This window comes from Diadema antillarum, unplaced genomic scaffold (genome assembly GCF_040938485.1).
Source record: "Diadema antillarum isolate AM-2024a unplaced genomic scaffold, OU_Dant_1.0 scf00000107, whole genome shotgun sequence".
Taxonomy (NCBI): domain Eukaryota; kingdom Metazoa; phylum Echinodermata; class Echinoidea; order Diadematoida; family Diadematidae; genus Diadema; species Diadema antillarum.
In genome coordinates, this window is record NW_027270996.1 from 759813 (window position 1) to 820760 (window position 60948).

General features: G+C 40.1%; 3 protein-coding genes across 3 annotated transcripts; all 3 read right to left on the reverse strand.

Moving 5' to 3' along the window:
• Positions 1-5137: 5137 nt before the first annotated feature.
• On the reverse strand, positions 5138-8345 carry LOC139719184 (retinol dehydrogenase 8-like). Its single transcript, XM_071630616.1, has 4 exons — positions 8080-8345; positions 6984-7163; positions 6335-6428; positions 5138-5531 (listed from the first exon to the last, which is right to left on the reverse strand). The coding sequence occupies exons 1-4, from the start codon at positions 8342-8344 to the stop codon at positions 5198-5200; spliced, it is 873 nt and encodes a 290-aa protein (XP_071486717.1). The 5' UTR covers position 8345; the 3' UTR covers positions 5138-5197.
• A 15347-nt stretch (positions 8346-23692) lies between these two features.
• On the reverse strand, positions 23693-38559 carry LOC139719217 (retinol dehydrogenase 8-like). Its single transcript, XM_071630646.1, has 5 exons — positions 38446-38559; positions 31676-31944; positions 30562-30741; positions 29181-29274; positions 23693-24047 (listed from the first exon to the last, which is right to left on the reverse strand). Exons 2-5 carry the CDS (start codon positions 31938-31940, stop codon positions 23693-23695), a joined length of 894 nt encoding a protein of 297 aa, XP_071486747.1. The 5' UTR covers positions 31941-31944; positions 38446-38559.
• Positions 38560-47694: 9135 nt separating this feature from the next.
• Positions 47695-49902, reverse strand: LOC139719218 (retinol dehydrogenase 8-like). The gene is made up of 3 exons (XM_071630647.1): positions 49805-49902; positions 48479-48572; positions 47695-48025 (listed from the first exon to the last, which is right to left on the reverse strand). Exons 1-3 carry the CDS (start codon positions 49884-49886, stop codon positions 47695-47697), a joined length of 507 nt encoding a protein of 168 aa, XP_071486748.1. The 5' UTR covers positions 49887-49902.
• Between the last annotated feature and the right edge of the window lie 11046 nt (positions 49903-60948).

Here is a 60948-nt window from a genome sequence, read left to right on the forward strand (position 1 = left end):
TCATATCCATGAAGCAACATGACATAATCAGTATCTACAGCCGCGTGGAGTCCAGGTTTGGATTTCTTTCTGTGTGATGAAATAATCATGTGAGAGTTCGATAGAATCTCCCGTCGACGGTGTGCAGCAAACCTGGGGCTGTATTATAAAGCTGTTCGTAAAGTAACGAACGACTTACGAGCGACTGGTGATCAGTTCTTGTGCAGAATTATGGAAATTCTGAAAGGTATAGCACATCAGAGCTGATCACCAGTCGTTCGTAAAGTTGTTCGTAACTTTACGAACAGCTTTATGAAACAAGGCCCTGGATGATCGGGTGAGGTGCGGTGATCACTAAGCTCTGCAGGCCAGGCATAGAACGTCACTGAGCCTTGGTGAGATAAAATTTGATCAGAGGCTGCTTACAAATGTTTTGGTCGACTATGCAATATCTATACGGACTCGGCTCCGTTGCCAGAGTTGCAAAAGGTCGTTAGTCGTATGTGTGAATAAACTAAGATTGGTGCAAATGAAAAAAAAAAGAGGAAAAGGAGTTCCTTATCATCTCTGTACTTGCTCGGCGTTTAGGGTCAATGTTACCACAAAGCTTTGGCTCGCTGGAAAAAAAAACAACAACCAAGATATTAATATATCTGCGGATTTTTTCGTTTTCTTTTTAGTTTGTTCTTTGGCGGGTTCATTTCTGTTTCTAAAGGTCTAAACGTTTATGCCCTAATCATATCGTAAATGGCATAAGTGTAATAACAGCAACGCATTTGAGAACATAATTATGCAAATGAAACTGCTCTGCGGATGCCGCGCCTACGCACAGTGGCAGCTCTCCAATGGACTGAATAGTCGATTCATGAAATACCGTATCGAGTGACAAAATACATAATTCCTCAGTACAAACAACACAAAAAATCCTGTATGCGGCTACTGATGTGCGTTTGTGACAATTGGCAAAAGGGTCAAAGGTCACTTGCTGGTATTGATTGTGACGTAAAAACAACTTTGCTTTTCATGTGACTAATCATTATCCGAGTGGGTCTTTCATAATCGTTCTTGCCACCTTTTCTCCGTTAATTCTGCTGATCTTGTTATTTTCTTTCTGAAGACCCACGATGTTCAAATGAAATTTCGGGAACTAGAATCTGTGCTGACTAATATTGTCGGAAAGTCTATCTCAAAATCGAGTGGTTTCTTGTGTAATACTTTACATTCCATCATATTCTTTTTTTATTTTGTTTCTATCCGAAACCTCTTAAATTATGACTGTAAGATCGGCTGCCTACGTGTATATAGTGTTACGAGAAAATATTTTTGTACATATCATTATATTGATTACTTAGTAGTGTGTAGATGCAAAGAACGTGAAATTTTAACACAGAGAGATATAGAGGAACGAATTTCTGGGCTACTCTTGCACATGTAATGCAATATAGGCAATAGGGAAAATAATACGTGTAAAATGAACGAGCAGCACTCTTACTAAATATCGTATGTATTGAGACTTACTATATAGACTATTTAAAAACGAAGAAGCCTTTAAATGTATTATATTGATACACATGCAAGATACAAAAGTGTCAAATTGTAACAACGAATAAAACGAAATCGAATATATTGTTTAATCATTGTCAAAAAATGGTCTTTTCTTTGTGAAGCGTATTCGTCATCTCTCGCTGTTAACATCCCTTCCTCCCTCTCTTTCTTCCTCTCTCTTTCCTCTGTATGTCTGTATATGATTTTTTATTGTTTTATTTGGCGGTGCTGAACACAAGAGTATACTCACACCCCTCTCCACGTTTCCAAATGCGACGAAAACGGCGAAACATAATAATTACTGATTGATAATTGATTACCGATTATTGATCACCGATGATTGATGGATAAAAGTCAAACGTTGAAGGTCACACTTGTGAGATGGGTATTATAGTCGCTCACCTCACTGGTCCTAGCTTGTCCAAAATTCCTTCCGGACAGATTGAAAATAACGCACACTTCACGATTATCAGTTTTCTAGTTTTGTATTCTTCTTTATTCAACCACTTCTCAGACTCATCATAAGCAGAAATTCATTCATTTGAAACAAATAAAGCATAAGGCGTTATACATATCGCTACCGTCATTCGACATATGACATTAACTTGGTTTTTGTTTTTGTTCTTGTTTTTGTTCTTTTTTTCTCGTTATACATCAAGATTTGGTCTATAAAATAGCGCGTTACGCAAGACCACTACCGAACTAACCCCAAACCTTACCAAGTTTACAGGATAGATAATTGTGGTAGATTGCATGTCATATCTCTATTTTTGTTTTCTTTGTGTGTGGAGGTCTCTCGCAATACTCTAAAATCTATATCCTATTATGGCTCATCAATATTATGAGTATGACACTTTAGAACTTCTGCTTTTGAGGATGAAGGCCAATGAGGCCTACAAAAGTATGAGTATTGCAATCAATCAACCCTTTAATTTGCATTCAACCTTTGCCACAAAAGCAATCTCCCCTAATTGTGGTGACGATGGAGATGATCGCACTATAGTAGTAGCCCTAACACCGTGCATGAATGTAATCTCGCCAAATAATTACACTCTATACGTCCAGTTTTAGAAATACATAACTACGGCGACGATTACATTCGTCTGATGATTCATTCAAGACATAAGTGTCACCCAGTGGCAGAAAAATAAGTTTGTATTTACATTGAATAGGCCTTACACAATAGGTATAATTATTATATAACATCGAACGCCATCCCGATTTTCATGACCTCATGGAAAGTAATGTAACTGAATACTCTATCAACCACACCCGTTGTCTCGGGAATATTGAGCAGATCGCGTCGGAGTCAAATTAAAGACCTTAAGTCACATGATTACTATTACTGTTTTGTTCTAAAACAATGTAACGTGTCTGACTGCAAAAAAAAAAAAAACAACAACAACAACAAACAAACACAAAAAAAAGCTTAAGGAGCAAAGTCTAAAGTGTCGCGTATGCAATATATTGATCAGTGCAAAATCACAAGAACGCAAACACGCTAACTTTGTACAATCTACCAGCAAAATCAGCAATAAATACAACAACAACAAAAATGTTTGAATTATCACATTGATGCATATGTAGGGTTCAATTGTATAAAAAAAAAACACCCTACCGTTCAAATATTTTGCAATAAATCCGCAATATAAGGAGATATCACTAAGATTCTCGATAAACCATTACGGTGGCGGCTTATTCTAGAAACGGTTCTTAAAGAAACTATTGTTCACACTTTTGGTATATTTAACAATAATTAACATTGATAATTCTGATTAACATTTTCATGTTGGTTATCTTTATTCCTGACTGACATTTTATAACTACATACAATGTATTTAGAAGCACAAAGTTGTTTTTTTTTTTCATCTGCAAATTCTAGCAACGATACTAAAATTGGACATGGCAAGATCGGTCATCATCACATGAAGAAACCAAGCAAAAATAAAATCATGTGCCGGTATATATTTCATTTCAATTTCTCGAATTTCATTGAGCTGGTGTGAGGTTAGTTCCTAAATAGTTATTCATGCAAACGTGGCGTTATTCTACAGACGACTGGAAGCTTGAAAGTGGCTCAAAATGTCCAGATAATCAACTTGTCATGTCGAAATCCAGTAGGAAGGAGATCTTGTAGAAGAATCATTGATCAGAATTGGATCCCATCGTTTCTACATTCTGTGGAATAAATCACTACAGATGACAAGATCTCGGATCTAGTCATGTCAACACACTGTAGAAGAGAAAATCAGATGACAAGATTATAGAATCCATCATGTTTGTATACATCAATTTCAAGAGAAGATCAGGTGACACGATATTGTCTAACCCGTACAAATAGAGGAGCAGATTACAAAATACCGGATCTTGCCATGTCTACATCCTGTACAAGAATGATCAGGTGACTATTGATCTCTGATCCCATCATGCCTAAATCTTGTAGGAAAGATGACCAGATGACTAGAGCTTGGATCTTGCCATTTCTACATCCATTAAAAGAGATCATCAGATGACAAGACCAAAAATCTGGTCGTGGCTACATCCTTTACAAAAGATGGTCAGATGGTTATAGATTAAAAACATGTCATCTGATCATCTGTATTCGTGCGGACGTATTCGACATAACGAGATCTTAGATCTCATCATCTAATCATCTGTTCTATACGGAATGTTGACTTGACGAGATCCGAAATCTTGTCATTTAGTCATATCTAGATATGACGATATAAAAGATCTTGTCTTGCTTGTGGTCTGATCATCGGTGATCTATCACTTGGTCAACTCACCTCATCTAATAGCCATTTAGTCTCAACCCACAAGGTCTAATCCTGTTTCGTCTACAACCAGTTCGTCTAATGACCATTTAGTCCAGTTGCCACATAGCCTCATTACCAGTTGGCCTACTTCTATAACTTCCACAAGATCTGAAATCTTGTCATCTCATCATTTTCCCGACTGTCCACATGGCGAGTTGATTTACTTGGACATCTGGGTGGCACTTTTAAGCTTCCATACACACGGGTTGCAAAAATCGGGGATACGAAGATCCAAGGGGCACTCATTGAAAGGGGGTTGTAAAGGTAATTCAAAACATCCCCCATCCATCGATACTTCCCCTTTTACTAAACAATCTGTAGGCACATTATACAAGCCAACAAAGAACTACTATCCGATTTGGTATTCTAAAGATTTCCATCATGTTGCATACGTGTATCCTTTTCAAAAACACGGATTGGTACCATTCAAACTTCTATTTCATCACGTTATTTTGTTTGTTGTTGGAATCATACACAAGTCAGCATATCACTAGAAATACGGGGGGAAAAGCTACTTCTCGTCAACATTTGGTCAGTGGAGTATGAAGTACAAAATCAATAGAAAATGACTGTTGAGAAATGTGCGCGAGAATGACCGCGTGTATTAATTATTGTGGACCTCTCAGATCTGAGACATCTAAAATGCTGGCAGTCTTTCGCAAACACACATAATGACACACACACACACACACACACACCTATACGTAATCACATGCGTACAAAATTAAAAAAAGACAATTGTTACAACAAGCCTATCAACCCTGCGACTGGGAGTCGAACTTTGCAGCATAATATCTATGAGTCCGGAGCGACATCCACAGCACCATGCCAGCCTATTGTGCTATACAGCAACGTGCTCACGATTTCAAAAAGTAATCCCCAGTCACGTCGTCCCCAGTAGGATCTTTGAACCTTTCCGCAGCCAGCTTTCTCGACTTCTCGCTGGTCTGATACCGGAGGTGCGGTCTTTCCGAGTCCACCGCCTCTTCAACCACATCGACGATTTCGGACGCCGTCTGCGCCCCGCCGGCGACCGTCAACATGGTCTCCCTGCGCTTCCATATCATCCTGTACATTTCGCGCGTTTTTTCGTCCACCCTCGGATCGTCCATTTGCTCGCGGAGAACGTCACTCACATCTGGATTGGTCAGGACGTCGGTCTCAACAGGTCCTGGTTGCACGTTGCTTACCCTGCAAGAGAGGGAGAGGGGGAAGGATAGAGAGAACAATTATGATGGAATAATGGATAACATACATTACTAGTGTACCCTACCATACAAACTTGTTCCTAACTAGCAAGAGTGAAAAGAAGCAATAGTGTGCGTAATAAGAATCATTACTTCAGTATTCTAAATCGCGACCTTTATAACAATAATCATCGTAAAAGAAAGAAAGATATTATTCAGAGGGTAGAGGTGCAGGTGCGATTTTCTTCACTTTGTCTCCCTCTACCAATTAAACTCGCACCTGAACCCTCACCCATCTGAATAATATCTTTCTTTCTTTCATTTAACATGCCTTGTCCGCCTTGGACTACTTAACATAGCAATGTCGATATTTCGGAGCTTGGGTATTATTTTTTGTTCCATGTTCATCGTGTCACTGCCGGCAACCAGGGACAGCCTGGTGGTAGTGTCGCTGCCTGAAAAGCAGTAGATGACAGGTTCGAGGATGTGTCCCACTGGTTCTTTTTTTTCGAATTGTTCGTTAATTTACAGATCAGCAGTTGCGATCTTAACAAAGTGAAGAAACTCGCAACTGAATAATCATCGTGATATTAAGGTGATGAGTAACTTTATGACAGAAGTAGCAGCGGATGTAAGATAGTTCCTGTAATATTGCTACTGTTGTCATGGATGCGTACGCTCTGTGTATTATTACGCATATGATTATCTACTGAATTTAACTGGTGAGAAACTTTCGCAAAGACGTGAAGTGGCCGATAAGTTGGTATAAGGGCAACATTATGTCAGTATTGAAAGTTTCGTTCTTACCAAACGTTGGAATGCCGCAGGGACATTGCTAAGCATTCAGAGAACCCCTCGAGCGCAAACTTGGAAGACCCGTACATGTCGTAAAACATCACGCCTATAGGAAAACGTAGACGATGAGAGAATAACGTCATTTTTCATTCACTGTGGCCTTATTTATCAAGAGCAGCTTAGCGTTGAAGTATAAACATTGATCCCTAATAGTCCCTTCTCCCCGGCCGTCATTTTGATGACCTAGAGGTGCTATAGATGGAGCGGCAACTCTTGGTCATCCATGCAAACATGTTTGGGTTCTACCAACATTCATCCACGTTTGGCACCACTCTAACTTCCAAGACAACATTTGGAAACAAAGAAAAAGTTTCCCTTTTCTTTAAGTTACAAGCTGTACTTCAGCGTATTTTTTTTTAATGGACTACTGGAATTTGTTAAGAACCGTTTAGGAAAGAATTCAAAGTTATACACATGTATTTCTGCTGTCCTCGTAATGCGCAAATCTGAAATGAAAATTTGGTCCTCTCAAAGACTGAATATTTTTCCGTATTGCGCGGTTGATAAGTCACATTGCTTGATTACACGTAAAAATATATATATTGCTACCACCATGACCACGGTGAATACATTATTCCAACACTCAACAAAGGTTTCTCACCCATAATTCCCGCCAATGAAGATATGTTAACAATCCGACCCGACCTCCGTCGCTTCATGTGCGGAATCACTTCCTGGGTCATCCGAACGACTCCGAAGAAATTGGTGTCGTACATCTTCTTGAAAGTAGAAATGCTCGTCACTTCGGCTATACTCATACCGGAAATGCCCGCGTTATTCACTGACGGAATTAGAAAAAACAAACACACAAACAACGGTTTATAATGGTAAATGCAATTCAAATGACAATTTCACTATTAGGTGATCAAGTTGACCTTGATAAGATAAGTAGGGTCAATCAAAGGGGGCAGTCTCTCAAATCTATCATAAGGAGATGATGTATTTTTGAAGTTGGACAGTTTGGAATACTTCCACGTAACAATGAATTTTGAATAAAAATGGAGCAAGATGGCGTCTGATATTCCTCCGCAATACCTCATCATTCTTCCAATGTAAGAACATATTGATAATGAGAGACGACAGCTTCACATGACCAGATTGAAAGTTTGATGACACAGCCAAAATATGTTGATGGTGAAGTCAATAACTATAGTAAATATCAGAAGTACCTCCATACAGTACTTGAAAAAGTTTCGTTTAATCTTGGACCCCATAATACAGAACTTTCTCCAAGTAATTCTACATTGTGATACCAAATAGTGCAAATTTCATGACAATAGTACTGTGAACCATTGCCACAATATGGGGAAACAGTGAAATTTTGGCACCTTCTCTTCAACAAAATGATGTCACACAAAGTTGATTAAGGTCAGAAGGACTGAAAAACATAATGCCTCCGATGATTCATGGCGGAGGCATAAAAAAAGATACCATCGCTGAATCGTAACGATTGCTTAAAATGTCGATGGTACTGACATTTTTTTGTTGTCTTGAATTACTATTCTCGTGGCATGAGAACGAATTTCTAACTAAATTCCGTTGGGCACATGTATTTTGTAAGTGAAGTTCTTTTTTACTTTAAGTTGGCAATGTCCTCTTGAGGAAAGGATTGTTCATGTTCCAAATAGTATCATAAAAAAGTGATTATTGATAACACTTCATGTGCAAACGCAGGGTACAGTGTGCCTATGACATACCTAAAACATCTATTTGTCCGTGTGTATCCAAGATATGAGAGACCGTTTCCACGATCGTTTTTTCCTTTGTGACGTCAAGCTCTCGGATGAAGAGGGTTTTATTGAGGGCGTTCCCTGCCGCTGCTTCAAGTTGGTCTTTCTTGGACATGTTCCTCATGGTCGCGTAGACGATCAGCGGCTCCTTGGCGCGCTGGGCCAGTCGTTGAGCGGTCACCAACCCGATACCGGAAGAGCAGCCAGTGACGAGTGCTATTCGAGACGCCATGATTCTGGCAAAACAAGATTAATCTTTATCACAGAGAAAGTGTCCTTTCGTATGTCATGGTACATTTTTGTTTGAATAATTGAATTAATGAACATATGTACACACGCTCCACTCTCCACACCAAAGTGATGACCCCGATGCGATTGGGATTACGTGGTTAGAACAGCTCGATAAATGTCGGCCTATACCGGATGATCATAACAGGTCTAATAACGAATTCATTGTTGCAGGTATCTCAGCTCATGAAATAGCTCATAGCTGAGAAAAAACTAGAAAAGGGAATATTTTGCAGTTGTTCTTGCAGAGCCTCCCACCGGATGTAGGGGCCTATACACCCAATTCTTTGTTCTGCAAGTGAATCCTCATCACTGTTTGACCGCATGTGCACCGACAATAGCAGATAGGATCGTATCAGTGCAATTACCCCCTCCTCCCTCCCCCGGCAAAATGTTGGTTAGTGATATAAGGTTAGCGTAAAGATTAGGCTTCGGGTTAGGTTTAGGGTTAGAGTTTGGGTTAGGGTTAGGGTTAGGTTCAGGATTAGGTTCAGGGGAAGGGTCCGGGGTATTTTGCCCGATAGGATCATTGAAGCGCACGTACAGCCCACCGGAGCGGGATACCATGTTATCCATATCAGTTCCCCTCTATCTGGAGGATCCGCTCAAGCGCAAGGCGCTGACTTTGTGGGTAAGATGGCCTCCTTGACAGAACTTGTTTGCCAACTATCAATGAAGTCCTATTAGGCAACTACTGTTACGCAGCCGTTTATAGTGAAACGAGCGTCACCTCACTGCATTTCATATGCCGTAACAAAAGTTTACACCAAAAGGGGGGGGGGGGGAGGGGGAGGGCGGTCGCTCCGTGTTTGTCCATGCAGGTACACGTATATTACGTAGAAATGATTTGCCATTACATATTCGCAATAATCACAACATTGATGTATTCAAAGTGGAGCTAAGAAAGCACATTTTATGCTTAATTTACGAAGTAGTAGTTTGTTTATTTTACCATGTTTGTTTGTTTGTTTGTTTGTTTGGTTTATTTCTGCATTTTCTTTCTCCGAATACAATTGCAAATGAAAACAAAATGATACAGATACATACAAATCAATACAAAAAAAAATCATTTGCGTAACAACATTCAGTCTGAAGTGGCATAATTATGAATCAAAATAACATATTAAGGCTTACTGTATCTAATAACAAAGGAGAAATCAATACAGGGGACCGTCATCATAAGCAGAGCTTGACGTGGATGAGGCCCTATCTGAATATGTGATACCAATGTAATACAACACCAATTATATATGTACTCATAAAACTCTTAATCTTAATACACAAAACACATTTTGCTACAGAAAAAAAAACAGAAAAGAAAAATAGTGACTTGGCGCTTTAGAACAAGAAAAAAAAACAGCACGCAGCACTATTGACTGCTGCATGGTATAGTAGAGTATTGTTTCTACTCGTTGATTCCGATTTGCAGCATTTTCAATTTCACTTCTTTCAGGCGATTTGTGCACTTCTGTAGATTTGTATTATTGTTATTATTATCATTAGAATAAGGGTATATTTGATTTTTACATCCGAGGCTTTTTTAAAGGGGTATGTCTTTATTTTCTCTCTTTCTCTCTGGAATCCTAATTAGGAAATATCTTGAAAATCATAGGAAAGAAAAATATAAAATCCTGGAATCAAATTCCTGAAATCCACCCTATACATACAATGTAGCTTTGAAAGCTTATTCCTCAATGCAGGATTATTTCATTTCAGAAATAGGAAATTATAGGAGATTTTAGATTGAAAATTTTTGAAGTACCGGTAATAGAAACATTGGCACATAGACTGGAATGACAGCTTACCTGAGAAAAAAGGGGGTACGTTAAGCAATGTTCCGGATTTAGGGGAAGTCGGGATGGGGTGGGCGCCCGGTGGGGTCTCTAAAAGCCTGCGAAAAGCCCGCGAAAGGGGGGAGGGGTTCAGAAATTTTAACAATCCTGAGATATATGGGGGTGGGTGGTTTCAAAGGGAGGGAATGAGCATATAGGCGTATCCAAAATGATACTGAGTGAGGGGCAGGGGCTAAAAAGCCGTACTCACATAAAAGGACTAGGATTGATCAAGAGGTATACAACATGAAAGACGTCATATCTTTCTTGTGCATATATTTCATGAAATTTTCAAATGTGTCTTGCTAAGAGGCAGAAGGGGCATGAGTAAGACCAATAATGCAGGATATTGGTTAATAATTTGTTAATAATAATGGTAATAACAGCAATGATAATAACAGCAATAATAATAATGACAATAGTAAAAATCCATTGTATTATTTAGGAAGGATAGCATCTTTTGTGTAATTACCATTGCTCTTATACCAGAAGGTCCTCCTTATTATTACCCTTAAATTGCCAGGTACTAATTTAGACACCTGGGTCAAGAGGAACGTATAGTGGGTAAATTCTAAAAAGGCATATGTTTTCAATGGGAATGTTCATAAAATGGATTCATAAAATTACCTGATTAGGGTTTGATTGTAAGTTGTATATTTTTTCGGTCACTCTAATGAATATGAGAAAGGAAACTTACCAAAACCAAAATCAATGTCTTTTATTATTCCAGCGCCCCTTTCATTCTCTATCTGATCTGATCCCTATCTCTCTCCTTCTCTCTCTCCGGGGTACGACGGAATGAGTGATCTACCAATGAGTCACGTGAAAGGGGTGAACTGTAAAGATCTGCTACCTCGATAAAATTGGTACAGAGATGAGGTCATTTTCCATCGACCCTTATCATCCCGTGACGAGACAGCCGTGTGATGTCTGCACAGAAGGCCCATCGTTCTGTACACGAAGATATGCAGTGTATACATGATTGTTCCATGGAGCTTGTAGCTCCATGTTGTACGTATAGGCCGGCTGATTGTTGCGTCAGTGTGTTCATATGTAATGTTTCATGTACCATTATAGTCATACTATAATATTATGTATCTCAATGGCAGAGCTACCAAGTCTCACGCATTCTGCGTGAGACTCAAGCATTTAGGGTCTGTCTCACGATCTGACGCATGGCACCCATTTTTCTCACGCATCTGGTGAAGTCTGCAATTTGGGCCAAAAATAAGGAGCATATAGCTCGAAGGATTAGAGTGATAGTTGCAATTGAAGGTATATTTCCCTTTTGCCTTTCAAAATTAGTAAGCACCAGATCGCATCATTAAGAGCTAATAATTTAAAAAAGCTCCCTACCATGGGAGGGCATATGGAAAGGTTGTCTCTTTTAATACACACAGAACACGCGCGCGCGCACCCTGTGTTATAACCTATGGAGACGCACAAGCAAAACCCGACTTACTGTCATTAATGGAAAAATATCATAAAGTAAGTAATGTCCGTGGACTTGTGGCTAGCGGTTTACTAGTCTTAGGACATTTTTCTGTAGAATACTAAAATTAGAAGATAAATGGACTTCTAATAACGTCGGACTGGCTGCTCAAAAACAGCTTTGTGAGTTCACTTCAAAATAACTGCCCCATAGGATTGTACACACTTCCTGAAGTATTCGCCGTGTGATGCAGTGATACCTCCCTATTTGAGAGGCTCTATCTCCGCAACCGAATGGCACATGAAGCTGTGGCTTCTACCATATTACGCGCCAAAAAATTCTCTATCCTATATGTCAAACTCATTGTGATTGGATTACAGGTCTTGTCGGAATTGGCAAAAAACTGAGAAGGTCCCGTCCTCAATCCAATCACAATCAGCGACACAGAGAAGCTCATTATCTATGAAACCCGACGTCACTGTTTATTCGTGGCTGCATTTGGACGAGTTATGATTTCATATACCTTGAGTTATAACGTAAATTGGATATGTATTTCTCATTTCTAAGTTTCCTGAAGTCAGCGGTGAGCCCTTGTATTAACTGACCACCTACTGTACCAGTTATGACTTTATATGTTGCTGAGAAGATATAGAAAACGGGAATTTTCTTCTTCGATGATGTTCGATGATCATATCTTTCTCGGCAAGCACATATACGCAGAGTGCACCATTGTGTAATGGGGGTGAACGTGCCCAGGTAACCGCGAGTGGAGCATGAAGCACAGTGCAGTGCAGTGCCGGTGGAACTGGCAGTGGTCAACATTCCAACATGATTGTGAATCTACACTACATTAGCTTTCAGTTTCTATTTGTGCATCTTTTAGAGTGTACTTGGGTTTTGCTATTAATTTACTGAAGTTGCTGCACATGACCAGAAAGCGACTGTCAGCAATATAAGATTGATACCTCAGTGAGTGTGTGCGTATATATGTGTGTGTGTGTGAGTGTGTGGTCAGTTAAAAAGCAGATAATGTAAACTATTTCATGAAAAGCATGTAATTCATGTTGTCAATGTAGATTTAACCCATATAATGCTATATTCATGACTGCCCCTATGTTGTTTCCGCAGCATTTTACCCATATTCGACAATGGACCAGTCCGTATCACTGCTGTGTGCACGACGTGTGTGGCAGACCGTGTAGGATCATGAATAATTCAAAGCGAGCACCTTGGCGTTCTGTGTGTGCGGGCAGCGTGCACTCTCAGCTGTAGAATGATTTTAGTAGACTTTTGGCCAAAAACCTTTCCATATGGGACACCCTCCTCGTTCGCGCGCGCATGCGCGCGAGCGCCGAGACGCCGAGTCATAAAAATCTCACTCATAAAAGTTTTTTGAACTTGGCATCTCTGCCATTGTCACGCAATGGAGACTAGTACCTCCTTGTTCATGATTATACTGTCTGTACTGCTCATATATACGTAGTCATGTGCACCGGCGGAATTCCGACGTGGGAAACGGAAGGGCGAAGGTCGCCAGCATGGCACGTGTTTCGCATGTATACATCAATATTTAAGCGGTGGAATCTGTGACCGTGCACTCAACATACTAGCAATGTGGATTTGTTTGTTTGTGCTTGTTCATTTCCATCTGAGAAGATGGCTGGATAGCCCATATTCAGCTATGAAGCTGGTCTTCCATGGGGTCCAGTTGGATGAGAGGTGGAACCACTTCACCGGGTTAAACACCCTGCTCTTTGCAACGGCGTAAATCCGTACTGAGGAGGGGGGGGGGGGGGATGGTCACCATCACCACGATTACAAGCCCATAACCGGACCGGCGCAGCCTTGGGGGGGGGGGGGGGGGGGAGAATCTTGGTGCCCCCCCCCCCCCCCCACACGCACACTTTACAGGGATCGGATGTCCCACTCTTTTGCATGAAATATAAAGTGGGAGGAAAGTGGCAGCAAAAATATGAAGACTTTTTCTTCTTGTTGTTGCTTTTTTTTTTTTTGCTTGTCAGATGACTTTCGGCGGAAAATCAGACCTTAAAAGTATGAAGACATTTTTTGTTTTTGAAATATCTGTGAGAGGGAGCGGAGCGACCGAACGGGGGGGAGGGTGTGTATGGGGGGGGGGGGTATCCCTCTCCCACACGAGGAAGATTTTGCATTTTCAGACCTGAAATTGAGCGATCTGGTGCACACTTTTGGTGAAATTTTTGTTTTGTTTTTCTTTAAAAAAAACCCAATAGAAATTGAAATATTCACAATATATTATTGAATGACTAAATCGTGGTATTTCAGCTCTTGCTCCGCCTGTTCGACATCACTGTGAAGGCCTACTAAATAGTGGGGCCTATCACCGGCGTAGACAGGATTTGATCTTAGGGGGAGCGGTTATGAGATTGTGAGGGAGCGAAGCAAGCGAGGGGGGGGGGGAGGGTATGGTAGGGGGTTTCCCCCTCCCACGGTGAAATCTTTTTACATTGAAAATTTTGACATTTTACAGTCCAAAAACTGCCGTTTGTAGCTATATTCTTCGCTTTGGAAATTAAAGGGGGGGGGGGGCGCACCGGGCGCAACTGTTGTCAATCACTGGCAGCAACATCAGGAGAATGGCATAGCGATTAAATGCGAGCGAGCTTGAAAATTTCGACATAATACTTTTACAGTATAAAAACTGCCGTGTGTAGCTATACTTCTTCGCTTTGGAAATTAAGGGGGGCCCCACCGGGCGCAACTGCTGTCAATCACTGGCAGCAACATCAGGAGAATGGCATGACGATTAAATGCGAGCGCGCGGAGCGAGCGAGCTTGAAAATTTTGACATTTTACAGTCCAAAAACTGCCGTTTGTGGCTGTATTCTTTTGCTTTGGAAATTAAGAGGGGGGGGGGGCGCACCGGGTGCAACTGCTGGCAATTACTGGCAGCAACATCAGGAGAATGGCATAACAATTAAATGCGAGCGAGTGAAGCGAGCGAGCTTGAAAATGTTGACATTTTACAGTCCAAAAACTGCCGTTTTTGGCTATATTTTTTCGCTTTGGAAATTAAGAGGGGCGCACCGGGCGCAACTGCTGGCAGTTACTGGCAGCAACATCAGGGGAATGGCATAACGATAAAATGCGAGCAAGCGAAGCGAGTGAGCTTGAAAATTCTGACATTTTACAGTCCCAAAACTGTCGTTTGTAGCTATATTTTTCGCTTAGGAAATTAAGGGGGGGCACACCGGACGCAACTGCCGGCAATTACTGGCAGCAACATCAGGAGAATGGCATATAATGATTAAATGCGAGCGAGCGAAGCGAGTGAGCTTGAAAATTTTGACATTTTACAGTCCCCCAAACTGTCGTTTGTGGCTGTATTTTTTCGCTTTGGAAATTAAGGAGGCGCATCGGGCGAAAACTACTGGCAATTACTAGCAGCAACATCAGGAGAATGGCATGATGATTAAATGCAAGCGAGCGAAGCGAGCGAGCTTCAAAATTTTGACATTTTACAGTCCAAAAACTGCCGTTTGTAGCTATATTTTTCGCTTTGGAAATTAAGGGGGAGGGGCGCATCGGGCACAACTGCTGTCAGTCACTGGCAGCAACATCAGGAGAATGGCATGGCGATTAAATGCGAGCGAGCGGAGCGAGCGAGCTTTAAAATTTTGACATTTTACACTCCAAAAACTGCCGTTTGTAGCTATATTTTTCGATTTTGTTCGTCCCACTTTTATGGGGGGAACCATCCCCCCCCCCTCCCATCGACGCCTCTGCGTATGAGGGTGCTTTTGTTAAGTGAAAGATCTGCTGCACACTCTTTGATAAATTAGGGAAATATACGTCAATCTCAAAAGTGTACAAAGTCTATCGAAAGGGATCCTGTATAGCGGAGCTTTTTGCATGTTTATGATTGCAATACAACGATCTGGTGCATAGTTCTGGCGATATTTGGACAATTTTCCATTAAGAAAGTTCGAGATTTGTCCTCATCTCGGGAATTGCTTGGGGGGTAAATGATTTGTCTGCCTAAACACTTCCGTAGGGGCGGGGCAAATGCCCCTTTGCGCCTCCCCCCCCCCCCCCCGAGATAGATTCGACGCCCCTGATCTTCCCTGGGTATGCCCATAGATGTATCCTGACTGAGTCATCAGTCACTGTCGTTTCTCAGGAATGATTCAGGAAATGGAGGGGGTTCAATTATGGCGATATAGTTTTTGTTATTGTTTGTTTGTTTTCGTACATATTTTGCAGATGGTCCCCAGTTACTCGCGTCATAGCATGTTTACATGTAGGCCTATACTATTTGACGTTGTCAACGTCTGAGCCATACCTTACAGTGTATGTCGATGTTACTTTCTTCGCGAGCGAGCGAAGCGAGCGAGCGCTTGAGGAAATTATGTATACATTTTCCTACAAGATAGAATACTGTTCAGCTCTGTTACCTGTCTGAAGGCCGGCGTACAAACGTCATGCAATATGCCAAAATTGATGCAATCACATTTCTGCTTCCTCCATTTTTTTTCAAAATTCAGGGGGGATGATTGTACAGGCCACCCACCCCCCTCCTCCATTTCAGGGGGGGGGGATATATATATTGCCAACATCATGAGAAACATATAACTGCGGCTCGAGTTGGTTTAATAGTCACGGACAATGTGCGCATATTGGGAATACAATGCGTCGAGGGGCCACAGTCAAGGGCAGCGGTACATAATAGCCGGGTTCACACGTACACCAATTAGCGGGATGACGATCGCGATGCACATCCCGAGTTTTTTTGCGAGCGTCCACACGTACCAAATTAGCGGGATAGCGATCGCGATCGGTATCCCGCTAATTTGGCGAGCGTCCACACGTACCGAATTATCCCGCTAATTGCCGATAGGCATAACAGCAAAGCCTGCAAACTGGGTCACGCAGCGCCCTTCTCTATCACTGCCTGCGCGCACTTACCTTTGTCCATTGTCTTTTACGCGTCAGTGGTGTGGTTCGCGCGCTGTTGTTGTTGTGCTCCAAAGAGGTGTGAAGGACCTCTTCGCAGAGGCCTCGCTGTTGTGATCAGTGCCGTATATTAAGAGAGTCTGGCCAACTCTGTTTTCGGCTGATGTGTTTTGAAGCCTGTGATTGGTCAAAAGCTGGTCCCGTGATCTACAGGCGCCATGTCGTTACCAAAGTCAATCACGCGGGCGTGAGCAGAGTTCATACGCAGTGCCCATTGTTGAACATGCGCAGCTACGCGTTAATATTGCTTGCCTTTGGGACATCCCCAACATCACACCCCTTCGAAACCGTCTGGACCATCGATGGGAGAATTTTCGCCATCAAGAATGCGAACGGAAAGGAGGAGAAGCTATCCATCGACTCCGCGAAAGACCTGCGGAAAGTGGGCTGGACATTGGAGAAGATCAAGGACATCACTCGCCACTAGGAATGCGATGGCAACAAAGAAGAAGTGGACTTCTTATCGATAAGTAACTTAACTGATTCATCATTTCCATCTGATATTCAAATACTAGGTCTAAATGTGTGTGGTTTGCATTCTAAACTTGAATTGGGTATATTGTCTGAAATTTTTTAACCCATCTGCATACTTTGATTAATTAACCACATACATACTCAGTCAAGATTTTCATTCATACATACATGCATCTTTTCTATTGTTGTTTTTACTGCTGATTGTAAATAATGTATATAGTTTATCAAACGCATTTCGTTCAAGAATTTCGCCAATCATATCAAATGTATATTATCTACTGTGCTTTGCTGTTGATTTGTAAATAATGTAAATAGTAGTTATAAATTGTATTTTTCTTCGTTTTCGTGTTATCACTCTGTGCCATGATTTGATTTTCCCCAATACTCTATATTTGAGTGACATGGGAAAATAAAAAAAAAAACATTGTCAAACATTGTCAAACATTGTCATTGTCAGTCACGGTGCAGTGTCCTTGCCGTTGTCTATTTTAGTGAAGTATACGAAAGATATTTTGATATCTTACTGCGATAAACTGAAAATTCGTCATGCCTTCCTGCGCAGCATGGCGTTGCGCTAACCGATCGACCTGGCTCAAGTGTAATGATGCACCGCTTTCCGTAAGATCCAAAAACGAAGGAAAGAAGTGATAAATTAGAGTGTGACCGAAAAACTATATGAATTTTTTTTCTTTGGATTCCTCGCGGTGTCTCTCAGACTATCCAAGTTTTTATTCACATTAAGATTGTATGTCACCTCTATGACGTACGAAGTGTCGCCTGAGGCATTTGTCTGTCCTTCATTCGTAATCAATTTTGTTGAAACCATTGGCCACGAAACTTGACATGATTGTGTGCATGTGGGAGTGGACGAAGTTTTTTTAGCATATAACATTTGTGTAAGCATGCTCAAAGTGAACCGTCAAAATCATAATGGTTAAAATCTTAAAATACTGCCATTTCCCCCATATCTGTATACAATTTCTGAAGGTGAGCACATGTATTTCCAGACGAAACTTACTGCCCGACCTTGATTCTCTTGTGATTTTTTTTTGGGGGGGGGGTGGGGGGTGGGGGTGGGGTTGGGGGTCATGGGAGGTGGCAAAGGTCAAGGATCGATGTCGGGTAAAATGTTAAAATTCTACTATCTGTTGTTGAAATATTATTACCCAGTTCATCTCTACCTTGGAGATTATACCCAATGCACAAATTTAAAACCAAACGCGGTATTTGCATGTCACCATTCGTACACAATGACGCATGGGGAAAGATTTTGGCCATGATGGTCAAAGGTCAAGTGAAAATACTAAAATGACAGTAATTTCCGCAGATTTGTGAAATAATCGCTTAAAGTATTGCTCATCAACTTACGAGTGAAAAAATGCTCAAATTCCTTAATACTTCTCTTTTAAATAAAACTCATCCATTTACACCTAGTTCAAGGAAAGTAAACACTCGACGCATTAAATTTTGTGACAAATTTTTCTGCCAATAATATGTGAAACTGTCGTGTAACATTGTCAAGGCGTACTCTACATCTGCTAAGAACAATGTAATATGGCGGAGGTATACCGGTCGCCATTTGGACATTTTCATTTTTTAAAACTCATTTCATATCCAGTCAATGGTCCTGATCATAGTTTATATTTGGTATGGATGTCACTGAGGATATCCCTCATGATTATCATGTTATCCAGGTATAGATTGTGCTTGTTCAATTGTTCAATTACAGGTGTTTTTTTTTTTGGAAATTATTTTTAAACAATTTGAGATCATTTTATGACATATTACCATTATGATTACGCACTTGCCGATGACTTTTCATGTTGTATATACATTGTACATAGGTGTATTCCTCTTGAATTAGGGCCTACTTATACTAGTAGGCCTTCATGTCAGTTTATGGTACTAAATATAGGATGGTAATTGATGGTTATTTATGTGCGAAACAGTAAAACTGTGAAATCCGTCTATCGTCTGTGCACAGTACAGCTAGAATTGTAAATATATATACATTGTATCATTTTGTTGTACAATATTCTTGTTCCCTGGACAACTTGCTAAATAAACAATATAGCATAGGGGGCCTACAGTCTAGTGAAAGTTTACGACACGACATGCTGTGAATTCTTCTTTTATTTATACAGCAATAATTTATCATATTTATATTCAGGAATTATGTCCTTTAAACAGCTTCCCTATTAAGTTTATATACCTGTGTGCTTGTGTCTATTTGAATGTGTAAAAATGATTGATTGTTGGCTTTGTTCAACATGGATGGAATGAATGAATGTCCCTCCCCCAACCTACACCCTTTCTCTCTCCCTCTCTCTCTCTCTATAAAAAAAAAAAAAAAAAAAAAAAAAATCAAGCAACACAGTGCCTTGCGCCTTTGGGACGCCTGCGCGCGCTAACCCCAAAGCGCACACGCTAAAACCATAAGCGCACTGTACGCTGGGTAACGACATGGCGTTCAATTTATGAGTTGGCCAGACTCTCTTAATATACGGCACTGGTTGTGATGTGCGCATTGCATGATGGGATATAAAAACTCGAGATTCTAATCCCGACCGTTCACACGTACCAGCGCGGGGCCAATTATCCCGCTAATTGACGAACCAGCGCAAGATTTCTTGGGATTAGCATCGCGATGCTTATCCCGCTAATTTTCGGGTTTTTTCTGTCCACACGTGCAAAAAACTCGGGATGACGATCGCGATGCAAATCTCGAGATTTGTATCCCGCTAATTGATGTACGTGTGAACCCGGCTAATGCAATGTACATGTACATCTATCCCAGGGGAGGTTTACAACACGCGAACCATCGCTGTCTTCACGAACGTATACAACTGTATACAATAGCAGAGCTACCAATTCTCACGCATTGTGAGTGAGACTCAAGCATTTAGGGTCTGTCTCACGATCTCACGCATGGCACATATTTTTCTCACGCATCGGGAGCATAGCTTAAAGGATTAAAGTGAGAGTTGCAATTGAAGGCATATTTCCCTTTTGTGTTTCAAAGTAAGTAAAAAATAGTCACTTACGTAAGCACCAGCTTGCACTATTAAGAGCTAAAAATTGTAAAAGCGCCCTATCGTGGGAGGGCGGACAACCTCATCCCACACCCTTCCCTCTCTCATGCACATGAGCGCGCGCCGAGATGCCGAATCATGAAAATCTCACTCATAAAATTTTTTGAACTTGACATCTATGCAATAGTATCGTTTTGATCTTGATCACAGGTCTTCCGTGGGTTCTTAGAGGGCGAAGTTGCTCCCATGTTGATTGTGAGTGATCGAGAGAGAGAGAGAGAGAAAGAAAAAAGGTACTAAAATGATATGACGCTTCCATTAAATAGAGATTTACCCCACAGTGGATTTAGTTTAAGGACTGACGGTACTGGTTGAGGTGAGGATTCAGCTTGTAACGTTTTGCGAGATATTTAGAAACCATGAACTCTATGAATTGTGAAAACTGCATACAATTAATTCTAAGGGGAATCAAAGGGAGTTCATCTGATGAAAATCGGTTTTGTAATGACTGAAATATTCAAAAACAAAGTAAAACAAAGAGATCCTAACAAAAGTCGTAGTCTATCAGTTTTATTAGGATACCCCTTATTTGGATATCTCAGCCATTTCAAGACCAATTATTTTCATCAAATAAACGTTGAATCCTTTTTGGAATTACATGGTCTTTCATATTTTAGAAGAGGTTTCCCAGTATCTCACCAAAAATGTTATAAACCCGACGTTAGGTCTCAACCAGAACTCAGATCCCTTTAATGTGTATAAAAGTGTAAAGGAGTTGCTTTTTTACCGAAAGACCAAGCACTGTATATAGTTTTGGTGAATCTCTCTCTCACTCTCTCTGAATACAGTATTTGACGTTGCGCTGAAGCTAACCAAAATATCGTGCATCCAACTTCATTGTGGAAAACTGTATATCATCACGACGCTAATAAGATCTGAAAAAAAAAATCGTGGTGTTAACTTCAGTTTCCTTATTTCAACTTGCGTATTGTTAAACGTTCTACTGGCGATCCCCCCTCCCCACCCCCTTCGAATGGGAAGAAAATCTCCGAACGGAACCCTCGATTAGAAATTTATGGGGTTTGTTGTGAATCTTCCTCAAATCAGGTTTTCCGTTTTTCATTTTATCAGCTGAAAGTGCTCTCCATTTTTTTTTCAGAGTCATTGTAGTGCTTGTGGTTGGGTCAAGGGTCAATGGTACTTTTTAAGCCCTTATACCGAATACCCCCATGGATTTTGCTTAACGTCTCTTCTTTATTTCTTTCCTGTCATTTATAATACAAGAATACGGCAAATTTTATCTGGTAATTCTACGTTATGCATTATCTATTTAGCGAATTATTAGTTTTATGAGAAGCACGCGATACCCATATATCCACGTTGGACATGGAAGTGTAGGCCTACGAGAGTTCATGTTGTTCAACAATGTAATTTTGCCTACCTCGATCGCGATAAAATTTCACTACATAATGATCACCACTTAATTTGACAAAGCTTCATTACGACTCTGAGTGCGTTGTCAGTCTTCTTAAATACTATACGGTGCGCACTGTGTTCAAAAACTTTAAGACATACCCTGTGGCAGGGATTCTTACATCGGAAGTACCACATGAAAATTATGTGGCACAAATCCGTTATGGCATAGTCAAATTCTGGAATAAAAACCACCGAATTGCGTAAATGCTAATTGTAAGCAACTTTTGAATTGTATGACAATGATGAGGAAAATCATTTTGGTCTTACCTATGCCAAGAATATCGACTCTTCGAATTAAGCTCAAAGACACCTCTGTCATACATATCTTTTTGTTATCTTTATTCATTACAAGGAACATCAAACCACCGACAAAATTTTGGAAGCACTCGAATAAAAGATAAAGCAACAATTTATAGTGCCAGAGGACTACCTTCAGGATACAGGTATTACGATTTCTACGTCGATATTTTCCCCTCTGGTTTGGTCTGGTCAGTACAAGTGGAACAAAGAGTAGCGTCTCAAAACAAACAACAAACACACAACAAACATAGGAACAAATACCAAGAAGACCTAATTAAGCATTGTATAACAATATCAACATTTAATAACCAAACTGAATATTACAACTTAAAGGGGATGGCTACTAACCGATCAGAGGGAATCTGTGGGAATGCTGGGGGATGATTGTTCCAATTCTTATGGGATTCATTAAGAGTACATTATATATCTATTGTTTTGTGAAAATTACTTGCTTCAGAACGGTCTCATATTCAAGTAATGTGCAGTTTAATGCCCCGTCACTGTACAGGCATGCTAACCTGGAAATATTAAATTGTTCACATTTTGTATATTTAACAATAATTGATATTGATAATTCTGTTTAACATTTTCATGTTGGTTATTTTTATTCCTAACTCACATTTCATAACTACATACAATGTATTTTGAAGAACTCAAGTTTTTTTTTTTCATCTGCAAATTCTAGCATCTATGCTAAAATTAGTAAAGATCGGTCGTCATCATCTAATTATCTGTTCTACACGGAATGTTGGCTTGACGAGATCCGAAATCTTGTCATTTAGTCATATCTAGATATGACGATATAAAAGATCTTGTCTTGCTTGTGGTCTGATCATCGGTGATCTATCACTTGGTCAACTCACCTCATCTAATAGCCATTAAGTCTCAACCCACAAGGTCTAATCCTGTTTCGTCTACAACCAGTTCGTCTAATGACCATTTAGTCCAGTTGCCACATAGCCTCATTACCAGTTGGCCTACTTCTATAACTTCCACAAGATCTGAAATCTTGTCATCTCATCATTTTCCCGACTGTCCACATGGCAAGTTGATTTACTTGGACATCTGGGTGGCACTTTTAAGCTTCCATACACACGGGTTGCAAAAATCATGGATACGAAGATCCAAGGGGCACTCATTGAAAGGGGGTTGTAAAGGTAATTCAAAATATCCCCCACCCATCGATACTTCCCCTTTTACTAAACAATCTGTAGGCACATTACACAAGCCAACAAAGAACTACTATCCGATTTGGTATTCTAAAGATTTCCATCATGTTGCATACGTGTATCCTTTTCAAAAACACGGATTGGTACCATTCAAACTTCTATTTTATCACGTTATTTTGTTTGTTGTTGGAATCATACACAAGTCAGCATGTCACTAGAAATACGGGGGGAAAAGCTTTATACTTCTCGTCAACATTTGGGCAGTGGAGTATGAAGTACAAAATCAATAGAATATGACTCTTGAGAAATGTGCGCGAGAATGACCGCGTGTATTAATTATTGTGGACGTCTCAGATCTGAGACATCTAAAATGCTGGCAGTCTTTCTCAAACACACACAATGACACACACACACACACACACACCTATACGCAGTAACATACGTACAAAATTAAAAGACAATTGTAACAACAAGCCTATCAACCCTGCGATTGGGAGTTGAACTTTGCAGCATAATCTTATATTTATGAGACCGGAGCGACATCCACAGCACCATGCCAGCCTATTGTGCTATACAGCAACGTGCTCACGAATTCAAAAAGTAATCCCCAGTCACGTCGTCCCCAGAAGGATCTGTGAACCAAGGAGCTCCTTGTTTGAACCTTTCCGCAGTCAGCTTTCTCGACTTCTCGCTGGTCTGGTACCGGAGGTGCGGTCTTTCTGAGTCCACCGCCTCTTCAACAACATCGACGATTTCGGACGCTGTCTGCGCCCCGCCGGCGACCGTCAACATGGTCTCCCTGCGCTTCCATATCATCCTGTACATTTCGCGCGTTTTGTCGTCCACCCTGGGATCGTCCATCTGCTGGAGGAGAACGTCGCTCACATCTGGATTGGTCAGGACGTCGGTTTCAACAGGTCCTGGTTGTACATTGCTTACCCTGCAAGAGAGGGAGAGGGGGAAGGATAGAGAGAACAATTATGATGGAATAATGGATAACATCTATTACTCGTGTACCCTACCATACAAGCTTGTACCTAACTAGCAAGAGTGAAAAGAAGCGTGCATAATAAGAATCATAAATATCTTTATTTCTTCGGTATTTTAAATCGCGAGCTTTTTAACTATAACCATCGTGATATTAAGACTAGAGATTGTAATTTGTCATCACTGACAAATTAAGGTGATCCGATTTTTGTTTAATCAATGATTCGAGTCCTGATTGCAATAGGCATGACCATACAAGTTCCATCTGTGTTTAGAGACATTGGCCGTGTGGTGTTTGCATTCTCATTTAGCAAAGGGAGTCATATCTGCCATGTTTGGTACCAAATTCTGCATACACTATAACAAAGAAACAGCAACAAGTACATATGACTTTTGACCCACCTTTGCACTCCCAAGATTGCATCTGATGAAATAGTGGTTATTTTGTGAAATGATTCTCGCGACATCGTCTATATAATACGTGTGAAAAATATGGGAAAGATATAAGGACAGGTATTCACCAAGATACAAGATGAAACATTTATGACCTTTGACCCTAATTTACATATCCAAGATGTCCGATCTAGTAGTTGTTATCTCATTAAATAATGTACGTGACATGAACTAAACATGTGGGGTGATAGGGCGTGTTTTTCTTGAGTTATTGCAAAGGAAGTTGCAGAAAGAAAGAAATATCTCAATACATAGAAGATAAGCTTTAATTTCGACCAAGTTTTTTTTTTTAACGTGATGCCGACAACGTATGAAAAAACGAAGGGCACGGTTATGGTAGCGTAAAGTCTCAGCTACAACATATTAAAATCTGGGAGAAATTCACCGAAGGGTAAGTGAGCTAGTGCTCGATAAAGACAATCATGTCAATTTTCACATTTAAAAAAATTCCCTCCCATAGAGATAACACGTCATAACGAAGATACAAAAGAAGTACATATGACCTTTGACCTCAATTTGCACAGACAAGATGGCATCTGAGTAAAAAGTAGTTATTTTGTGAAATGATCCTTGTAACATGGTCTTTGCGTGTGCAAAATATGGGAAAGATAGTACAGGTATTCACTAAGATACAGGATGAAACACTTATGACCTTTGACCCTAATTTACATACCCAAGATGGTGTCTGATCAAGTAGTTGTTATTTTATGAAATAATTTACGTGACATGAACTTAACATGTGCAAAATATGGAAGTGATAGAGGCCGTTTTTCTTGAGTTATTGCAAAGAAAGTTGCAGAAAGAAAGAAATATCTCAATACATCGAAGATAAGCTTGAATTTCAACCAAAATCTTTGACGTGATCCCGACAGCGTATGAAAAAATGAAGGGCACACTTACGGTAGCGTAAAGTCTAAGCTACAACATATTAAAATCTGGGAGAAATTTACCGAAGGGTAAGTGAGCTAGTGCTCGATAAAGATAGTCATATCAATTTTCATTTCCAGAAAAACTGCACTCCCGTAGAGATAACACGTAAACTGGTCAAATTTGACAAGATTACTTTCAATCCATTTTTACGAGGTGATACCGTTATCCAATCAAAACTTTGTAATTTTGTGTTTGTAAGAACATTAAATAAGCTACAATATACTGAAATCTGGGTGAAAATTGACAAAGGACTAGTGAGATATGCTCGAATAAACTTGAAATTTGATGACGTCATTTTGAAAATTCACTTTTTTTACTTTATTAAGAAATTTGATATCTTTTGATCATTTTGTCAGCATTACCACCCCATGAAATGACATGTACAACTCATCAGCTTTCAAAATATGTAAAGAAAATGGGGGGTCACCGTCCATCCTGACGAGTAAAATCGGATTTAAAATTGGCGGTTTTTTGGCATAGTTGCACTGTATATCGCCATTGACGCGCGCGCGGAATTTAAACTTTGATTGGCCCGTATGACGTCATATTGAGTCGGATCGACTTGAAACTTGGTAGAAATATTCCTTGACATTTCAGACATTCGATCCGTGCGATAAAACGGGAAATTTCTATTGCATATGAGCTGTGCGTGCGTATATGCGCGCGCGCGTACGCGTCCGTCGATTTTTTTGAAATGCTGTAAATGACCTGAAACGTGTGCAAAACAATTTTGAGGTTGATTAGAACATGTTTAAATTTCAACGCGCGCGTACGCGCTCGTTTAGTATGAACGTGACCAAATTTTATGAAATATATCAATAGACCTTGACTTGAACTATATGATATCTTAATTTCATTCAAAAATTTCGTTCCATTAATGAGATATTGATGTAAACGTGATTTCAGATAATGACGTCATAATGACGTCACGGTCAACTGATCACATTGATACACTAGATCTGTCGTCCTTAGGACATGATACATACATGGTATAAGTTTGAAAGTGATAGGTGGGGGACTTTTTGAGTTAACCGCTGCACAAGATTTGAGGAGAAAGAAATAAAGAAGAAGAAGAAAGAATCCGTACAGATACAATAGGTGATCCGAGAGGATACTCGGATCACCTAATGATGATGAGTAACGTTATGACAGAAGTAGCAGCGGATGTAAGATAGTTGCTGTAATATTGCTTCTGTTGTCATGGATGCGTACGCTCTGTGTATTATGCATATGATTATCTACTGAATTTAACCGGTGAGAAACTTTCGAAAAGACGTGAAGTGGCCTGATAAGTTGGTATAAGGGCACAGCAACTGCAACATTATGTCAGTATTAGGTGATCCGAGTATCCTCTCGGATCACCTATTGTATCTGTACTGAATCTTTCTTCTTTATTTCTTTCTCCTCAAATGTTGTGCAGCGATTAACTCAAAAAGTCATTCACCTATGACTTTTAAACTTATACCATATATGTATCACGTCATAAGAACGACAGATCTAATGTATCATTGTGATCAGTCAACCATGACGTCACTATGACGTCATTATCTGAAATCACGTTCACATTCGTATCTCATTAATGAAACGGAATTTCTCAATGAAATTTACATATTATATAGTTCAAGTCAAGTTCTATCGATATATTTAATAAAATTTCATCGCGACCCTGGTAAACGAGCGCGTACGCGCGCGTTGAAATTTTAATATGCTCCAATCGAGCTCAAAATTGTTTTGCACACGTTTCAGGTCATTTGGAGTATTTCAGAAAAAATCGACGGACGCGTACGCGCGCGCGCATATACGCACGCAAAGCTCATATGCGATGAAAATATCCCGTTTTTTTACACGGATCGGATGTCTAAAATGTCAAGGAATATTTCTACCAAGTTTCAAGTCAATCCGACTCAATATGACGTCATACGGGCCCGTCAAAGTTGAAATTCCGCGCGCGCGTCAATGGCGATATACAGTGCAACTATACCAAAAAAAACGCTAATTTCAAATCCGATTTTACTCGTCAGGATGGACGGTGACCCCCCATTTTCTTTACATTTTTTGAAAGCTGATGAGTTGTACATGTCGTTTCATGGGTTGGCGATGCTGGCAAAATGATTAAAAGATATCAAATTTCTTAATAAAATAAAAAATGTAAATTTTCAAAATGACGTCATCAAATTTCAAGTTCATTCGAGCGCATCTCACTAATCCTTTGCCAATTTTCACCCAGATTTCAGTATTTTGTAGCTTATTTAATGCTTTTTCAGAAATATTGTAACACAATTTTGATTGGATGACGGTTTCACCTCGTAAAAAGGGATTAAATGTAATCTTGTCAAATTTGACCAGTTTACGTGTTATCTCTATGGGAGTGCAGTTTTTCTGGAAATGAAAATTGACATGACTATCTTTATCGAGCACTAGCTCACTTATGCTTCGGTGAATTTCTCCCAGATTTAAGTATATTGTAGCTGAGACTTTTTGCTATCGTAAGTGTGCCCTTCATTTCTTCATACGATGTCGGAATTACGTCGAAAAACTTCGTTGAAATTAAAGCTTATCTTCGATGTATTGAGATATTTCTTTCTTTCTTCAACTTTCTTTGCAATAACTCAAGAAAAACAGCCCCTATCACCCCCATATTTTGCACATGTTTAGTTCATGTCATGTACATTATTTCATAAAATAACAGCTACTTGATCTGACACCATCTTGGGTATGTAAATTAGGGTCAAAGGTCATAAATGTTTCATCCTGTATCTTTGTGAATACATGTCCTATCTTTTCCATATTTTTCACACGCAAAAACCATCTTACATGCATCATTTCACAAAATAATCACTTTTTGCTCAGATGCCATCTTGTCTGTGCAAATTGGGGTCAAAGATAATATGTACTTCTTTCTGTATCTTCGTTATGACGTGTTATCTCTATGGGAGGGAATTTTTTTAAATGTGAAAATTGACATGACTGTCTTCATCGAGCACTAGCTCACTTACCCTTCGGTGAATTTCGCCCAGATTTTAATATGTTGTAGCTTAGACTTTGCGCTATCGCTTTAAAGCCCTTCGTTTTTTTTCATATGGTGTCGGGATCACGTCAAAAAACTTGGTTGAAATTTAAGCTTATCTTCGATGTATTGAGATATTTCTTTCTTTCTGCAACTTTCTTTGCAATAACTCAAGAAAAACAGCCCCTATCACCCCCATATTTTGCACATCTTTTGGTTCATGTCACGTACATTATTTCATAAAATAACAACTACTTGATCGGACACCATCTTGGGTATGTAAATTAGGGTTAAAGGTCATAAATGTTGCATCCTGTAGCTTGGTGAATACCTGTCCTATCTTTCCCATATTTTGCACACTTGTAGACGATATCGGAACAATCATTTCACAAAATAACCACTTTTTCCTCAGATGCCATCTTGGGAGTGTAAAGGTGGGTCAAAGGTCATATGTATTTGTTGCTGTATCTTCGTTATTCAGTGTATACAGAATTTGGTACCAAAGATGGCAGATATGACTCCCTTTTGTAAATGAGAATCCAAACATCACACGGTCAATGTCTCTAAACACAGATGAAACTTGTATGGTCATGCCTATTGCGATCAGGACTCGAATCATTGATTAAAAAAAATCGGATCACCTTAATTTGTCAGTGATGACAAATTACAATCTCTAGTTGAAAGTTTCGTTCTTACCAAACGTTGGAATGCCGCAGGGACATTGCTAAGCATTCAGAGAACCCCTCGAGCGCAAACTTGGTAGACCCATACATGTCGTAAAACATCACGCCTATAGGAAAACGCAGACGATGAGAGAACAACGTCATATTCCATTCACTGTGACCTTATTCATCAAGAGCAGCTTAGCGTTGAAGCATAAACATTGATTCCTAGTAGTCCTTCCTCCCCGGCCGTCATTTTTATGACTTAGAGGTGCTACAGATGGAGCGGCAACTCTTGGTAATCCATGCAAACATGTTTGGGTTCTACAGCATTGCAATGGGATGTCTAAAATTCATCCACGTTTGGCACCACTCTAACTTCCAAGACAACATTTGGAAACAAAGAAAAAGTTTCCCTTTTCTTTAAGTTACAAGCTGTACTTCAGCGTATTTTTTTTTTTTTATGGACTACTGGAATTTGTTAAGAACATGTTCAGGAAAAAAATTTAGTCATACACACACACACACACACAAAAAAAAAAGGTTGTACACACGTATTTCTGCTTTCCTCGTGATGCACAAATCTGAAATGAAAATTTGGTTCTCTCTGCTTCAGTGATGGGCACATTTGCGCGTACAGCGTACTAGTTTCTTATCTTTCTTTCTGGCATATTTGATCTTTCAAATAATATTCTCCGCTGAAGCGCATTCCAGTGCATTTTTCTACTTACTGATGCCAAAAATGTTACTTTCTACACCAAAGTTTGATTTGAAGCTTCTATTCAAAGCACAAATATTCGTTGTCTGCTCATTCAAAGAGCGGCAGGAAACTGTAGCAAGGGGGAGGCTTTTTGTACAAAAGTCTCGTACATTCTTCCATCTGGAAGAACTCTCTTTTATTACCCTATAGCTCATCGCGCGCCTATTCATAGCCCTGGATCAAGAGAGACGTAGTTGGTAAAACATCTTTTCCCCAAGGATGAAAACATTGGCTAGAAGTTGTGCCAAGCGTGTTTAGACAAAGAGACGAAAGCCAAATTACCCACTCTACAAAAGCGCTTCTAGATCAAGGGTGATAAACTAAATCAGAATAAAAAAAGCACACCAGTCTGGAAAGAAAAGGGCATTTCAGCGGACGTTGAGTGAAGTGCATGAAAAAGAATAACAAATATAGACATCATAACCTGTTCCGTTCACTTAGTTTTACGATGTATTTCTAATTCATTGTAGCAGAATAGATCATGTCACGAATGACTCACTATTTAAATATGAACAAGATTTGACACTGTCGCTATTATACTACAACGTCGAAGTCATTTGTTTGGTTGATATGTGACATTGCTCGATTACACGTCAAGAAACATGTCATCACCACGGTGAATACATTATTCCAACGGTCTCGAAAGGCTTCTCACCCATAATTCCCGACAATGAAGATATGTTGATTATCCGACCCGACCTCCGCCCCTTCATGTGCGGAATCACTTCCTGGGTCATCCGAACGACCCCGAAGAAATTGACGTCGAACATTTTCTTGAAGGTAGAAATGCTCGTCACTTCTGCGATATTTATACCGGAAATGCCCGCGTTATTCACTGGCGGAATAAGAAGAAAAATTTGATAATGGTATATGCAATTCAATTGAAAAAAATTCACTATTAAATGGCCAAATAGACCGTGATAAGAAGAGTAGGGTCAATCAAGCAGGGGGAACTCTCTTGAATCTATCATCTAAGAAAATAATATAGTTTTGAAATTGTACAGTTTGGAATACTTTCACGTAACAATGAATTTTGAATAAAAATGGGGCAAGATGGTGTCTGATATTCCATCGCAATACCTCATCATTCTTCCAATGTAAGAAAATTTTGATAAGAAGTGACGACAGCTTCACATGACTGGCAAAAAAAAGAAGTAGAAATGACAGATTGAAAGTTTGATGACATAGCCAAGATATGTTGATGGTGAAGTCAATAACTATACTAAATATCAGAAGTACCTCCATACAAAGTTTCGTTTAATCTTGGACCCCATAATACAGAACTTTCTCCAAGTAGTCCTACATTGTGATACCAAATAGTGCAAATTTCATGACAATAGTACTGTGAACCATTGCCACAATATGGGGAAACAGTGAAATTTTGGCACCTTCTCTTTGACAAAATGATGTCACACAAAGTTGATTAAGGACAGAAGGACTGAAAAACATAATGCCTCCGACGATTCGTGGCGGAGGCATAAAAAAAGATACCATCGCTGAATCGTAACGATTGCTTAAAATGTCGATGGTACTGACATTTTTATTTGTTTTTGTCTTGAATTATTATTCTCGTGGCATGAGAACGAATTTCTAACTAAATTCCGTTGGGCACATGTATTTTGTAAGTGAAGTTCTTTTTTACTTTAAGTTGGCAATGACCTCTTGAGGAAAGGATTGTTCATGTTCCAAATAGTATTATTTAAAAAAAAGAAGTGATTATTGACAACACTTCATGTGCAAACGTAGGGTACAGTGTACCTATGACATACCTAATACATCTATTTGTCCGTGTGTATCCAAGATATGAGAGACCGTTTCCACGATCGTTTTTTCCTTTGTGACGTCAAGTTCTCGGATGAAGAGGGTTTTATTGAGGGTGTTCCCTGCCGCCGCTTCCAGTTGGTCTTTCTTGGACATGTTCCTCATGGTCGCGTAGACGATCAGCGGCTCCTTGGCGCGCTGGGCCAGTCGTTGAGCGGTCACCAACCCGATACCGGAAGAGCAGCCAGTAACGAGCGCTATTCGAGACGCCATGATTCTGGCAAAACAAGATTAATCTTTATCACAGAGATAGAGTCCTTTCGTTTGTCATGGTATTTTTTTGTTTGAATAACTGAATTAATGAATATATGTACTCACGCTCCACTCTCCACACCAAACTGATGACCCCGATGCGATTGGGACTACGTGGTTAGAACAGCTCGATCAATGTCGGCCTATACCGGGTGATCATAACAGGTCTAATAACGCATTCATTGTTGCAGGTATCTCAGCTCATGAAACAGCTCATAGCTGAGAAAAAAAAAACTAGAAAAGGGAATATTTTGCAGTTGTTCTTGCAGAGCCTCCCACCGGATGTAGGGGCCTATACACCCAATTCTTTGTTCTGCAAGTGAATCCTCATCACTGTTTGACCGCATGTGCACCGACAATAGCAGATAGGATCGTATCAGTGCAATTACCCCCCCCCCCCCCCCTCCCCCGGCAAAATGTTGGTTAGTGATATAAAGTTAGCGTAAAGATTAGGCTTCGGGTTAGGTTTAGGGTTAGAGTTTGGGTTAGGGTTAGGGTTAGGTTCAGGATTAGGTTCAGGGGAAGGGTCCGGGGTATTTTGCCCGATAGGATCATTGAAGCGCACGTACAGCCCACCGGAGCGGGATACCATGTTATCCATATCAGTTCCCCTCTATCTGGAGGATCCGCTCAAGCGCAAGGCGCTGACTTTGTGGGTAAGATGGCCTCCTTGACAGAACTTGTTTGCCAACTATCAATGAAGTCCTATCAGGCAACTACTGTTACGCAGCCGTTTATAGGGAAACGAACGTCACCTCACTGCATTTCATATGCCGTAACAAAAGTTTACACCAAAAGGGGTGGGGGGGGGGGGGGGGGGGGGGGGAGGGGGAGGGCGGTCGCTCCGTGTTTGTCCATGCAGGTACACGTATATTACGTAGAAATGATTTGCCATTACATATTCGCAATAATCACAACATTGATGTATTCAAAGTGGAGCTAAGAAAGCACATTTTATGCTTAATTTACGAAGTAGTAGTTTGTTTATTTTACCATGTTTGTTTCTTCTCGTTGATTCCGATTTGTAGCATTTTCAATTTCACTTCTTTCAGGCGATTTGTGCACTTCTGTAGATTTGTATTATTGTTATTATTATCATTAGAATAAGGGTATATTTGATTTTTACATCCGAGGCTTTTTTAAAGGGGTATGTCTTTATTTTCTCTCTTTCTCTCTGGAATCCTAATTAGGAAATATCTTGAAAATCATAGGAAAGAAAAATATAAAATCCTGGAATCAAATTCCTGAAATCCACCCTATACATAGCTTTGAAAGCTTATTCCTCAATGCAGGATTATTTCATTTCAGAAATAGGAAATTATAGGAGATTTTAGATTGAAAATTTTTGAAGTACCGGTAATAGAAACATTGGCACATAGACTGGAATGACAGCTTACCTGAGAAAAAAAGGGGTACGTTAAGCAATGTTCCGGATTTAGGGGAAGTCGGGATGGGGTGGGGTCTCTAAAAGCCTGCGAAAAGCCCGCGAAAGGGGGGAGGGGTTCAGAAATTTTAACAATCCTGAGATATATGGGGGTGGGCGGTTTCAAAGGGAGGGAATGAGCATATAGGCGTATCCAAAATGATACTGAGTGAGGGGCAGGGGCTAAAAAGCCGTACTCACATAAAAGGACTAGGATTGATCAAGAGGTATACAACATGAAAGACGTCATATCTTTCTTGTGCATATATTTCATGAAATTTTCAAATGTGTCTTGCTTTACTTGAGGCAGAAGAGGCATGAGTGAGACCAATAATTAATGCAGGTATATTTGTTAATAATTTGTTAATAATAATGGTAATAACAGCAATGATAATAACAACAACAATAACAATAGTGATAATAGTAATAATCCATTGTATTCCTTAGGAAGGATAGCATCTTAAGTGTAATTACCATTGCTCCTATACCAGAAGGTCCTCATTACCCTTAAATTGCCAGGTACTAGCTCATTTACACACCTGGGTCAAGAGGAACGTATAGTGGGTAAATTCTAAAAAGGTAAATGTTTTCAATGGGAATGTTCATAAAATGTATTCATAAAATTACCTGATTAGGCTTTGATTGTAAGTTGTATATTTTTTCGGTCACTCTAATGAATATGAGAAAGGAAACTTACCAAAACCAAAATCAATGTCTTTTATTATTCCAGCGCCCCTTTCATTCTCTATCTGATCTGATCCCTATCTCTCTCCTTCTCTCTCTCCGGGGTACGACGGAATGAGTGATCTACCAATGAGTCACGTGAAAGGGGTAAACTGTAAAGATCTGCTACCTCGATAAAACTGGTACAGAGATGAGGTCATTTTCCATCGACCCTTATCATCCCGTGACGAGACAGCCGTGTGATGTCTGCACAGAAGGCCCATCGTTCTGTACACGAAGATATGCAGTGTATACATGATTGTTCCATGGAGCTTGTAGCTCCATGTTGTACGTATAGGCCGACTGATTGTTGCGTCAGTGTGTTCATATGTAATGTTTCATGTACCATTATAGTCATACGATAATATTATGTATCTCAATGGCAGAGCTACCAAGTCTCACGCATTCTGCGTGAGACTCAAGCATTTAGGGTCTGTCTCACGATCTCACGCATGGCACCCATTTTTCTCACGCATCTGGTGAAGTCTGCAATTTGGGCCAAAAATAAGGAGCATATAGCTCGAAGGATTAGAGTGATAGTTGCAATTGAAGGTATATTTCCCTTTTGCCTTTCAAAATTAGTAAGCACCAGATCGCATCATTAAGAGCTAATAATTTAAAAAAGCTCCCTACCATGGGAGGGGGACACCCTCCTCGTTCGCGCGCGCATGCGCGCGAGCGCCGAGACGCCGAGTCATAAAAATCTCACTCATAAAAGTTTTTTGAACTTGGCATCTCTGCCATTGTCACGCAATGGAGACTAGTACCTCCTTGTTCATGATTATACTGTCTGTACTGCTCATATATACGTAGTCACGTGCACCGGCGGAATTCCGACGTGGGAAACGGAAGGGCGAAGGTCGCCAGCATGGCACGTGTTTCGCATGTATACATCAATATTTAAGCGGTGGAATCTGTGAACGTGCACTCAACCAGGGAGGTGAGACTCACCTCCCTGACTCAACATACTAGCAATGTGGATTTGTTTGTTTGTGTTTGTTCATTTCCATCTGAGAAGATGGCTGGATAGCCCATATTCAGCTATGAAGCTGGTCTTCCATGGGGTCCAGTTGGATGAGAGGTGGAACCACTTCACCGGGTTAAACACCCTGCTCTTTGCAACGGCGTAAATCCGTACTGACGAGGGGGGGGGGGGGGATGGTCACCATCACCACGATTACAAGCCCATAACCGGACCGGCGCAGCCTTGGGGGAGGGGGGGGGGGGGAAGAATCTTGGTGCCCCCCCCCCCCCCCACACGCACACTTTACAGGGATCGGATGTCCCACTCTTTTGCATGAAATATAAAGTGGGAGGAAAGTGGCAGCAAAAATATGAAGACTTTTTCTTCTTGTTGTTGCTTTTTTTTTTTGCTTCTCAGATGACTTTCGGCGGAAAATCAGACCTTAAAAGTATGAAGACATTTTTTGTTTTTGAAATATCTGTGAGAGGGAGCGGAGCGACCGAACGGGGGGAGGTTGTGTATGGGGGGGGGGGGGGTATCCCTCTCCCACACGAGGAAGATTTTGCATTTTCAGACCTGAAATTGAGCGATCTGGTGCACACTTTTGGTGAAATTTTTGTTTTGTTTTTCTTTTAAAAAAACCCAATAGAAATTGAAATATTCACAATATATTATTGAATGACTAAATCGTGGTATTTCAGCTCTTGCTCCGCCTGTTCGACATCACTGTGAAGGCCTACTAAATAGTGGGGCCTATCACCGGCGTAGACAGGCTTTGATCTTAGGGGGAGCGGTTATGAGATTGTGAGGGAGCGAAGCAAGCGAGGGGGGGGGGGAGGGTATGGTAGGGGGTTTCCCCTCCCACGGTGAAATCTTTTTACATTGAAAATTTTGACATTTTACAGTCCAAAAACTGCCGTTTGTAGCTATATTCTTCGCTTTGGAAATTAAGGGGGGGGGGCGCACCGGGCGCAACTGTTGTCAATCACTGGCAGCAACATCAGGAGAATGGCATAGCGATTAAATGCGAGCGAGCTTGAAAATTTCGACATAATACTTTTACAGTATAAAAACTGCCGTGTGTAGCTATACTTCTTCGCTTTGGAAATTAAGGGGGGCCCCACCGGGCGCAACTGCTGTCAATCACTGGCAGCAACATCAGGAGAATGGCATGACGATTAAATGCGAGCGAGCGGAGCGAGCGAGCTTGAAAATTTTGACATTTTACAGTCCAAAAACTGCCGTTTGTGGCTGTATTCTTTTGCTTTGGAAATGAAGAGGGGGGGGGGGCGCACCGGGTGCAACTGCTGGCAATTACTGGCAGCAACATCAGGAGAATGGCATAACAATTAAATGCGAGCGACTGAAGCGAGCGAGCTTGAAAATGTTGACATTTTACAGTCCAAAAACTGCCGTTTTTGGCTGTATTTTTTCGCTTTGGAAATTAAGAGGGGCGCACCGGGCGCAACTGCTGGCAGTTACTGGCAGCAACATCAGGGGAATGGCATAACGATAAAATGCGAGCAAGCGAAGCGAGTGAGCTTAAAAATTTTGACATTTTACAGTCCCAAAACTGTCGTTTGTAGCTATATTTTTCGCTTAGGAAATTAAGGGGGGGGGGGCACACCGGACGCAACTGCCGGCAATTACTGGCAGCAACATCAGGAGAATGGCATATAATGTTTAAATGCGAGCGAGCGAAGCGAGTGAGCTTGAAAATTTTGACATTTTACAGTCCCCCAAACTGTCGTTTGTGGCTGTATTTTTTCGCTTTGGAAATTAAGGAGGCGCATCGGGCGAAAACTACTGGCAATTACTAGCAGCAACATCAGGAGAATGGCATGATGATTAAAATAATGCAAGCGAGCGAAGCGAGCGAGCTTCAAAATTTTGACATTTTACAGTCCCAAAACTGCCGTTTGTAGCTATATTTTTCGCTTTGGAAATTAAGGGGGAGGGGCGCATCGGGCGCAACTGCTGTCAGTCACTGGCAGCAACATCAGGAGAATGGCACGGCGATTAAATGCGAGCGAGCGGAGCGAGCGAGCTTTAAAATTTTGACATTTTACACTCCAAAAACTGCCGTTTGTAGCTATATTTTTCGATTTTGTTCGTCCCACTTTTATGGGGGGAACCATCCCCCCCCCCCTCCCATCGACGCCTCTGCGTATGAGGGTGCTTTTGTTAAGTGAAAGATCTGCTGCATACTCTTTGATAAATTAGGGAATTTATACGTCAATCTCAAAAGTGTACAAAGTCTATCGAAAGGGATCCTGTATAGCGGAGCTTTTTGCATGTTTATGATTGCAATACAACGATCTGGTGCATAGTTCTGGCGATATTTGGACAATTTTCCATTAAGAAAGTTCGAGATTTGTCCTCATCTCGGGAATTGCTTGGGGATAAATGATTTGTCTGCCTAAACACTTCTGTAGGGGCGGGGCAAATGCCCCTTTGCGCCCCCCCCCCCCCCCCCCGAGATAGATTCGACGCCCCTGATCTTCCCTGGGTATGCCCATAGATGTATCCTGAGTCATCAGTCACTGTCGTTTCTCAGGAATGATTCAGGAAATGGAGGGGGTTCAATTATGGCGATATAGTTTTTGTTATTGTTTGTTTGTTTTCGTACATATTTTGCAGATGGTCCCCAGTTACTCGCGTCATAGCATGTTTACATGTAGGCCTATACTATTTGACGTTGTCAACGTCTGAGCCATACCTTACAGTGTATGTCGATGTTACTTTCTTCGCGAGCGAGCGAAGCGAGCGAGCGCTTGAGGAAATTATGTATACATTTTCCTACAAGATAGAATACTGTTCAGCTCTGTTACCTGTCTGAAGGCCGGCGTACAAACGTCATGCAATATGCCAAAATTGATGCAATCACATTTCTGCTTCCTCCATTTTTTTTCTGAAAAAACAGGGGGGATGATTGTACAGGCCACCCCCCCCCTCCTCCATTTCAGGGGGGGGGGGATATATCCCCCCCCCCCCCATCCCCCCCCCCCCCGGATTTACGCCCATGGCTCTTTGCGATGAATGAATGAAGCGGGATCTTTTACGTGCATGAGTTCTTACTCTCTCATACACGGGACCTCCATTTTATGTCCTATCCGAGGGACAGAGTGTGTTGCCTCTTGCTAGAGGGGACGGTATGCTTACACACAACATTGCTCAGTCCAGACTCGGGTTCGAACCCGGGCCGCGTGATCGTGAGGCAGACGCGCTACCGACTGAGCCAACTCACCGTGAAATACCGTCGTAAATGTAATTCATAGTACATGCCGATTAAGCTGTTTGATTCACGTATCCATTACTGTAGGGTGTACTGATGTTATATTCACTACCAATCATACCTGTTTTTTGTCAATCTTCATCCACGTTCCACGTACCGAGAATTCCGTCTCGTTTCTTCTGTGTAGACTTTCAATGGAACAGAAGAACATTGGTGGCAGCCAACATCATGAGAAACATATAACTGCGGCTCGAGTTGGTTTAATAGTCACGGACAATGTGCGCATATTGGGAATACAATGCGTCGAGGGGCCACAGTCAAGGGCAGCGGTACATAATGCAATGTACATGTACATCTATCCCAGGGGAGGTTTACAACACGCGGACCATCGCTGTCTTCACGAACGTATACAACTGTATACAATAGCAGAGCTACCAATTCTCACGCATTGTGAGTGAGACTCAAGCATTTAGGGTCTGTCTCACGATCTCACGCATGGCACATATTTTTCTCACGCATCGGGAGCATAGCTTAAAGGATTAAAGTGAGAGTTGCAATTGAAGGCATATTTCCCTTTTGTGTTTCAAAGTAAGTAAAAAATAGTCACTTACGTAAGCACCAGCTTGCACCATTAAGAGCTAAAAATTGTAAAAGCGCCCTATCGTGGGAGGGCGGACAACCTCATCCCACACCCTTCCCTCTCTCATGCACATGAGCGCGCGCCGAGATGCCGAATCATGAAAATCTCACTCATAAAATTTTTTGAACTTGACATCTATGCAATAGTATCGTTTTGATCTTGATCACAGGTCTTCCGTGGGTTCGTAGAGGGCGAAGTTGCTCCCATGTTGATTGTGAGTGATCGAGAGATAGAGAGAGAGAGAGAGAAAGAAAAAAGGTACTAAAATGATATGACGCTTCCATTAAATAGAGATTTACCCCACTGTGGATTTAGTTTAAGGACTGACGGTACTGGTTGAGGTGAGGATTCAGCTTGTAACGTTTTGCGAGATATTTAGAAACCATGAACTCTATGAATTGTGAAAACTGCATACAATTAATTCTAAGGGGAATCAAAGGGAGTTCATTTGATGAAAATCGGTTTTGTAATGACTGAAATATTCAAAAACAAAGTAAAACAAAGAGATCCTAACAAAAGTCGTAGTCTATCAGTTTTATTAGGATACCCCTTATTTGGATATCTCAGCCATTTCAAGACCAATTATTTTCATCAAATAAACGTTGAATCCTTTTTGGAATTACATGGTCTTTCATATTTTAGAAGAGGTTTCCCAGTATCTCACCAAAAATGTTATAAACCCGACGTTAGGTCTCAACCAGAACTCAGATCCCTTTAATGTGTATAAAAGTGTAAAGGAGTTGCTTTTTTACCGAAAGACCAAGCACTGTATATATTTTTGGTGAATCTCTCTCTCACTCTCTCTGAATACAGTATTTGACGTTGCGCTGAAGCTAACCAAAATATCGTGCATCCAACTTCATTGTGGAAAACTGTATATCATCACGACGCTAATAAGGTCTGAAAAAAAATCGTGGTGTTAACTTCAGTTTCCTTATTTCAACTTGCGTATTGTTAAACGTTCTACTGGCGATCCCCCCTACCCACCCCCTTCGAATGGGAAGAAAATCTCCGTTCGGAACCCTCGATTAGAAATTTATGGGGTTTGTTGTGAATCTTCCTCAAATCAGGTTTTCCGTTTTTCATTTTATCAGCTGAAAGTGCTCTCCATTTTTTTTTCAGAGTCATTGTAGTGCTTGTGGTTGGGTCAAGGGTCAATAGTACTTTTTAAGCCCTTATACCGAATACCCCCATGGATTTTGCTTAACGTCTCTTCTTTATTTCTTTCCTGTCATTTATAATACAAGAATACGGCAAATTTTATCTGGTAATTCTACGTTATGCATTATTTATTTAGCGAATTATTAGTTTTATGGGAAGCACGCGATACCCATATATCCACGTTGGACAGGGAAGTGTAGGCCTACGAGAGTTCATGTTGTTCAACAATGTAATTTTGCCTACCTCGATCGCGATAAAATTTCACTACATAATGATCACCACTTAATTTGACAAAGCTTCATTACGACTCTGAGTGCGTTGTCAGTCTTCTTAAATACTATACGGTGCGCACTGTGTTCAAAAACTTTAAGACATACCCTGTGGCAGGGATTCTTACATCGGAAGTACCACATGAAAATTATGTGGCACAAATCCGTTATGGCATAGTCAAATCCTGGAATAAAAACCACCGAATTGCGTAAATGCTAATTGTAAGCAACTTTTGAATTGTATGACAATGATGAGGAAAATCATTTTGGTCTTACCTATGCCAAGAATATCGACTCTTCGAATTAAGCTCAAAGACACCTCTGTCATACATATCTTTTTGTTATCTTTATTCATTACTTGTAAGGAACATCAAACCACCGACAAAATTTTGGAAGCACTCGAATAAAAGATAAAGCAACAATTTATAGTGCCAGAGGACTACCTGCAGGATATTACGATTTCTACGTCGATATTTTCCCCTCTGGTTTGGTCTGGTCAGTACAAGTGGAACAAAGAGTAGCGTCTCAAAACAAACAACAAACACACAACAAACATAGGAACAAATACTAAGAAGACCTAATTAAGCATTGTATAACAATATCAACATTTAATAACCAAACTGAATATTACAACTTAAAGGGGATGGCTACTAACCGATCAGTGGGAATCAGTGGGAATGCTGGGGGATGATTGTTCCAATTCTTGTGGGATTCATTAAGAGTACATCATATATCTATTGTTGTGTGAACATTATTTGCTTCAGAACGGTCTCATATTCAAGTGATGTGCAGTTTAATGCCCCGTCACTGTACAGGCATGCTAACCTGGAAACATCAAATTGTTAACATTTTGTATATTTAACAATAATTGATATTGATAATTCTGATTAACATTTTCAATTTAGTTATTTTTATTCCTAACTCACATTTTATAGCTATTACATACAATGTATTTAGAAGCACTAAAGTTGTTGTTTTTTTCATCTGCAAATCCTAGCAACGATGCTAAAATTGAACATGTCTCGATGGTCATCATCACGTGAAGAAACCCAGCACAAATGATATCAGGTGCCAGTATATCTTTCATTTCAATTTCTCGAATTTCATTGAGCTGGTGTGAGGTTAGTTCCTAAATAGTTATTCATGCAAACGTGGCTCTATTCTACAGACGATTGGAAGCTTGAAAGTAGCACTCAGATGTCCAGATAATCAACTTGTCATGTCGAAATCCAGTAGGAAGGAGATCTTATAGGAGAATTATTGATCAGAATTGGATCCCGTCGTGTCTACATCCTATGGAATAGATCATTACAGATGACAAGATCTCGGATCTAATCATGTCAACACACTGTAGATGAGAAAATCAGAAGAGATGATCAGATGACAATATATTGGATCTCGTCATGTCTACATCCGTATGAATAGATTAGTAGATGACAAAATACCAGATCTTGCCATGTCTAAATCCTGTACAAGAATGATCAGGTGACTATTGATCTCGGATCCCATCATGTCTACGTCTTGTAGGAAAGATGACCAGAACACTAGAGCTTGGATCTTACCATGTTTACACCTATTAAAAGAGATCATTAGATGACAGCATCAAAGATCTCGCCATGGCTACAACCTTTACAAAAGATGGTCAGATGGTTATAGATTAAAACACTCTTAAGGTTCCATACACACGGGCTGCAAAAATCGCGGATACGAAAATCCAAGGGGCACTCATTGAAAGGGGGTTGTAAAGGTAATTCAAAACATTCTCCACCCATCGATACTTCCCCTTTTACTAAACAATCTGCAGGCACATTACACAAGCCAACAAAGAACCACTATGCGATTTGGTATTCTAAAGATTCCCATCAGGCAATGTCGGAGTAGTGAATAGGACGTACATAGCAAAGTCTCTTGCAAATTATTCATTATATCTGACAAATTTGAGTATCCTGGCCTCTCAAGACGACCGCATTACTATCATGAGCCAGTCAATCAGGAAGCCGCTAGCGAGAAAAGCAAAGAAAGACGACTCTGGACCAGAGAAGGCAGGAAACACCGCCGCTGCTCTGCAACCCGCATCGCCTAGGTCGCCATCTTCTACAGACCACGGGGCCTCGGCCTCAGCTTCACCCGAGGCTCTCCGCCAAGGTGCTCGCCGGAAAACTGCTACGGCTCCAGCAGCCCCATCGACATCAGCAGCCCAGTTGGATACATCGGAACTCCCATTCATCAATGAGGATGACGTAACCACACCTGCTGGCATTGCTCGGTACTTCAAAGCCGCGACAGCTAACTTTGAAAAGATGATACAAAGAGCCGTGTCTTCTTTGATCGACAACATCAAGCAGGTGGAATTCCAGCTGGGATCAGCCATTGACTATGAGAGCCGGCGAGTCACTGAGGTGGAGTCGAAGTACATGTACTCTCAACTGGAGAAGAGAATGCAGGCAATGGAGAAGGAGGTCAGCGCTCTGAGGTCAGAAGTTGCCAAGCAACAACAGGAGATCAACAAGAGCGAACGCTTCTCGCGGAGAAACAACATCCGGGTCATCGGGATACCAGAATCCGCCAATGGTGAGGAGGATTGCGTCGCCTTGGTTGAGAAAATAGTCCGGGAGAAATTCGCTATGAACGTCAGGGTCGAAAGAGCGCATCGCGACGGGAAGCCCGCGAAAGACCGTCCACGACACATTGCTGTTCAAAACGCTGTCTTATCGCCAGAAAATCGAAATCATGAAGGCTCAGCGTGAGAAACTAGCGAACGAGCGCTACTACATGACGGATGACCTAACAGCCGATGACCTCAAAGAGAAGCGCAAGTGGTCTGCAAACGTACAGCAGCTGTACGACTCCGGGGTCAGGCTACGCTTCTACGCAGGTAGATGGAGAAGCAGAGGAGGAGCGCCATACGAGTTCAACTTTTAGATGGTATTGTGATCAGCCTATATCCAACACATACTCTAACAATTGTATCAATTATGTTATACTCCCTGTCTCTTACATTATTTCAACTCAGATCGTATTATGCGAATGCACTGATATATTGAGAATTTGCTATTTTTCCTTTAATTCTTTGCCTATCATTGTCAAAACTCCCTATAATATATACATGTACTACTCCATCAGTATACTGATGATTTGTCTCATGTACTAAAACTGCCTTTTATATTTTGCCATTAACACTTCAGAATCTATCTTTACAATGATACCTGACTTAGATAATAATGTACAACCACTCATAAATTGTAAGTATTATTTGCCGGATGTATTCAATCGTATACTTTTGTAAATGTTCCTGATAAATTTGGTTTATTGCATTGTAATGCCCGGAGTTTAAGTAAGAACTTTGATAATGTCACTGATCTGTTGACAAATATGTCTTTTTCTTTCTCAGTAGTTGGAATCACTGAAACTTGGTTAAACACCAGATCCCCAGACATATATAATATTCCTAATTATCATTTTGTTCGCAGTGACAGACAGGACGGTCGTGGTGGTGGTGGTGTTGCTTTAACACATGTAAGTCTCTGTCCTATAAGGTCAGAAATGACCTTTCATTTGTTCATAATTCCGCAGAATTATTATGTATAGAAATAGACATGGTCAACAGTAAAAACTTAATTGTATGTAATATATATCGCCCCCTAATAATTGTATTGATAGTTTTTTAGAAGATTTTGATGATATACTACATAATCTGAATAGAGAAAGTAAAATTATATGTTTAATGGGAGATTTCAATATAGACCTGCAACAGGATAACAACAATGTCAATCAATTCAAAAGTGTAGTATACTCGAACGCCTGTTTCCCCGTCATCGACAAACCTACAAGAATTGTAGGTAATTCGTCTATCCTTATAGACAATATATTTATCAATGCACACAATTGTCATATTCATTCAGGTCTTGTATATTCTGAAATCTCAGATCATATCCCTGTCTTTGTAATGATTGATTCCCCTCCTCCTCGTAGAAATAGACAATCATTTTATGCTCGTAAATTCACCACTGAAAATGTAGCTAGGTTAAATGAAAATTTGCAGAATGAAGATTGGGAAGATGTTTTAACCTGTGACGATATCGAAAGAGCATATCAGTTATTCTGGGCTAAATTTGAGATATATTTCAACATGAGTATATCTAAGACCAAGGCAGGGAGAAAACGTAATAAACCTATAAAACCTTGGATAACAAGAGGAATGTTGAATTCTATAAATAAAAGAAATATTTTGTACAAAACAAGTCTTTATCAAGCTAGCCCTGAAAATGTTTCTAATTATAAGACATATCGAAATAGATTAACAAGCATTATTAAACAGTCCAAACAAATGTATTTTTCTAAAAAGATAGATAATGCTCAAGGTAAAAGTTCAACTATATGGAAAATAATCAATGAGATTCTCAATAAGAGTAAATCATCATCTGATTCTCAAGTATTTTATAAAGATGGCAATACTGTAAGTAATCCGGTAGATATAAGTAATATGTTTAATGAATATTTTGTGCATATTGGTCCACAACAGGGCTCTAAAATCGATAAGAGTAATTGTGATTTCGCAGATTTTCTGCCACAACCAATAGATTCATCCTTATTTTTAAACCCAACTGATTTTATTGAAATATTAAGAATTGTTTGTGCTTTTAAAAATAGTTATTCTGTCAGTCATGATGAAATCAGCACCAATTTACTTAAGCAGATTATAGGTAGTATTTTGTCTCCCTTAGTCCATATCTTTAATCTATCTCTTTCTTCTGGTATTTTTCCAAGTTCCTTCAAAATTGCTAAAGTAATACCGATTTATAAAAAAAGATGATCCCGCGTGTGTAACTAATTACCGTCCCATTTCTATTCTCTCTAGTTTCTCCAAAATACTCGAGAGAATTATGTATAATAGGTTGTATGGATTTTTGTGTCAGAATGATTTCTTCAATCCTGATCAATTCGGTTTCCGAACCAATCATTCTACTGATCACGCGCTAATGCAGTTATTTGATAGAGTATCGAGTGCCTTGGCAGATCGCAAACATGTAATTGGTATATTTATGGATCTGAGCAAGGCATTCGATACTCTTGACCACAAAATATTATTATATAAGCTACGACATTACGGGGTTCGGGGTACTGCACTTACATGGTTTGAAAACTATTTGTTATGTAGAAAACAATTTGTTTCCTTTGACTCAGTATCCTCCAATACACTAGCTGTAACATGTGGAGTTCCCCAGGGTTCGATCTTAGGGCCGTTATTGTTTTTAATTTACATTAATGATATTTCAAACGCATCATCTATGTTACAGTATATATTATTTGCCGATGATACAAATGTGTTTTACTCACATGCTGACCTAAACCACCTAGATGCTACTTTGAACAATGAATTACCAAAATTATCTACATGGTTTAAAAGTAATATACTGGCACTTAATTTAAGCAAAACTAATTTCATTCATTTTAAATGTAAAAAAGCTGATCTACCAGAATATTAATTGTATATTGATGGTATATCTCTTGAAAGGAAAATATTTAATAAATTTCTTGGTGTGTATATAAATGAAAACCTAAAATGGGATGACCATGTAAAACACATCATTTTGCCTATATCCAGAAACGTTGGCCTGTTAACTAAGCTTCAGTATTTTTTACCAACTCGTGTATTGTTTACCCTGTATAATGCCTTAATTTTACCATATATATCGTATTGCAACATTATCTGGGCAACCCACAGATGTAACACAGACCGTATACTTCTCCTACAGAAAAAAGCAATACGAGTGTGCAGTCGAGCACGCTCTCGAGATCACACCGACCCATTGTTTTTCCAGCTTAAATCCCTTAAGATAAATGATATCAATTTTCTCCAAAAAGCTGTATTTATGTTTTGTCTCAAGTCAAACCTCTTGCCTCCAATATTTAACATAATATTTCGGTCAAATTCAGAGATTCACTCTTATCCAACCAGACAATCCACAAATTTACATTTATTTAACCCCAAAACCGCACTCGCGCATCATTCTATCAGACACTCCGGCCCTGACACTTGGAATTCCCTTCCCATTGAAATTAAAAACATGACCACTATGTATTCATTTAAGAAGGCTGTAAAACTTCACCTCCTTAAGCAGTATTCCCCAGGATAACATTCTGATTCCTTTATTGTATTATAATCAAATGTATATGAATATGTACGTGATACATAATGCATGGATGTGTGCATACATATATCGATTATTTATCTATCCATATTATGAATATGAGTATGTATATGTATGTATAGGATACATCATGTATATATTATGAGCATACATGTGGACGATGTGCCTTACCATTACTGCGTACATAAAACAAGCACGATATATTTTATTCAATGTCAGATAACAATACGTATAAGATATTTTGTATTCACATCATTATTTTCATAGTGCATATTCGGTCATTACTCCGGCAAAGGCAACTCAACGTGTTAACTTTAATATCATTATCATATTGTATTTATCATCATTACTATTATTGTAAAGTAGTTGGAGTGGTACCCATACACTCTGTAACTTTCCCTATTCCCCCTACCCTTCCCTATTTCTCTCTTTCTCTATTCCCTATTCTATTCAGAGTAGGTAAGCATAGTCTCCATACCGTCAAGCCTCGGCTTATTTTGGAGACCCTTCTGGTTAAGTTCCATAAGCTTGTATGTTTGTATTTGTCTTGTATAATTGTACTAAAAACTATGTGTCGATATACTGTTTGTTATAAATGACATGTACATGATCCTATCTGATGTAACGGAATTAAACAGAAATATATCAAATCAAATCAAATCAAATGTTGCATACGTGTATCCTTTTCAAAAACACGTATTGGTACCATTCAAACTTTTATTTTATCATGTTATTTTGTTTGTTGTTGGAATCATACACAAGCCAGCATTTCACTAGAAATACGGGGGGAAAGCTACATCTCGTCAACATTGCGCAATAGTGGCGTATGAAGTACAAAATCAATAGAATATGACTCTTGAGATATGTGCGCGAGAATGACCGCGTGCACTAATTGTGGACGTCTCAGATTTGAGACATCTAAAATGCTGACAGTCTTTCGCGAACACACACACTAACACACACACACACACACACATACACACACACCTATACGCAATCACATACGTGTAAAATTAAAAAGCAATTGTTACAACAAGCCTATCAACCCTGCGATTGGGAGTCGAACTTTGCAGCATGATCTTATATTCATGAGTCCGGAACGATATCCACAGCACCGTGCAGGCCTATTGTGCTATACAGCAACGAGCTCACGATTTCAAAAAGTAATCCCCAGTCACGTCGTCCCCAGTAGGATCTTTGAACCTTTCCGCAGCCAGCTTTCTCAACTTCTCGCTGGTCTGGTACCGGAGGTGCGGTCTTTCCGAGTCCACCGCCTCTTCGACCACATCGACGACTTCGGACGCCGCCTGTGCCCCGTCGGCGACCGTCAGCATGGTCTCGCGCTTCCATATCATCCTGTACATTTCTCGCGTTTTTTCATCCACCCTCGGATCGTCCATTTGCTCGCTGAGAACGTCGCTCACATCTGGATTGGTCAGGATGTCGGTTTCAACAGGTCCCGGCTGAATGTTGCTTACCCTGCAAGAGAGGGAGGGAGGGGGTAGGATAGAAAGAGCAATTACTGGTGTGATGGAATACTGGATAACATACGTCACTAGTGTACCCTACCATACAAGCTTGTACCTAACTGGCAAGAGCGAAAAGAAGCGTGCATAATAAGAATCATAAATACAGTTGTATCTTTATTACTTCGGTATTTTAAATCGCGAGCCTTTTAACTATAATCATCATTATATTAAGATGATGATGAGTAACGTTATGACAGAAGTAGCAGCGGATGTAAGATAGTTGCTTTATCATTGCTACTGTTGTCATGGATGCGTACGCGCTGTGTATCATGTATATGAATATCTAATGAATTTAACCGGTGAGAAACTTTCGCAAAGACGTGAAGTGGCCTGATAAGTTGGTACAAGGGCACAGCAGCAGTATGTGAGCAAGATACGGTAGGATTCAAACTTTTGTTCTTACCAAACGTTGGAATGCCGAAGGGACATGGCCAAGCATTCAGAGAACCCCTCCAGCGCAAACTTGGAAGACCCGTACATGTCGTAAAATATCACGCCTATAGGAAAACGCAGACGATAAGAGAACACCGTAATTTTTTCATTCACTGTGGCCTTATTTATCAATAGTACCTTAGCGTTGAAATACAAAACATGAATCCCTAATAGTCCCCCCCCCCCCGACGACATTTTGATGACCTAGAGGGTAATCCATGCAAACATGTTTGTGTTTTAAAGCATTGCAATGGGATGTCTAATATTCATCCATGTTTGGCACCACTCCAAGACGAAAATTTGGCGACAAAGTACAAGTTTCCCAATTCTTTAAATTGCTAACTGTACTTCAGCGTAAAATCTCAAATGGGGTACTAGAATTTGTTTAGAACCGTTTATGAAAGAATTCGAAGTTATACACACGTATTTCTGCCTTCCTCGTAATGCACGAATCTGAAATGAAAACTTGGTTCTCTCCAAAACTGTTTCAGTGATGCGCACATATGCGCGTAATAGTTTCTTTTCTTTCTGTCTGGCATATTTGATCTTTCAAATAATATTCACCGCTGAAGCGCGTTCCAATGTATTTGTTTTTCTACTTATTGATACCAAAATGTTACTTTCTACACCAAAGTTTGATTTGAAGCTTCTATTCAAAGCACAAATATTCGTTGTCTGCTCATTCAAAGAGCGGCAGGAAACTGTAGCAAGGGGGAGGCTTTTTGTACAAAAGTCTCGTACATTCTTCCATCTGGAAGAACTCCCTGTTATTACCCTATAGCTCATCGCGCGCCTATTCATAGCCCTGGATCAAGAGAGACGTAGTTGGTAAAACATCTTTTCCCCAAGGATGAAAACATTGGCTAGAAGTTGTGCCAAGCGTGTTTAGACAAAGAGACGAAAGCCAAATTACCCACTCTTCAAAAGCGCTTCTAGATCAAGGTTGATAAACTAAATCAGAATCGAAATAAGGCACATTCGCCTGGATAGTAAAAGGCATTTCAGCGGACGTGGAGTGAAGTGCATGAAGGAGAATAATGAACATAGATATCATAACCTGTTCCGTTCACATAGTTTTACGATGTATTTCTAATTCATTGTAGCAGAATTAATCATGTCACGAATGACTCACTATTTCAATATGAACAAGTTTTGACGCCTTAAACACTGCGCACTATTATACAACGCTGAAGTCAAGTGTTTGATTGATAAGTGACATTGCTCGATTACACGTCAAGAAACGTGTCATTACCACGGTGAACACATTATTCCATTATTCTAGCGAAAGGCTTCTCACCCATAATTCCAAACAATGAAGATATGTTAATGATTCGACCTGACCTCCGCCGCTTCATGTGCGGAATCACTTCCTGGGTCATCCGAACGACTCCGAAAAAATTGATGTCAAACATCTTCTTGAAGGTAGCAATGCTCGTCACTTCTGCGATATTCATACCGGAAATGCCCGCATTATTCACTGGCGAGATTAGAAGAAAAAAAGTTTATAATGGTAAATGCGATTCAATTGACACAAAAAACACTTTGGAACTGTTTAAACCCACGAGCACAGCTAATGGTTTTTAGACTGTTCCAAAGTTAAACGAGAGCATCCTATTCTCACAGATACACGAAAGTGGCCTGTGCGTCATTTGTGCTATAAAATGGGCCAGTAAATTCATGAAATACAACCATTTTCCCATCATGCGTCCGGTACATCTACTACACTATACAAGACTTGAGCCATGCATTCGGATTTTACCGGACGCATGGATCAATGTGGATCAGTAAAAAATCAATGTTATGTCAATTGACCAATTAGATTGCAGAGATTCTAAAGTCCATTTTATAAATAGGTTACTAATGGTTATTGATAACATTCAGTTTACAAACGCAGGGTACAATTTCCCCATGACATACCTAATACATCTATTTGTCCATGGGTATCCAAGATATGAGAGACCGTTTCCACGATGGTTTCTTCCTTTGTGACGTCAAGCTCTCGGATGAAGAGGGTTTTATTGAGGGCGTTCCCTGCCGCCGCTTCCAGTTTGCCTTTTTTGGACATGTTCCTCATGGTCGCGTAGACGATCAGCGGCTCCTTGGCGCGCTGGGCCAGTCGTTGAGCGGCCACCAGCCCGATACCAGAAGAGCACCCAGTGACGAGCGCTATACGAGACGCCATGATTCTGACAAAACAAGATTAAACTTTATCACAGAGATAGAGCCCTCTTGTTTGTCATGGTACATTTTTGTCTGAATTGTTGAATTAATGAATATACTCACTCTCCACACCAAAGTGATGACCCCGATGCGATTGGGAATTCTTGGTTAGAACGGCTCGATCAATGTTGGCCTATACCAGGTGATCATAACAGGACTAATAACGCGTTCATTGTTGCATGTATCTCGGATCATGAAACAGCTCATAGGTGAGCAAAAACTATAAAAGGGTATTTTTGTAGTTGTTCTTGCAGCGCCTCCCATAGGATGTAGGGGCCTATACACCCAATTCTTGGTTCTTCAAGTGAATCCTCATCACTGTTCGACCTCGCAATAGCAGATAGAATCGCAATCAGGGCAATTATCCCCCCCCCCCCCCCCCCCCTCCCCCGGCAAAATGTTGGTTAGTTATAAAGGTTGGAGCAAAGATTAGGCTTCGGGTTACGTTTAGGGTTAGAGTTTGGGTTAGGGTCAGGATAAGGTTCAGAATTAGGTTTAGGGTCAGGGAAAGGGTCCGTGGTATATTGGCCGATAGGATCACTGAAGCGCACGTACAGCCACCGAAGCAGGTGTAGTCTAGCGGATATAGACCACATATAGGGTGAATCATGCACATTATGGTAAAAGCACCATACTTGGTACACATGTACATGATGCCAATACAAGTCATTTCTGATATGGAAGCCACTCTGATTCTGCCTGTGGCGGCCGTGGCGGCCATTTTTCAAAATGGCCGCCATGTGATATAGCAATGCTGTGTATTTTGGAAACTATAAGTCCGATTGTCGTGATTCTTGTACCAAAGTATAGGTTTTGAGGGTCAAGGATTCCAATAGAATAATTTTTGAAAGGATAAAACCATGGCAACCTACTTATTGGCGGCCATTTTGAAAAAATATGGCCACCATGCTAGATATAACATATCCTTAAAACGTATGGACAAAGGGTCATGACTCTGGTACCAACTTATATGTTTTGGGGGTCAAGGATTCTGATAAATTCAACTGTAAGTGAATATGAATCGTTTCATCCTACGTTTTGGCGGCCATTTTAATAAATATGGCTGCCATACAACAGAATATTGTATATCTTCGAACTCAAAAGATATATAATCCCGATTCAAGTGTAAAAGTATAGTTTTTGGGTGAAGGTTTTCAATATAATGATGTTTTAGCAAAGTGAATAGGTTCATCACATCCTTTGTTTTGGCGGCCATTTAATAAATATGGCCTCCCTCCAGTTAAACGTGGCTGCCGCTCTACATTCTATTCATATATCTTTAAAACCAATGGATGCATCTTCATGATTCTGGAACAAAAATATGTTTTTGAGATTCATTTATTTAAATGGATACATCTTTTCGTGTATACAACCATCGCATCCTATGTTTTGGCTGCCATTTTAAAACATGGCCACCGCAATATATACTTTACTGTACGTCTTTGAAACTAATTGGGGTCAATGATTTTAAACAAGCATTTGTTGATGAATAGAACTAACACATTTCGTTTTCATGTCCATTTTGATAAATATGACTGCTGCACTATAAATAGAGTATGCACACACACACACACACACACACACACACATTATATACAGTGTGGCCTAGAATTAACGGAAACGCGAGTTTTCGCAAATATCTGCACATTTGCATTACTTTGATGCCAAAATGAATGACATAGAGTTGTAGAGAATTTATCTAGAAGAAGAATGACACCAAAATCCCTCGATTTGGTTGAGTAGTTTTCATTCTACAGATGTTTTTGTAAAGACGGGTCGAGCGTAAATTTCTTAGCTCAATTCAACAAATTTCAGCATCGAACAAAAGCCACTGCCTTGGGAGACTAACAAAGAATCGAGGCCGCACATCACAAAGTGGAATGTTTGAATAGGATTATTGTCGAAAATAGACCTTCAATTGTTGAGTAGTCTCCGTTGCTGAGCTTTGATAAAATAAAGTAAGAAATTAATGATTAACAAAAACATGTCTAGAAAGAAAAGTACTCAACCAAATTGGACAATTTCGTTTTGGTTTTGAAAAAATATTCGTTTCCATTTTCTGAGGGGCCAACCTGTAGTGTATATATTATATATACACCCTCACTTGCCATATGTATTGTCCCATTGACAAGAATCGTTCACCTATTATTGGTAAATGAACCTCCTATGTTGTTGCGGCGTTTAGTTCTTTATTGTTTTGATTGTTGTTGATTGACCATACCTCTATCACATTCACTATTCAAGTAGGTATTGAACATCACATAAGTACAATTGTTGCATACCTAGAATACTAAAGATAATTATGTTGAATATCAAAGGTAGAATAAAATGGTGAGAATGGAAAAGAAGACTTTCCCCCCAATTTTGGATGCATAGACAGGAGAGTACAATTAGTGTACTGTCATAGTTTCCAGCCACAAAGACATGATAATTGCAGTCTTATAAGACCTACTGATTTCTAAAGGTTTTTTTTCAGTTCTTGATCATTATTTCATAGTATGACCCTTGTCAAAACAGTTACACAACATTATAAGAAATCATATGAAGGAATCGAATTAGCTCTGACAATCCAAAACAATTATTGTTCCTGATCATCCATTGATGAGCGGTGATGAACGTGAATGCATATATAGATGCAGGTGCGCTTTAGAGAACTTCTTCAGTATTTCTACTGGTGCCGGTAAGTAAGATCGATTTACTGAATATTTTATTCTGCAGTTTTATCTTCCAATAATTATGAACCTAAAAATTTGTATTTCTTTGAGGTTTTCCTTAAATTCATAAATTAGCATAATTTTTCTTGTAAAGTGTAGTTTATATTTTGCTAGTAGACTCATGTGGAGCTGCAAATGACAATTAGATGTAAACCTATAAAGATGTATTGTATAATACCTATTATATTTGCCGGAGAGATGATGAACTACAACACCTAACCGCCTTAGGAGTTCCGCTCCGATTTGGATAAGGTTTACTCCCTAGCCTTTGATTAACCAAAAAACTGCCCGCAAGGCAGCGGGAGACTCGTGGAGGGCGGGGACGTCTCTCTACCCGTACAGGACCAGAAGGACCTGCCCACTGCCACTATTTACTTTATCGTTTGATGTATGAGATTCAGTGTAGTTATAAGTATCAGAACAGCCTGGTCAATCATGGATTTTATAGACATACATGTAGTGTGTTTACATTTGATGTAAGTGACCCAAGAAGTTTTAGAAGTTTTCTCACACTTAGTGTCATGTTTCCAAAGAAAACAGATATACCATATTGGTTGGAAACTATGATTTTCATTCCATAGTCCAGGGACCAGAGAAAGCGAGAGTCTATATTTCTAGAAAATGTATAATCTTGATTAAAATGTACTTCAGACATGAAATTGTGAAGATCATGTTTTTCACATACACTGTACACACAGAAATCCTATAAAGGAAGTTGAGCATATTTTCCAAAATGCTTACAAAGTTAAATATGCCCAGATGTTCCACATTAGAATACTTAAAATGAGTGAACAAGTAATTGTTGACCCCTAAAACAAACGTTTACACCAGAATCAATCCACAATGGGCATCCCGCTTTCATAACACTCGTACGCTATTTATTAAATGGCCGTCAAAACAAAGGATGTGATGAACCTATTCACTTTGCTAAAACATCATTATATTGAAAACCTTCACCCCAAAACTATACTTTTACACTTGAATCATGATTATATATCTTTTGAGTTCGAAGATATGCAATATTCATTATCTGTTGTATGACAGCCATATTTATTAAAATGGCCGCCAAAACGTAGGATGAAACGATTCATATTCACTTACAGTTGAATTTATCAGAATCCTTGACCCCCAAAACATATAAGTTGGTACCAGAGTCATGACCCTTTGTCCATACGTTTTAAGGATATGTTATATCCAGCATGGTGGCCATATTTTTTCAAAATGGCCGCCAATAAGTAGGTTGCCATGGTTTTATCCTCTCAAAAATTATTTTATTGGAATCCTTGACCCTCAAAACTTATAGTTTGGTACAAGAATCACGACAATCGGACTTATAGTTTCCAAAATACACAGCATTGCTATATCACATGGCGGCCATATTGAAAAATGGCCGCCAAAGGGAGAATCAGAGTGGCTTCCATATCAGAAATGACTTGTATTGGCATCATGTACATGTGTACCAAGTATGGTGCTTTTACCATAAAGTGCATGATTTTTTCTATATCCGCTGGACTAGTGACCATGTTACCCAGATCAGGTCCCCTCCGACTGGGGGATCCGCTCAAGCACAAGGTGCTGTCTTTGTGGATAAGATAGCCTCCTTGACAGAAATTGTTTGCTAACTATCAACGAAGTCCTGTTACGGGCAACTACTGCTACGCAGCCGTTTACATGGCAACGAAGGTCATTTGACTCCATTTCATTATTATGTCGTAACAAAAGTTCATACCAAATGGGGGATCGCTCCGTAAGTGCTTGTCCATGCAAGTGCACGTATATTACGTAGGAATAAACTGCCATTAGATATTCGGGAAAATCACAATATAGATGTAGTCAAAGTCGAGTCAAGATAACATATCATTTTATGTTTAATTTTGCGAAGTACATGTAGCAGTTTGTTTATTTTACATTGTTTGTCTTATACGCACTGATTCCGATTTGTATCATTTTCAATTTCATTTCTTTCAGGCGATTTGTGGACTTCTGTAGATTTGTATTATTTCTATTATTGTAATAATCATTAGAATAGGGGTATATTTGACTTTCCATCCTAAGTTCCTTTACAGGGGAAATTCAGTCTGATAGTCAGGTTAGTCTGATAGGAAAGAATAAAATCTTACGAGTTCAATGGCAATTTTTAAATCTTGAACTTGTAAGATTTGACTCTTTTTTTAATAAGACCAACTTATATTTGGACTGGATTTCCTCTATTAAAAGGGTATGTCTACCTGAGATAAGGGGTACGTTAAGCAATGTCAAGGATTTAGGGGGAGTCGGGATGGGGTGGGGTGGGGTCTCTAAGGCAAGAAAAGAATGCGAAAAACCCGTGAAAGGGAGAGGAGGAAGGAGTTCAGAAATTTGAACAATCTTGAGATATATGGGGGCAGATGCTTTCAAATTGAGGGAATGAGCATAATTATATAGGCCTATCCAAAAAGATACTGAGTGAGGGGCAGGGGCTTAGAGGCCGTAGTCATAAAAGCTACGACTTATCTAGAGGAAAAAGTCAAGTTCATTTACCTGAATACAGCTGTAGGAAATTACACGAAAGACGTCAAATCTTTTTTTGTGCATATATTTTCATGAAATTTTCAAATGTGTCTCGCTAGGAGGCAGAAGGGGAATGGGTGAAAATCATAATGCAGGTATATTTGTTAATAACAATGGTAATAACAGCAATGATAATAACAGTAATAATAATAATAATAACAATAATAAATAATAATAATGATAATAATAACGATAATAATAATATTAATAATAATAATAACAATAATAATAATATATTGTATTCTTTAGGAAGGATAGCATCTGTAGTGTTACCATTGCTCTAATATACCAGAAGGTCCTCATTATTATTACCCTCAAATTGCCAGGCCTACTCATTTATACACCGAGTGGGTCAAGAGGGACGTACAACTGTAGTGGATAAATTAGACAAATTAATGTTTTCAATGGGAATGTTGAAATATGTATTCATAGATTTACCGGATTAAGTTTTGATCGTAAAGGTTGCATATTTTTGGTCACTCAAATGAATATGGGAAAGTAAACTTACCAAAACCAAACTCACTGTCTATTATACAAATAATGACTGCTGTGAGGGGCACAGTTAAAATTATGGGCCCAAGGTGATGTGAAAACCATAACTATGCCCGAAGCGAAGCTGAGGGCATAGTTATGGTTTTCACATCACTGAGGGCGTACATAATTTTAACTGTGCCCCGAATATCAAGCTGTCATTATTTGTTTTATACACCGAAAATATAGATTCCAAAATATAGATACCGTAGCGCTCGTAATCAACGCTGATCGACAGCGCGGCGGTCGTATCATTGGTGCGTACGGGGTTGCGACTGTCTCCAACAGGGCACAGAAAATCATGACATCATTTTGATCAAAAATGGGGCACAGCTATTTTCATGACTCCACTTTTAACCAATCAGATGAGAGGATTCTATATATGAGGTATATAATTTATACTATTCGAGCGCCCCTTTCATTCTGTATCTGACCCCTCTCTCCCATTCTCTCTCCCCATCATATCTTTCTCCATACTCTCTCAACTTTCTTTCCGGGGCATGACTGAATGAGCGATCTACCTTTACCTGGGGGAGTCACGTGAAAGGGATGCACATAAAGAGTCAATGTAAAGCTATCTGCTACCTCGATAAAATGGTTACAGAGATGAGGTCATATTCCATTGACCCTTATCATCCCATAAAGAGACAGCCATGTGGTGTCTGCACATTAGGCCCATCGTTCTGTACACGAAGAAGCCACGCACTATACGATGTCATGATTGTACCGTGGAGCTTGTATACAGCTCCGTGTTGTACATATAGGCCGACCAGGTGTTGTACATAGGCCGACCAGGGAGGTGGAAAGAGACTGTCGCGTCAGTGAAGGTACATGTATCATGTACCATTCTAGTAATACTACTGGATGTATCACCATGGTCATACAACAGGGCTGCCAACACTGGGAACTAGTTGAGAGTGAGACTCCCATAGGCCAATGCTGTAATTTAGGAGTCAAAATGAGTGAGATCAATAGAAATGCATGCAAATGAAATAAAGTTTTAGAGTGAGAAAGGACCAAAATGAGTGAGAGTTGGCAGCCCTGATACAATGGAGACTATTACCTCCTTGTTCATGATTACACTGTCTGTACCGCTAAAGTACGCGTAGTAAAGTGCACCGGCGAGATTCCGACCTGGGAAACGGAAGGGCGAAGGTCGCCAGAGTGGCACGTGTTTCGCATGCATACAACACGAACCATCTGAGGCCGCCCAAGTTTCGGTCCACCTCTTGAGGTGGTTTGAGGTCGGCTTGACTACCCCCCTCCCCCCCCCCCCCCCCCCCCGTTTACATATACGGCGGCTTGGCCGGTCTGCGTGGTGAGACTTTCATGAGTCTGACGGGGTGGGACTATACGAAGTAAAACAATACAAACCTTACAAGTACAGTTACACAAACGCAACAACAACAGCAGAGGATACACAACGACTGAATAAGCAAAAAACTCATCGACGCAGTCCACGACGACAGGACTACAGTGAAGCAAAATAAATCACAAAACAAAAGCACTTATTTGATTACAGTGGCGGATCCAGAGGGGGGCGCAACCGGCGCACGCCCCCCCCCCCTTTATTTTTGGTTAAAAAAAAAGAAATTAAAAGAAAAACAATGAAATGAAACCCGGAAGTGGCACCAGAAATATCAGTCACGCCCCCCTTTACAGAATTCCTGGATCCGCCCCTGGATTATCTGTACGAGAAACTAGTCGCGAGGTAACAAAATCACGAATGATGACGTATCAGCACTATTGCATAAGCCTACGTGACTCTCGACTCTCGAAAACCAGCGTCAGTCCGCTTTGTGTTTACACATACGTGAAAGCGGCGTGAGGCCGCTTTGAAGCCGACCTCAAACCACCTCAAGAGGTGGACCGAAACTTGGGCGGCCTCAAGCCGCCGTCAGTCCACTTGTGTGTTTACACTTACGTTCGAGGCAGCGTGAGGCCGGCCTCACGCCGGCGTCAGTCTTATGTGTAAATGGGGTCTATGACCGGGCACTCAGCATAGCATTACAAATATAAATGGATCTGTATCCTAACGCCGAGAAATACCGTCGTAAATGTAATTCATAGTACATGCCGATTAAACTGTTTGATTCACGTATCCATTACTGTAGAGTGTACTGTAATATTCACTAGCAATCATACCTGGTTTTTTTTTTTTTGTCAATCTTCATCCACGTTCGACGTACCGAGAATTCCGTCTCGTGTCTTCTGCGTAGACTTTCAATGGAACAGAAGAACATTGGTGGCAGCCAACATCATGAGAAACATATAATTGCGGCTCGAGTTGGTTTAATAGTCACGGACAATGTGCGCATACTGGGAATACAATGCGTCGAGGGGTCACAGTCAAGGGCAGCGGTACATATGCAATGTACATGTACATCTATCTCAATGGAGGTTTACAACACACGAACCATCGCTGCCTTCACGAACGTATACAACTGTATACAATGTAGTATCGTTTTGAACTTGATCACAGGTCTTCCGTGGGTTCTTAGAGGGCAAAGTTACTCTCATGTTGATTCGTCAGTGTGTGAGAGAGAGAGGGAAAAAATGTATGAAAATTATATGACGCTTCCATTAAACGGAGATTTACCCCCACTGTCAAAGGGACTGCCCCTGGTTGAGGTGTCGAGGATTCAGCTTGTAAGTGTAACGTTTTGCTAGATACATGTATCTAGAAACCACTCTATGAAAATATGTTAAAGAGCATACAATTCTAAGGGGAATCAAAAGTTTATCTGATGAAAATCGGTTTTGTAATGACTAAGATATCCAAAAACAAAGCAAAACAAAGTGATCCCATTAAATGAAAGTCGTGGCCTATCAATTTCATTAGGAATTCGCTTTTTGGATATCTCAGCCATTTCAAGACCAATTTTCATTAAATAAACGTTGAATCCTTCTTGGAATTACATGTTCTTTCATATTTCATAAGAGGTTTCTCATTATCTCACCAAAATTTTTTATAAACCTGACGTTAGATCTCAACCAAAACTATACAACCCCTTTGTGTACAAAAGTGTAAAAGAGCTGCTTTTTTACTGAACGAGAGCAAGCACTGTGTATAATTGTGGTGAATCTAAATACAGTATTTGTATGGGGCTGAAGCTAGCCAGAATATTGTGCATCCGAACTTCGTTGTGGGGGATATCATCACGACGCTATAAGACTGTAAAAATTATGGTGTTAACGTGAATGTCCTTATTTCAATTGGCGCATTATAAAACGTTCCACTGGCGATGCCCCCCCCCCCCCCCCTTCGAATGGGAAGAAAATCTCGGAATAGAACCCTCGATTGGAAAGTCATGAGGTTTGTTGGTGTAAATTTTCCTCAAATCAGTTTTTCCGTTTTTCCTTTTATTAGCTGAAAGTGCTCTCCATGGTTTTATTACAGAGTCATCGTAGTGTTTGTGGTTGGGTCAAGGGTCAATGGTACTTTTTAAAGGAAACCAAAACCCAAAAAGAAATGTGGATTGAGTGAAAGCAGCAACATTAGTAGAACACATCAGTGAAAGTTTGAGGAAAATCGGACAATCAATGCAAAAGTTGGGAATTTATAAAGTTTTGGTGTTGGAAACGCTGAATGAGGAGACTACTAGAGATTATGACGTATGAGTGGACAACAATATAAAGAAAATATAAAGAAAATTCCACAAAAAATTAACTTTTCTAGCATAATGAAAGTCCACTATGACTAACCGTTTTCAGAAAGCAGGGGGAATAATTGCCACCCTTAACATATGTCAGTGTCAAGTTGATGTAGTGTAATTTTCATGAAAAATGAATTTTTAAGGAATTCCCTTTATCATTTTCTTTATATTGTTGTCCACACATACGTCATAATCTCTAGTAGTCTCCTCATCCAGCTGTTCCAACACCAAAACTTTAAAAATTCATTACTTTTGTATGGATTGTCAGTGATTTTCCTCAAATTTTCACTGATGTGTTCTACTAATGTTGCTGCTTTCACTCGATCCACATTGCTCTTTGGGTTTTGGTTTCCTTTAAGCCCTTATACCTCCCTGGGTTTTGCTAAAAGTCTCTTCTTTATTTCTTTCCTGATCATGTGTAATGTACTATAGCTGTCCAGAGTCTCTGTCATTTATGATGAAAGAATGCGGCAAATTTTACAATCTGGTTATTCTATTCTCATTGGGATTGATCAGTTTTATGGGAAGCACATACGCGATAACACATAGCACTCTCAAGGAAATGTGCGAGAGTTCATGTTTTTCAACGATGTAGTTTTGCCTACCTCGATCGCGATAAAATTTCACTACATTCCACGACACTACACCACATTTTATTCATGATAACCACTTAAACTGACAAAACTTCATCATCAAAGTAGGCCCGCATAGAAATCTAAATTATGCATAAACCAGGGTCATATATACCTCATTATAACGAGGAAGTACCA

What these genes read in the sequence shown, in the direction of transcription:
- LOC139719184 (XM_071630616.1), bottom strand. Translation starts at nt 8,344, where the DNA reads ATGGCGTCTCGAATAGCACTCGTCACTGGCTGCTCTTCCGGTATCGGG. An exon ending in CGGACAAATAGATGTTTTAG is followed by an intron (nt 7,164 to 8,079) that starts GTATGTCATAGG and finishes TAATTCCGTCAG; the next exon opens with TGAATAACGCGGGCATTTCC. An exon ending in CTGCGGCATTCCAACGTTTG is followed by an intron (nt 5,532 to 6,334) that starts GTAAGAACGAAA and finishes CCTCTCTTGCAG; the next exon opens with GGTAAGCAACGTGCAACCAG.
- LOC139719217 (XM_071630646.1), bottom strand. Translation starts at nt 31,940, where the DNA reads ATGGCGTCTCGAATAGCGCTCGTTACTGGCTGCTCTTCCGGTATCGGG. An exon ending in CGGACAAATAGATGTATTAG is followed by an intron (nt 30,742 to 31,675) that starts GTATGTCATAGG and finishes TTATTCCGCCAG; the next exon opens with TGAATAACGCGGGCATTTCC. An exon ending in CTGCGGCATTCCAACGTTTG is followed by an intron (nt 24,048 to 29,180) that starts GTAAGAACGAAA and finishes CCTCTCTTGCAG; the next exon opens with GGTAAGCAATGTACAACCAG.
- LOC139719218 (XM_071630647.1), bottom strand. Translation starts at nt 49,886, where the DNA reads ATGACCCAGGAAGTGATTCCGCACATGAAGCGGCGGAGGTCAGGTCGA. An exon ending in TTCATTGTTTGGAATTATGG is followed by an intron (nt 48,573 to 49,804) that starts GTGAGAAGCCTT and finishes GTTTTCCTATAG; the next exon opens with GCGTGATATTTTACGACATG. An exon ending in CTTCGGCATTCCAACGTTTG is followed by an intron (nt 48,026 to 48,478) that starts GTAAGAACAAAA and finishes CCTCTCTTGCAG; the next exon opens with GGTAAGCAACATTCAGCCGG.